The sequence below is a fragment of the Euphorbia lathyris genome, chromosome 2, assembly GCF_963576675.1.
Source record: "Euphorbia lathyris chromosome 2, ddEupLath1.1, whole genome shotgun sequence".
NCBI lineage: Eukaryota > Viridiplantae > Streptophyta > Magnoliopsida > Malpighiales > Euphorbiaceae > Euphorbia > Euphorbia lathyris.
The window spans coordinates 12553414-12625502 of NC_088911.1; the positions used below are offsets into that span (position 1 = coordinate 12553414).

Genomic DNA, 72089 nt, shown 5'->3' on the forward strand with positions numbered 1-72089 from the left:
GGTAAATGCCATGAGTGACTTATATACACTAACTAAGAAGTGTAACAAAAAGATTAAGGCACTCAGCAGGCGCTGCGACGAGATTGAGGAGGTCAAGCTGAGTGACCTCCGATATCTCCTCCAGGACAACTCAGATTTACATACGAACATGCAAATCTTACATAAGTTTGTCACGGAGGTTCAAACTGAGTCAAAGAAACTTAGAAAGGATGTCACAACTTTACAGAACCAAATAAAAGGTTCAACTAAGAATAAACCCCATGCTGAGTACTCAGGTACTGGTCAGCATAAACAGTTTACTCAATGTAGTTGTTGTGGGAAGAAAGGACACACAAAAGCTGTGTGCTGGCATAACAAACAGACTGTCCAATGTGACTTCTGTGATAAGAAAGGTCATACTACCAATGTATGCTGGCATGCTCAGCACAACAATGCTGACCACACTCAACATCACCCTCAAAGGGTAACTATGTGTGGCTTTTGTGGTAAAAGTGGCCATACTACAAAAGTATGTCGTCACAAGTTAAAATATGACTTTGCACCTGTTTACACTAACAAGAAAGGACCCAAAAAGAATTGGGTACCTAAAAACGAATAGTTTAAAATGCAGGTCAGCTTGACATGCGTGGAGAAATCAAAACTCTGGTATATAGACAGCGCATGTTCAAGACACATGACAGGTGATGAAACTCAGTTCATCACATTAGAGCTTAAACGAGGAGGTATTGTAAGCTTTGGAGACAACAAGAAGGGCAAGATAGTTGGCTCAGGAACTATCGGAGGTAACCCTAAAATTGAGTCAGTCTCCTTAGTTAAAGGTCTCAAATATAATCTTCTAAGCGTAGCTCAGCTTTGCAAAAGTGGAAGAAAGGTTATATTTGATGATACTAAGTGTCAAATACTCGAGGGAAAAACAAATGATTTGATTTTAACAGCCCCTCGTGTAGAAAATGTTTACATGTTGAGTTTGGAAAAAGAATTTTCAAAAAGTATATGCTTGGTGTCTAAAGAGGACAACTCCTGGCTATGGCATAGGAGACTTGGGCATGTCAGCATGGACCTCCTTGCCAAACTAGCTAGAAAGCAATTAGTTGAGGGACTACCCAAATTAAAATATGAAAAAGATCAACTATGTAATGCTTGTCAGCAAGGTAAACAAATCAAAAAGTCATTTCATAGCAAAAATGTTGTCTCAACCAAAAGACCATTGGAATTACTACATTTGGATCTTATCGGACCTATCCGGCCACTCAGCATGGGAGGTAAGAAATTTTCCTTAGTCATTGTAGATGATTTCTCTAGGTATACTTGGATCATCTTGCTGAGTAGCAAGGATGAAACATTTGAGATGTTTACTACATTAGTCAAAAAGCTTGAAAATGACAAAGACCTACGAGTAGCTCACATTAGAAGTGATAATGGTGGAGAATTCAAAAACCAAATGTTTGATGAATTCTGTGAAACTAATGGTATTGACCACAATTTCTCTGCCCCTAGAACTCCTCAACAGAATGGAGTTGTTGAAAGGAAAAATAGGACAATAGTAGAAATTGTCAGGACAATGCTGAGTGAAAATAGGCTTCCAAAGTATTTTTGGGGAGAAGTTGTCAATACAGCATGTTACATATTGAATAGGGCCTTGGTAAGACCTATATTAAAGAAAACTCCTTATGAACTTTGGAAATGACGAAAGCCCAATATTGGATACTTTCGTGCCTTTGGGTGTAAATGTTTTATACTCAACACTAAAGATAATTTGGCAAAGTTTGATGCCAAAGCTGACGAAGCAATCTTTTTAGGGTACTCAACAAACAGCAAAGCATATAGAATTTATAATAAAAGAACTCAAGTTGTAGAAGAGTCAGTCCATGTAGATTTCGATGAAACTGACCCTGCAGGTAAGACAACTCAACCCATGGAGGATGAGCCGAACTCAGCTCATACTGACCTAACTGGAGGTGCTGAGCCATCAGCACAAGAGCTGACCAAAGGTAAAATTGAAACTGAAATTACCTTTGCTGACCAATCTGTCTCTGCAGAGATTGTAGAAACACCTGTTCCAAACAACTCAACATTACCCAAGGAGATAAAAATTCCAAGAGGACATTCAGAAGAGTCCATCCTTGATGATGCCAACAACAAAGTAATGACTAGAGACCAGCTTAGGAAATTCCTTTGCAACGTTGCTTTCGTATCAATTCATGAACCAAAGAACTTTGCTGATGCTGAGCATGATGAATACTGGATCAATGCTATGCAAGAAGAGCTTGACCAATTCATAAGAAATGAGGTATGGGATTTAGTACCTAAACCTAGGAATAAAAAAATCCATAGGAACTAAGTGGGTTTTTAGAAACAAACTAGATGAGCATGGAAATGTAATTAGGAACAAAGCTCGACTTGTAGCCCAAGGCTATAGTCAGCAAGAGGGCATTGATTATGGTGAAACCTTTGCACCAGTTGCTAGGTTAGAAGCTATACGTATATTGTGTGCATATGCTAGTTTCATGAACTTTAAATTGTATCAAATGGATGTTAAAAGTGCATTTCTTAATGGTTTTATAAACGAAGAGGTATATGTTAATCAACCTCCCGGTTTTGAAGATCCAAAATTTCCAAACCATGTTTATAAACTCAAGAAGGCCTTATATGGCCTGAAGCAAGCTCCAAGAGCTTGGTATGAAAGGTTGACCAACTTCCTGCTGACCAGGAATTATGTCAGAGGAAAAGCTGACACAACCTTGTTCATTAAGAAAAAGGGTAAACATACCCTACTTGCACAAATCTATGTAGATGACATAATATTTGGTGCTACTGACGAATCCTTGTGTCAAGAATTTAGCAAACAGATGCAGACTAAGTTCGAAATGTCTATGATGGGAGAACTCAGCTTCTTCCTTGGACTTCCGATCAAGCAAGGTAAGAACGGCATCTTTATTAGTCAGTCCAAGTACACCAAGGAGATGTTAAAGAAATTTGATATGGAAGACTGTAAGCCCATATCAACCCCTATGGGTACTGATACTGTCCTATGCAAAGATGAGAAAAGTAAGTCAATAGATAGTAAACTTTATCGAGGTATGATAGGATCCTTACTTTATCTCACTGCTAGTAGACCTGATATACAGTACTCAGTATGTTATTGTGCAAGATATCAAGCTGACCCAAGGGAATCTCACTTAATTCCTGTAAAAAGAATTTTTAGATATTTGCAGAGCTCAGTTGATGCAGGTTTGTGGTATCCAGCCTCAAATGACTTCACACTCATAGGATACACTGATGCTGACTATGGACGGGATAAGCTAGAGCGTAAGAGTACTTCAGGAGGATGCCATTTCCTTGGAAGTTGTCTAGTATCTTGGTTCAGCAAGAAGCAGTCATTAGTTGCTCTGTCTACAACTGAAGCTGAGTACGTTGCTACTGGAAGCTGTGTAGCTCAAGTCCTATGGATAAAGCAACAGCTTGAGGATTATGGAGTAAGAACTGAGACAATAGAGATCAAATGTGACAACAAAAGTGTCATTGATCTATCCAAGAATCCTATTCAACACAGCAGGATGAAGCATGTCAGCATAAGGCATCACTTCATCAGAGATCACGTACTAAAGGGTGAGATCAAGCTGGCCTATGTGCCAACAAATGAACAGCTTGCAGATATCTTCACCAAGCCCTTGGCTCGTGAACAATTTAACATACTAAGGGAAGCTATCGGTATGTCTAATCCTCTTCAATAATTCTAAATATTTGAATAAATGTTGAGTGATTGTCATGTTGACTGATATCAATCTAGTAACTACTGCACATTGAGCTTAACAGTCTATGCTGAGTAGATACAAATGCTGAGTAGATAGACATATTGAGTAATCACCTTATGCTGAGTAAATGTACATGTTGTGTGATGAACGTATGTTGAGTTACTATGAGATAGGAAATCCATCTATGTAGAATTAAATACTCAGTATCATAAACGACTCATATTCTGGCAAACTGAGTAAATGCCCACTTGCACCAATAAACAATGACACGTGTAACAAATCATACCTAGAAAAATGCAAGTAATAATACCCATGCGCCGAACCTATCATAAATGGCAGAATCTTTGTCGATTAAAGTCCCAAGATGAAAACGGCTAGTTCATTAATGACTCAAAACTCTATAAGTAGTGGAAGAATCCCCACTCATTACTCTTTACGCTTCCGATCTTCTGTAATCGATTCCTTCTCTCTCCCTAAACCTCAAAACCTTCATCTGCAACAATGGCTTCCGGCAAAAATGAAATCCCGAACGTCACCACTCAGCCTGGCCAAACCTCTGGCAAACCCACTCAAGCTGACCCCGCTGGTTCTTCAAAGCAAATAGAAAGGAATATGATCAAGGTCCATAAAAAGGTCAACAACTTGGAGGTTCTGAAGTGCAGATGGTTTTCTCCAGGATTCGTCACTTCTGAGAAGCCATTCTGCGACTGGATCGAGAAGAACAAATGGACCGGTCTCTTCTCACTCGCCGGAAAAACATACCCTAGACTGGTCAGAGAGTTCTATTCCAACATGTTTGTTGATGAAGAAGATGCTGACTATTTGGAGATTACTATTAAAGGTCAGAAAATCACCATAACCCCTGCCTATCTCGCTACTTTTCTAGATTTACCAAACGAAGGAATAGAATTTAGGACAACAAAAGAGAAGGTACCAAAGGAGAAGCTTGACAAGATCAAGGGGTTTTGTAAACCCAAGAACCATAAAGGTGAAATACCCAGCACGTGTATGGGGCAAGAACAGAAGATGGCTCACTACATGCTGACCAACTTCATCTTCCCCAAACTCAACTCAGCCTCATCTGCCTCCATTTTTGAACAGTGCTTCATATGGCACATGTTGACCTACACTCCACTTAACATGCCCGTCTTTCTGGTTGGGGCTCTTCAACGCAGTGGAAAGAAGCTTAGGCTGGGTTCTCTGATCACTAAGATCATTGAGGATAAACAAATTGAGACCATAAATGAAACTGACACTTTGGGAAGTGAGATCACATCAGCTCTACTGGTTGAACTGTTGTACAATCAACTGTTGAAAGGATATGAAGAAGTTGTAGATGCTGAGGAAAATGATGAAGCTGAGCTAGAAATTGAGCCTGAAAATGAGCCTGAGAAAGAAGTAGAGGCTCCTGCTGAGTCACCTAAGGAAAAGAAGACGAAGAAGAGAAAGGCCATTGAAACATGCTCCAAAGACATCCATGCTGTCCCAAAGAAAGTGATACTAGTGTCTCAAGAAAAAGTTAAAGCTGACAAGGCTAAGGAGAAAGCTGAGTCGGCAGCGAAGAGAAAGCGGCCAAAAGAGCTTGAGGATGAAGAAGAGGGAACTCCGGAATCCCCTTTGATGAAAAGGAAGAAGGTTAATACCTTAAAGACAGTTGAAGCTGATCCCCTAGATTGGGTTGTATCTTCCAAAGGTCATGGAACTGACCTAGAAAAGGAAGCTGAGAAAAAAACAGAGCAAACAGCTAAGAAAACAAATGTTGAAGTAGAAAGGGAAGCTGACAAAGAAACTTTTGTTGAGAAAGACGTCCATACTGAGCAGGAAGAACCTGCTGATGTTGAGAAACCTCAAGGTGATGTTGAGCAAAGAGTTGAGGAAGAAGAAAATGTTGCTGTTGAGGATCATGTTGAGGATCATGTTGAGCAACATGAGCATCCAACTATGGTAGAAGAGACAGTTGATACTGATGAGGAGAACATTGATGCTGACCCTTCTCCTCCCAAGGAACAAAGGTTCAAGCGGCTTAAGAAGAAAGCCCATAAAACTCAAGTTATTGATCTCCTTGCAGACTCTCCTCCTCAAGATATTGATGCTGAAATGTCCAAAATTCAGTTCAAATATTTCTCTCATGATGTTGAGCTTGAGTCTCCTCCAACGGATCTTGTGCAAAACCAAGCCTCTGTTACTCATATTGAGGAACAAGCCAAGACTCCGGAGAATCCAAAAACTGCTCAAGATGATACAAATCCTGCTTCAACTTCAACCACTCAGGATGAGCAGATCAACATGATTAATCAAACTCCACCTCCAACTCAGCATGTTGACAACTCAGCTCCTGAAGATAATCTGCATCAAAGTCCAGTCACCAATTAGGGTAATCAATCTGGCAAACAGCCAACTCCTCCACCCTCAAGCTCAATTCCAGCCTCTGAGACAAATGCGGCTCAATTCACCTACTTGAATGCCACTGAGTCAGGCTGACGTATCATTGCCTCTGCTCAGTCCTTGTTTCAAGAATTGAACCCTCCTCAAGCTGATGCTGCTAGATCTTCTCATACTGAGTCCTCTCAACTGCTTGGAATCACTCAGCTTCTCAATGAACTAAGAGGACTCAAGGATCTAGTAAGTGTTATGACCACCATTCAAACTCAGCAACCAAGGCAAGACCAAATAACAAAGTTGACTGAATTGGTTCTCACAATGGTGAACCATCTGAACTCGCTTGAAGGCAAAATCCAACAACCATCAGAAGTTAATCCAGGGTATGCCACTTCCTCTGAACTTCAAGGATATTTTGCTAAGTTAACTGCAGAACTGACCAAATCAAGCGCACCTGGCAATGCTGAGTTTGCCACCTCTGCTGAACTTCAAGAATGCTTTACCAAGCTAACTGCCGAACTGACCAGTACGCGTGAATTAGTCTCCTCCTCCCAGTGCATAATTGACCAACTGAGTGAAGCAATAAGTTTACTCAACATCAACAAAGCACAAATGGATGTTGATCCAGTTTCCAACAGTCAACTCTTGAGCTTTTCCCAAGCAATTATGAAGGCAATGCACATCAACAATGCCCAGCGCATGTTTTATGACTCTGCCTTGCTCAAGATGTACCACCAATCTTTTGGTCAGCTCACCAGCTCGCTCACCTGGCTTAGCAAATCTCATGAATGCCTGCTCAGCATGATTAGCAGCTCTCTTCGGGTTCCTCGCCATGTCTAAGATGACAGTGTTCCTATAATTGATGGCTTGCGAGAAAGCACTAAGAGGCTCTAGCGTTACTCAACTCACCTCTCCTCTCATGCTCGCACTGACACATTCATTTATAAACCCGATGATGGCAAAATGGGGGAGATAAGTCAAGAAGGAACTCAGCTTGCAGGAAGTAAAGACAAAGGTAAAGGAATAGCTCAAGCTGACCACCAAGCTCAGAAGAAGAAGAAGAACTAGATATAGTCTAGTCAATGTTTAGAACTTAGCATAGAATATTTCATATATGTTTTTGCTTTATCTTTTTACTTAATCTATGTGAAGTACTATTTCCTCAATCTGGTCGATAAAATTGAACAAACAAATTAAGAAGTAAAACATACTCAGTATACATTAACACTAAAATACTTATGTAATAAACTGAGTAGCAACATACTTCTAATATTTTTGAAAACTGACTTAAATCAAATTAGCTCAGATCTTGAAAAATCTAACATTAAATTAAGTCAGTATACACAAATGTCTTAAGGATAATTCAATTAAATCTTGGAAGGTTTAGAATTAAGTTAAGACAATATGTGCAACCCTTACGGGGGAGTCATTTCAAAAATATATCAATCATGGGGTAACTTATAACTGAGTTCCATAATTATGTATTTTGCCAACATCAAAATGGGGGAGTTTGTTGAAACACCTTTCCACAAGATTTTGATTTGACAAAATCATCCATGATTAAGAGGCAATTAAATTTAAATGCTTTGATTTAATTGTACTAATGTGTTTGTTCAATATTGAGTGCAAAAATATATATATAAAGTTAAACAGGACAAAAGTCAGCATAAGCCAAGCTGAGTAGAATGGAACTCAGCATGAAAGAATAGAAGCTGAGTGGAGTGGAACTCAGTCTCAGAAGTCTTCTTCAAAGTTGCCAGAATGAAGCTGACCAAATTAGAAGACTTTCAGAAGTGAATAAACAGAACGGAGCTGACTAAGAAGGAACTCAGCATGGAAGTTGAACATTCGAAGATAACGAATGAAGCTGAGTAACAGTCAGGACAGCATGAAGGATTCGTTCACTAAAGGACAAAGTCTGCCGATCTTCTGCACCAATAATTGAAGCCTCGAAAATACACAGAAGACTAATTCCAAGAAACATGGGTCTATGGATTATTGGTAAAAGACAACTGGCACAAAAAGACAAGTCTGGTGCAAGAAGACAAAATCTGATGCCTGAAGAAAACAGAGGAAGGGAATGGCGGAACAGTCTGAAGCTGACCATAAGATGTTTCCTAAAAGAGCCGTTTTGGACACAACGGCTAAACCAATTCAAAATGATCCAATCTTCAAAAATTCATCTATAAAAGGACAATGATAGTTCTTGGATCATTTGTCGAAGTATCAAAAGAAAAATACAAGAGAGAAAATCTTGAAAGCACTCAAATACAAAAAGATCTTACACCAACTTTTCTATTCTCTATGTAAATGCTAGATTGATTGTTTTGTAATAATCTAAGGTGTTCTTTAGTTGAAAAAGAACAAGTGTGTGATCAATAGGAATATTGAGAGTGTTGAGCTGAGTACTTGGTTGTAAGTATTCAGTGGTAGAAAAATCTAAGTGCTGGGTTGTAGTACTTAGTAGGAGCTGAGTAGACGAATAGAGGACGTACTCTTGCATACTCACTGCCTTGTAAAGGGTTTGTGCTCTACCTTAAAAGAGCTCAGTATTGGATTGAAAATCCCAAGAGGAACTGGGGACTGGACGTAGGCAGAGAGGCCGAACCAGGATAAGTCGTGCTGAGTAACTTCTAAACTCTTTCTCTCAATATATATATATATATATATATATATATATATATATATATATATGTGTGTGTGTGTGTGTGCATGTGTTGCTTGTTGTATTCACTCAGCTTATAAATTGTTAAAACTGAAACTGAGTAAATCTGAGTGCTAAGTTGGAAGCTGACCTTTCAAGTGTCAATTCACAACTCTCAAGTCAAGCAGTCTTAGTCAGCATAGTACTAAAATTGTCTGACTAATCAATCGGTCGTGCTGACCAACACGCTGAGTTATCAAACTATTAAAATAACATTAAGTCAGCATAATTAAAAGCGAAAAAGTTACATTAGTTCCTATCCCCCCCCTTGGAACTAATTACTAGGGACCAACAGTATATATATACAACTTAGTAAGAAAATGAGAGGTAGAAAGAGTGAGTACAATCCATGCAAGATAGTAAAGAAAATAATGAAACAGAGGTGCTACAGTTGGAAATATAGGCAACTAACTAATAACAGGTACCATTCTAACATTTGTAAGGTTGATAGACTGTAGTTTATAATGGAAAAGAAATGTTGAGTTGACAAAACAAAAATTGTGCCAAAAACAAAAACAACATTCCTTATTAATGTCCTATGGATAACAATTCTAATTTTTTTGCGTAGTCCTGACTATGCAAGTGCGGCATCTATAAAGTAATTCAGTGCAAGGCCTACAACACACATGTAGCTATATAATGGGCTTAGAAAACATAAAACATTACATTGATGACTTGAAATGCACGGGTATGGCAGTTACTCTCACTGACCTTCCCCACATACTATCTCAATGTATTAAGGTTTATTTCTCATCATTAAAAAAAATTACCTCTAAACCTACAAACTTCATTATCAATTACCTATGTGTTGCTTTTCATTTGTTACAACAGATGAACATTTATCCCCACCAGCATGTTTGTTAAATAACTATTTCCCATCTTAATGAAATTACACACCTACTTAAGGTCTATGGCAATAGATTTTCTTCTGTCAGCACTAGCAGTTACTGCTAAACAATTTTCCAGGGTCTATTCTAATTAGGATCAATTCTTCTAAATCCATCTCTCCTTATTACTATTATAACATAATCTATGGTCTCACCACATCCATAATCTCTCTAATCATCCATAAAATTAAGAAAAATCAAATTAAAAACAGAGCATCAACAGAGATAGAAATTAGGAAAAAATTGGACAATGCAACAACAAAGATAGATGAGTAGAAGTATTTACATCCTCCAACAAAACGTATGACTGAAAACGTAATTCTCGTTGTTCCTAAGAAGTTGCGATCGTTGGGAAAATGAGGGGCCAAAACACATTGCTACGAATAACATATCATCCAGCTTGGTAATTATGTTTGGATTAGGATCCATGATCAAAAAGAGCGAGGCTATTGACTCAGTATCTAGTGGTATATAGTTGGAATGGAGAGGCTAGAATACCATAGAGGAGAGGTGAGGATTGTATAAGGCAAGATCAGTAAGTAGCTTAGCATGGTGATGAGTTAGCAGGCCAGTAGTTTGGTTGAGAAAATGAGTTATGGTTTCAAGAATTGAAAGGATCGTGAATTGGAAGTGTAAAGATTAATGATGAAGAGAGAGATAAAGACTGTGTGAAAAAGATATATAAAAATTATCTATTTATTATTTTTAAATGGTCACATAAAATATATATAAAAAATTATTTTCAAATTATTAAAAATATAATTTAAATATAATAAAATAAATAACATTTAAAAAAATGAATAACATATTAATCGAGTTTTACAATATTTCTCGTAATTAAAAAAACGTTAGTAAGATAATGTCTCTTTGATTCTCTTTCTGAATTTTTTTTATTATTTTATTCCAAATAATAAATATAAATATATAGTTAACTTTAAGAAATAAATATTAATTTTCATAAAAAAATAAATATCGATAATTATTTAAAAAAAGAAATTGCCTAATATTCATCAGCTATCAGTCACAAAAAAAAATAAAAAAAATATAATAATTGAATTAAGCGCACTCGTGAACATCACGAAGTCTGGCAGAACATTACGAAGCTTAGCAAAAGTCACAGCTAAGTCGTTCTCGGCCTGTTGTTGCTGCTATGCTAGGCTGTGCGAGGTGGAAGAAACCAAAGCTTGGATTCATTAAATGCAATGTCGATGGAACCAACCTCCCGCGGAAAATACTTCTGGTTTTGGTTCGACTGTTCGTGATGAATGGGGTGAATTTCAATTTTGTAGCAACAGATTTGAATTGACTCAGAAGGAGCTGCGACTTGTTAAGGTAATGACGCTTCGGGATAGTTTACTTTGTATGCAGACTCGCAATGTTCAACGGGTGGAGTTCGAAACCGATGCCAAAGTTGTGGCGGATGGTGTGAATTCAACCAAATTGGACCTATCTGAGTTTGGATCTGTTATCCAAGATTGTCGCGATATTCTTTTAGAAAATACAGACTTTTCAATCTCATTTATTCATCGTTTAGCAAATGAAGCCTCTCATCGAATATCTAGGCGTGCTCATTCCAAATTGGAGTTTTTCGTGAACCGCTCCTGTTTACTCCGAAACCGCTGTGGTTTTATAACCATAACCAAACACTATACGATTAGCGGTTTGGTATAAAACCGCTAAACGCTCCTATGAAACGCTAAAACAAACACCCTCTAAGTTTTTACATATATAAGTCAATCACATTTTTTTTTGGAGTCAAAATGTCTAAAATATTTAGACGTGTTATGAATATAGTTACAAATAACCAACAAAAAAAATATATATAGAATTTTTCAATTTATCAACAAACTTGTTTGGAAGATCCGATGTGATAGTTAAATAACAATCATAATAGTTTTTTCAAAATTTTGATAACTTGGAACTAAAATTGATCCTACTTAAAAATCTTAAAATTAAATTTACTTAATTTCGTATATGATGAGGACTAAAATCACACATCTCTTATAATACGTTAGGGTTAATTTGTCCATATCCCAACTGAATATATCAAATTAAAAATATGAAGGAAAAATAAGAAACAAAGATACATCTATTTTTAACGTCTTTTTCAGCATCAACGGTTTCGTGGTGTAGTTGGTTATCACGTCAGTCTAACACACTGAAGGTCCCCAGTTTGAGCCTGGGCGAAGCCATTTCATTGTTTTTCGATTTCAAATATCGTTGATTTTTTTCATTTTTGTTTTTTTGCCTGATTCCGTTTCTATGCAGCAGGTAGTTTGATCCTCAATCAACACTTTCTCATCTTTCAGATGTGTTACCGTGTCTTCAAGCGTAAGTCTTATCCCTCAATTTCATGCCCTAATTAAATTTCTCATTTTAATTCCATCGGACAGTGATCTCCCAATTCTCTGTTTCTAGATTTTCCTGCTCGATTTCTCATAATCGATAACTTTTTCTTAATTCTGGAATATTTCATTTGTTTCCTACGGATTGATAGATAGCTCTGTAAATTCATGTTTACAGTTCATATGATGCTTTTTCATTTGTATGATTACTGTTGTAGGTTAGGGCTTTTGGTGTTCATCACGTGCTAAATATGATTGAGATTGTGATAATTCATAATTGAATACATTATTGTGATGAATTAAAGGAGTTCGAATGATTAGTGTGAGGATCGATCGAGTTATTGGGTGATAATAATGTGGGTCTAGCTTTGGAGTCCCTATAATTGAAGTTAGGTTATAATCTGTTTGGGAATTTCTTGTTAGGGGATATCAGCAATCTTTTAACCTATATTCTGGTTAATTTGAGATTTACTTGTTTGATGATACTGTTTGAATTGAGAAGTTATAATCCTTGCTCGTTTGGTTCCCCTTTTTCTAGCTCATTTTGCTTTTTTACTAGGTGTTTGTTAGGATTGAGAAACAAATGTTGGTAGCTATTTTAACATCTATCAACGCAACAGTAGACAACGAAAACTAAACCAAACAGGCCGAAGTGGCTATGTCTTCCAACACTAATTCATGAATTGGGGATACTACATAAATTGACACTTGAATTTCTGCAAAATTCTAATGGCTGATCGACCTTTTAGGCCATTCATTGAAAGTTCAGGTTGCTATTAATAACAATAATCACGTATGTCATTAGGGGTTTTGTTTGGTTCAGTTGTTGTTGTTAATTGTTTGCTTGTCGATAGCTCGTAGAGTTAATTGATTTTTCTTGCAAAATAGCTATAAGCAGTTGTTTCACAATTCTAACCTAACAATTTATATCTATTATCATGAATATAACAACAAAAATAAGAACCAAACGAGCATTAGACCTTTTTACACGAGTTTAAGGGTTAATTTTTGCATTAAGTATCTTGTTAGACATAGCAGAAAAGTTGATGTCTTCCAGTTTGATTATGTCTTACTCTTTATTTTTCCTACTGTTAATTGATGTGCAGTAATTTATATTAAACCGTGGAATTGTTAATCTTATATGTTCCATCTATGGTAGAGAAGTCAGTTTTTTGCTATGTTCCTCTAACTTCAGGAAAGGCTATTATTTTGTGTTGTTAGTTTCTGTTCTGCTGCTCTTATTTTTCGAGTTCATATGTTTTACAGGTTGAAACCGAAACTGCTTGCACAAGGTTGCTAAGACTTCATTTGTAAGTCAAGCAATGGCAGCACTAGTTAAATATCCAACCACAGTATCAAACATTTTGTTGCCCATCCGTCCCAAGAAGCTGAAGTTATTAAAGCCATCGAATACACACAATGTTGTTCGCTTGGCGAAGGTTCGTATTAGTTATAGTCCCGTTTGCTGCTCTAAAATGACTCCATGGGAGCCTTCACCTGTAGCATACGCTTCCTCCGATGATGGTACTGCTGGTACCTTCTTGGAGAAAAGCAGTAACATATTTGAAACTCTTGATTCCAGCAGCAGAAGTGAAGCTGAAGAGGCTGCAGATGCGAAGAGTCAACCATCGACGCAGTTTCAGTTTCTTAAATGGCCGTTGTGGCTCCTAGGGCCTGCTCTTCTTCTCACCACTGGTATGGTTCCCACATTATGGCTACCTTTATCATCAATATTTCTAGGCCCCAATATAGCCAGCCTGCTTTCGTTGATCGGACTCGATTGCATCTTCAATCTCGGTGCAACCCTTTTTCTACTCATGGCCGACGCTTGCTCCCGCCCGAAAAACCTGGCACAAGCCAGCAACAGCAAGCCTCCTGTTAGTTACAGGGTGTGGAACATGGTTGCATCTGTATGTGGATTTGTTGTTCCTCTAATGATGCTATTGGCATCCGAAAACGGCTCTCTTCAACCCCAATTGTCTTTCATCTCATTTACAGTCCTATTGGGTCCCTACCTCTTGCTTCTATCTGTTCAGTTTCTGACTGAGATGCTGACTTGGCACTGGCAATCGCCTGTGTGGCTGGTGACCCCAATTGTGTACGAGGGATACCGTGTTTTGCAACTGATGCGGGGGCTGAAGCTCGGAGCTGAGCTCAGTGCACCGGCATGGATGATGCATATGATTAGAGGACTTGTTTGTTGGTGGATCTTGATCCTTGGCATTCAACTCATGAGAGTTGCTTGGTTTGCTGGTTTTACTGCCCGATTTCGACAGCAACCGTTGACTGCTTCGGCTGATGGTTGATTACTCAATTAGACGTATATATATTGTAAGCTTGTTATGTTAGATATTGCCATTGTTTTTTAATGTTGAACTCAATGTTGTTTGTAGTTAAAAGAGTGGAATTGGTTCCATCTCAAAGCATATGAATTCTGATACCTAAATAGCAATGGAGAATTCTTGAATTGTAATACCTCTTGAAGTAGAATGTTTCCTCAATAGAAAAAGTTCCTAAAAGGAAAAACTCGGAGGTTCTGTTTGGTTTACTTTTACCTGTTTGCCGCTGCAGATAGCTGTTTGGTTGCCGTTGCAGATAGCTATAATAATATTACAAATTAATAAACTTGTGGTTAATATGGATATGTTTTAAATCAATTAATAAATACATTATAAAAATAAAAATTGTCATATATAAATTAATAAAAATAACTAAATAATAATTAAAAATATTAATTTTTAGTATAGAGAATATTATAGAGATAAAAATAACATTAAAGAAGAAGTGTATTTGTAAAAATAAAAAGAATAATTTTGTCTAATATTAAATAATTTCCTGAAAAGCTTCAAAACTCTATTGTTTTCTATATAAGAAAAGCTAAAAGCTGAAGTCATATAAATCTAACTAAACACCATATCATTTGCGGTTTGAAATGAATCGCTAAACGTTGCTCCGAAAAGCTGAAACAAACGCCTTTCAAGCTAGATGATGTATTTTGAAATCTCTACTATTAACAATTCTTTATCCATTCTAATTTAATGTCCGTTTGGTTCTACTTTTCGTATCTTCATTTTTTTTACTCCAAATAGTAACAATAGATATACATCGTTAAATAAAAAATGTTCTAAATATCTTGCAACTGTTTGACAAATTGATGTTAGCAGTTAGCAGTCAACTGAATACTTTTTTGTTTAACTTTTTTTTTGGTAAGAAACGAAAGGAAAAAAAACAAAACCAACAAAAACCTACACCGGGATCAGTCTAGGAAGGCTGACCCCAATCTTATCCTCTAGGAGAGAAGGCAAAAGAAAAGAAGGAGGAACAAAGAGGGTAGAAACACCTAACACATTTTTGTTTAACTGATTGCTAATAGTTTTTTTTGGGTAAAATGACAAATAATGACATTAGTATTTTATGATTATTATTTTATTTTTTTATAATTCATATTCTTAATCACCTTTTAAAAAAATGTCATATACACATACTATAACTTAGGTTTTTATATTATATGAAAATATAGTTAAATAATAAAATTATTCTTAACTTTTTACTGATAAAATTGAGATCTTTATCTATGATCCTAAATGTTGGACGAAGAACTTTAAACTTAGATTGCTAATAGTATATCGGATATTATATAATACACTTTCTAATATATACCAATTAATTTATAATTTAACATTGGCATAATACTCCTCCAGCCCCCTTAACTTGTCCAAATTGGTTATTTTACCCCCTCAACTTATCGAATGTCCTATTTACCCTTTTAACTCCATAAAAGTGGTATTTCTCACCCCCTCAACTTATCCATTTATCCCCCCAACTTATAGAATATCCTATTTACCCCATTAACTTTATAAAAGTGGTATTTCTCACCTCCTCAACTTGTACATTTACCCCCTCCCCAACTCATAGAATGTCCTATTTACCCCCTTAACTTCATAAAAGTGGTAATTTTCACCCCTTACAATCCGTCATCAAGGCCTAAATTGATATATTTTTTAAACGTTAAACCTATATTGGTGTTATTTTGTACGTGGAACCTAAATTGATACTTTCCCAAAATCATAAGCCTATTTTGGTACATTTTCCCTACATATAATGTCTTTAACTTGTTTATATTAATGTTCTTGTTTTTTATAAAAAAAAATGTTCTTGTTATTTGTATCTTTTATTCATTCTTTCTCTTTTCAACTTTTTTTTGCTAGTTAAATTTTGAATATCTAATTATTGTAATACAATATTATTATAATAAACAAATGAAGGATCGATATAATTATCAAATTAAAACAAAATAAAAAGTTGATATTAAAAACATATATTTTCAAACTCATTTGAATAAGTGCTATTAATTTTGCACTATAAAGGGGTAAGAAATACCACTTTTATGGAGTTAAAGGGGTAAATATGATCATAAGGGGTGAGAAATACCACTTTTATGGAGTTAAGGTGGTAAATAGGACATTCGATGAGTTGAGGAGGGGTAAAATGACTAATTTGGACAAGTTAAGGGGGTGGAAAATACAATTTCTATAGAGTTAAATGGGTAAATAGGACATTCGATGAGTTGGAGGGTAAAATGACCGATTTGAACATGTTAAGGGGGCTGGAGGAGCATTAGGCCTTTAACATTTTACTAAAATAATTCTTTTCAAATTTTTCAATAATATTTATTAGTTTAATTGTTAATTTTAATTCATATAATTTTGAATAAAAATATAATTTTCAAAAACATAATAGTAAATTTAAATTTATTAATTGACATCTACCACTAAAATATAGTTAGATGGATATATTTATCATGTTATTAGTTCATTTTTAGTAAATAAATAAAACAACAAGTAAATGTTGATAGTTAGGAATAAAAATATCATTTAAAATAGATGGAGCAATAATCTAATTAAAAATGCTTATAAAATTACTTTTTTTTCAAAATTAGAGATTTGAATCCAAAAATCTCTTTTAAATATCTCTTCACCAAACCCCACCGTTAGAGGTTTGATAATCAAAACCTCTAAAAACGATCAAAACCTCTCATTTTATCTGTTTACCAAACAAGGCCCTTAATTTTGACCTTTTAGAATAATTAAGCTTTGAATTATCAATCCAACACGAGTTATATTTTGAAAAAGAAAAAGAAAAAGGAAAGATAAGATAAGATGTATGTACTATCATTGCAAAAGTTCATGAAATTACATTTCCTATAAAAAAAAAAAAAAAAAAAAAAAAAAAAAAAATTGGAAATATCCATTATAAATTTTTATTACTGAAAAAGAATATAAGAAATTATCTTTTAAAAACTTACTACTCCCTCATCCGTTTCATATTACGTATCTTTTTAGAAAGTTTCGCAAAAATTAAAAATATTAGAAAAAAAAACTTTGTTACCCTTTATTTATTTATTTTTTTTTTTTGTAGGAAAGGAAAGAAAAAACAAGAAAGCCGCCTAACCCGGGATCAGCCTGGAAAAGCTGACCCCCACCAAATCATCCAAAATCAGGAACGAAATGAACAACTGAGGAGAAGAAAAGGTAGAGAGGCCCAACATCCTAGTATGACCTTTAACCGCGAGACGGTCTGCTACCTGATTTTGCTCCCTATAAATATGGCCGAAGCTAAGAAGATTAAATTTTGGCTATTTAAGCAAATAGCATTATTCTCCGAGATCATCTTGACCGCTTCAAGGTTATCAGATTCCACCAGAAGCTTCTTCACCCCCAGATTTTTAGCTAGTCTAAGGCCAGAAAAAATCCTCCAAAGCTCTGCAGAAAATGATGAACCCATACCCAAATTCTGAGAGAAACCAGAAATCCAACCACCACCTTCATCTCTCAGAACCCCTTCCGCGGCAATTCTCCCGTCCTTTAGACAAGAGCCATCAGTGTTAAGCTTAACCACACATTCACTAGACCTACACCAGCCTAAGAGATGGACCTCTTTCCTTTGAATAGCCCTAGCCAAAGGATCCTCAACGAAGCTATCAACCGAGGTGCAAATCTTTTTAGAAAAGAAATAAAAAACATTAGGCAAAACAACTTAAAATGTATTGATTTCACTATTTATTTATTTTATAATAAATCCATTATTCTAATTAATCTTTATAAATCCATATTTTATAACAGAAAATAACTTAAAATGTATTACACATTTATTATAAAACAACCAACATTTTCTTAAAAGACATTTATTATGAAACGGATGGAATAATAAATTTCTTTAAAAAAAACTTACTAATAAATTAAAAAAGTGGAAAGGAATTCAGAGTTGATTTTGCTTATTTTGACGTCATAATTTTGATTTTTTTCAAAAAAGGTCAAAAATCAAATGTCATGAAACAGTAGTCGTCTAAGTAAAGACAGTAAAAATCCCGGAAAGAAACGCAAACCCAACGAAGATGGAAGCACCACCATCACTCTCTGTCTGTCCCACGTTCTTCCTTTTCCTCTTCTAAAAAGTTCCCAACTTTCTCTCTCTCTTTCACTCATTCTCATTTCTCACCTTCCTCTCTCTCTCTCTCTCTCTTACGCTCTGTCACCGATCGCATCACGATGAACTCCGGCGACGGCGAGCTTCTCACCATAGAGCCTCAGGAGCTTCAATTTCCTTGTAAGCTCCTCTTCCTTGTTCTTCTGTTTTACGATTCTCGCTTTTGCGTCGCTTGATTTTGTGTTTTGATGTTTTTCCCTATTTCGTTGTGATTCAAAAGTTGAATTGAGGAAGCAGATCTCTTGTTCTCTTCAGCTTGCAAATAAAAGTGATAATTATATTGCTTTCAAGGTTAGCTGTTTTTCAATATCTGTGTTCAAATTTCATATGTTTCTTCCTCTTTTCCTCTTGTTGTTGCTTTTAGGGTTTTGCTTCTGCCATTGATTTTTCGCAATTCTGATTTGAATTTCGGTTTTAGGTTAAGACAACGAATCCAAAGAAGTACTGTGTTAGGCCTAACACTGGGGTTGTGTCGCCGAGGTCTACTTGTGATGTTATAGGTAACTCTCTTTCCATAACTTCGAGTTTTAGTGTCTGTTTGGTTCTCATTTTTTTAGCTTCTTTTCGCTTTATGTAGATTAGCAGTAGATATAGCATTGTTTAGTTAGGATTGCAAAATAACTTATAGCTATTCTAGAAGGAAAATAAGCTAATGTCTACTAACAACAACAGCGGAACCAAACAAACCCGCGGTTCCTCATTCATATGCTTTACTAATTAGCTATGAGAAGTGAGAAGTCTTGTTTAGCTTTACTAATTAGCTGTAAGAAGTGAGAAGTCTTGTTTAGCGACGACTATGTTGCTCGGAAATTTTGATTTGAAAGCGTTCCAAAACATTTCAAAACTGAAACTCTCTAGAAACTTGTAGGAAATGTTTCGGAGGTCATGTTTTCATAATTTAAAAAAAATAAATCGGAAATTCGTTTCAACTTTGGAAACTCATATTCTAAAACGTATTGTGTTTTTAGAAGTGGATCAATGATAATCACATGTTCAATGAATCTCTAATATTTTATAAATCATCTTCTACAAGTTTTCCAAACGAAAAATCTTCTTTTTTCCCCTAAAATTATGCGACTTTTATGTAATTTTTTAATATAGATATATATACAAATTAAACATACATATTACTTAAAAAAATTATAAATATATCCATATATTTTTATGGGATAAGGGTGACTTTTTCCCTTAAAGGTTAAATTTTACCCCTATTGTAAGAAATAGCTCAATTTTGCCTCCATGGTAGAAATCGGAACTTAATTTTACCCCTTTCGAAGGAAATCCGTGTAATTATTGTCGGTATTAGTTATAGAAGGGTAAAATAGGGTCAAAATTGACTCCTTTTCCACCACATTTCAGGTTTCTATATTTTTTACGAATGTCATTTCCGGTTCTGGTTACATGTAACAAAGGTGATGGGTTTTCTGTTTTTCTTTAATTAGTTACAATGCAAGCACAAAAGGAGGCACCTTCTGATCTGCAATGCAAGGACAAGTTCTTACTTCAGAGTGTAGTTGCAAGTCCTGGAGCTACTGCAAAAGATGTCAATGCAGAAATGGTAGTAATTCTTTTTTTTCCTTTTTATCTTTCTTTCGTTGTTCCGATCATCTCGAGTTTATTGTTTTTCTTCTTATTTTTAGTTTAATAAGGAGTCGGGGCGTGTCGTTGACGAGTGCAAGTTGAGGGTTCTTTATGTTGCTCCACCTCGACAACCATCACCAGTTCGAGAAGAATCAGAGGAAGGTTCTTCACCTAGAGCTTCTTTATCAGATAATGGGAATCTTACAGCTTCAGAGCGTACTGTTGTGAGTCTTTTATTTTCTATTTAGGTCCAATTACGTTAGGTTTTGATAATTATATTTTCCTATTTCGTTTGATTTATATCTTCTGACTATGTAACTTATTCCTGTAGGTTTCAAAAGCTTATGTTGACAGGCATGAGCCCCAAGATATCTCATTTGAGGTAACCTGTTTTCTTATTCTTTCGTTTCTTCTTCTCTCCACCATTGAATTTTACGAGTCCTATCTGGCTGATAAAAACATTATTTAGTGATGTAATTATGATTTTGTGCATATGAAGTCAGTTTCTTTGGTTTTGTTAGAGTAACAAGTTTTTTCACTTCTAAAATAATTCACACTTATATAGTAAGTGCTATTATGTTGTCCCCGGGGCATTGGAATCGAACCCTCTGCTATCCCCTTTTTTCTTTTTTAAAATTACATACTTTGTGCTTTATATGTAGTCCCGCCTGCTTCATGTCTTTTTTTTTTACCAGAGCCAGCATGTCTAGTGATTTGAATTTCCATTTCTGAACATGGTGTGCATGGCCAGTACTTGGCCACACTATCCGATTCTATATCGTTTCTGAGGAGCGAGTTCTTCGGATTTTCCACATTCTACTAATATTGAGACACCTTTTTCAGGAGTGTTGTTTCGAGTAGGATATGGCGTTTTCGTAAAGTAATTACCTATTGTTGATGACACAGTATATGTACTAGTCTTGTACCTATATATTATTACATGGAATCATGTCTTAAATACTCTATCCGACATACAAGGACTTGGTGTTCTGTTTCGATATTTTATATTCTTAACTTGGTCTTTAACTTCTGTGTGATACTTATAATTTCAGGAAAAAACTCTTATTTCCAAGCTGACAGAAGAGAAAAATTCTGCTGTTCAGCAAACTAACAAGCTTCAGCAAGAGATGGTAAGGCACTTGTTATGCTGTAATGACTCAAAAACAACCATTTTCTGTTACTTTTTTCTTGTATCGTTTTACGTCGAGATCACTGTTAGGTATGTACTAAGCTGGAAAAAACTTAGTTTGCCCAGATGAACACAGTGCAATTTTTAGGAGGAAGACCTAGTAAGCTTAGTACATCACATTCTAAAAACATGATAACGTTCTTTTCCATCAATTAAGGAACTGAAAAAGCAGATCCTAATTGATTTCTTGTGCTATTATTCAATAAGTAAATATTAGGTAGAATCTCTTACTGCAAAAACTTCAGAGAAATCTATAGTTGGACAGACAGTGCTGAGTTGGCATTTATTTGACTACATGTTAGTCAGGTCAGGTTGTCTCTGTAAATCGTGTTGGTGTGTCAAAAATTGTGTATTATTTTGTACGTAATTGTTGTTCCACCCTGTTATGATTTGTTTCACAAAAACCACTATTAGTAACATTGGCGAAACTGAATTCGATAAAACTGTGTGCAGGAGATGTTGAGGCATCAATCGAGAAGCAGCCATGGCGGTATCCCATTTCTATATGTTCTTCTGGTTGGCTTGATAGGCATCATTGTGGGGTACCTAATGAAAAGGACATGATCGTATGTAATGCTTCAGTATCACGTCCTAGCCAGAACGTTAGGTGAAGACATGATGACACAGAACATTACAGATGGGTCGATGTATTGCTTCTTGATTGTAGAGAAATATGTGAAGTTTGTGAGCAGGAAGAGGGAGTTGTAGTTATCTTTATTGCTCTTCTTGACTGGAGAGAGTATGATTAGGTTCTCTGTAATTTTCCTAGGACATTTGTGTGACCAATGTATTTGATGAGAGTATTTTTCAGATACTTTCTCTCCCTTGTGGACATGTTTATAATTTACCATTTCTACACTGTCTTCTACGGCATAATAAGAATACCTCAAAGCTGCATGAATATGGGTGCATGGGGTTCTTTTTTGTGATAGTTTATCTCATTCGGTTCCAGACGCGGATTTGATCTTTTGATCTTTTTTCCATGTGTACTTAAGCAACACTAGTTTTTTGAATTAAGGGTCAAAATGACATTTGAAGTTGAGATAGGATTAGTTTAATCCAAATTATGATGAGTTTAGTCCAAGCTTAGTCTAAATTGATCGTTAGGGTGTTAATTCAGTCTTTGAAGCTGGACATATTTGATGAAATATTCCATACTTTTTAAATTTTTAGGTATTGAAATTAACCAAGTATGTGGGTTAATGTATAAAATATTGTCAAACTTTAGGACTGTTTTTCATTAAAAATTCTAAGTAGGCTACACTGATTTTCTTTAAAGACATTTTGATCCTTAATTCATAATATTTTATTTATACAATTTGGTGTTTGTGGTATAGAGTTTGAGTTTTTTTGTGATGTTGATATCCTTTTTACATAAATTATCTAAATGATTTTATTAAAATCATTTAAATAAAATGATTTTATTGAAAAATAAATAAATAATTTTCACTGTCGGTACAATTTACAATATTAAATAAATAAATTTTGCTGTTGGTACAGTTTACCATATTTTTTCAAAGAACTGTTTCTTTTTCATCTGTTGGATCATAATTTGAAGGTGAAATGATTTTATGTGCTGATTCATCTTTCCAAAAGAGTTGAAGTCTGTTTGTTTGAGCAGTTCCTATTTGCTATTAGCAGTATGCTATTGCTGATAGGCAATATATATTAGTCGTTTTTTCTGTTTCGGAATTTTAGTGAACACTTTCTATCTCCTGTTTAATATTGAAAGGCAAAAAAAAAAAAAAAAAACAGTTCTGAAGACACTTATCCTATATGTAAAAATATGAATTTTTGGTTTAGCTGATTTTAGCTTAATAAATCTAATTTATTTAAATCTTGGTTCTGATAGATATTCAACTAGCTAATCTTTCATTTGATTTTCTGAGAACTACCTGAATAATCACTCATATTCCCAATAAAACCAAGCATCATTAAAAGGAACTAAGAACCAAATATCAAAAGAAACTAGTAATTGATAACATATCTTCATCTTAAATGACAAGAAATAGAAACCAAAACTATTTAAAATTAGCTTGAGTGATAAGAGCTTTAAATTGCTTAATTTAGAAATCTCGGATTAGCAATTGAAAGAGAAGTCACCAAAAAATTATCTCAACAATTTCGAACCAATTAATATGTTCTTACACTTAATACTGCTTGCGGTCTTAGACCACAAAGTGATAAAGGTAAATTACATCAACGGGCATTCAATTTTTAGTGTCCACAAAAGTCAATAAATTACTTTTATTTTTCAATGAAATCACTAGAATTCACATTTAATTTCAACAGAATCATTCCAATCAATTTGCATACAAAAACTCATCAACACGGAAGACAATTGACTATATAACAACTAAGCGCCACAGCATGACTGTCACGTTTTTGCTGTGCTATCCATAAAAGTTAACATGTCGGACATAGCATTTAGTTGACATTTAGTTAACTGTTCTCTATACCACGTCATACAAATTGACCCAAATCATTGAAATCAAATGCAAAATTCGATCCAAACTTCAAGCTTCAAAGACGGTTGGTGCATTTTAACCTAATAAAGTCAATCACAAAAGGTCTCAAACAAGGGGTCAGTGAAGCCAATATCTATTTTTGGTATACAAAAAAGCAGAAAATACTTAATAACTTGTGCCTTTGGGGACATTTTACATCATACTCTGTAAATTTTTACAATAATTGCAAGCAACTAGGGGCAAGAAAAACTCCTGAAACTTACAAGATTTCTAATTTAGTCTTAAAAACTGACCACATTTATACAGTGAACAACCAGAATAGAGAAGAAAACAAAGTCATGTGCCATACCAGAAACTTGGAAGCCATGATTATGAATGATCTAAATTCTACTCTTGTCATATCATGTTACAACGGCCAGCTATCTTCCGAAAATCATCGAGACTTAGCTGCAATGAAACCAGATAACACAGTTAATTTACACTTCGTCATCAATCATCAGTAACATTATATATTTATGATCACGCAGCTAAAAGAAGTAGTTATTGGTGGTAGTAAGCTAAACATGATGTAGACCATCAAGTTATGGAAATATATTGTCCAAAGAAATAAGCTTGACAATTGTGCATCAATTTCAAGTGTTTTGCTTGGCAACCTATCTAATGAACGGACCTATGATACATGGTTATGGAAACAGATAGAGAAACTAAAAAAGATAACGAGAAACGATATTTATAAAATATAGGAAAAGAAAAGGTGGGTAAAGGTGTAAATAACAAAAATATAAAGGTGGATCCATAAAATTTTGAAAATTTAAGGATGTATGTCCAATTTTTGATATATATATATTAAAAAATTACATACAAGTGGCATAATAGAGGGAAAAAAAGATTTTGAAAAAAAAAAATAATTGAAAGCTTATAGAAGATGATCTAGAATATAATAGGAATTTACTGAACATGAATATATTAGGAATTTACTGAACATGTTGTGACTAGCATTGATCTAATTCTGAAAACATATTTACATCCTAAGAAAGGAGTTTCCAAATTCTCAGAAAGGAGTTTCCAAGTGTCTTATTATTAAACATGACCCGAAATGTATCGTGCAAATTTCCAAGAGTTTCGGTTTCCAAAAAGTGAAACACTTTAAAATCAAAATTTCCATGCAACATAGGAATGGGCACATGAGGTATGGTAGAGGAGTAGCTCCCCTGCTCCCATATCATATTAAGAATTTAAGGTACATCAGCATGTGCAAAGGTCATCATAAAAAATTTCGTGAAACAATATTCGCAGATCCATTTTAAACCACACAAAAAGTTCCACACCTTTTGTAAGAGTTTGTATGCATTTTCCTAGACTAAGCTATTCTACATAGTTTCATAAAGAAAAATGAACAAAATTGAAGAAGAAGCACTAACCTTCCCATCTCCATCACTATCAAAGCAATTTATCATATCAGCCAATTCTTTGTCTGTCCATATAAAATCATGAGCAATTGAGACTCTTTCTAGATCTCTTACTGTTAGAAACCCTTTTCCTGATTCTGCATAATTCCATGTTCACAGGACTTCATTCTTATTACAAAGTTAAGGAATAAAACTTTAAGAATTAAGCATCCAATATATTGCAGTGAAAAGGTTCAACCTAGAATAGAACATAATGAATTAAGGATTCAAAATATTGTAGTGAAAAAGTTAAACCTACATTCACAGATTAGTATAGTAAATAAAATAATAATTCTTCATCTCCTCAAAAGGTTTTTGTAAACCAAGGCCTAACTCAACATTGAATACAAGGCTCTGATATCATGTTAACCCCCCAAAATATCTCTAAGGAGGAGGATTCCCTCACATATATAAGGAGTCATATAGCTCCCTAATTAACCGATGTGGGATATCTAACACACCCCTTCACACCCAGAACCGTCTAGAGACACAAGAAAATATTCATGGGTGACTCAACATTAAGTACAAGCCTGATACCATGTAAACAAAGGTCTAACTCACCCCAAAAGGCACTTCTAAGAAGGAGGATTGTCTTAGATATGTAAGGAGTTAATTAAGCAATGTGCAACATCTACCTGTTTTCATACCAAAATCTTAGTGAAAGTTGTTACAGAAACTTAAGAGTCATGGCCTAGAAGCTTAGTCTATATATACCTCAAGAAAACCAACAAAGGACTCATGTCCAAGCTCTTTACTCATACTATAAAACTTGAATCAAAATTCTGAGAAATCAAAGTTCCAATAGTCCTTTGGATCTTTGCGATAATATTAAAGCAAACATCTCCCTTTGATACATAACATAGACAGAAGACAGAGATGTTTTCAATTACCGTCAAACTGAAAGAAGTGTAAGATCAACTCATCCTCAGTCATCTGCACCCGACTATTGAACTGCCGCAGGAAAGCAAAAAACAAAGGATCACACATTTAGGAAGAAAGCCAAAAAGATAACAAGTTTCTGCAAAAAATAAAAATATCAATCCAAGACCAGTGCAAACCGATTTTTTCTTCCTTCCTGCACCCTCTGGAATGTTAGCATTTTTCTTTTCAGGAAGATCTTGCAATGATAGGGAAATTGCCTATATATGAAAGCTCAAGAATTAGAGTGTCACAAAATGGAGGATTGAAAAAGCTGGAAATGAAAAAATCACAGAGCCCTTCAAAGCTTACCTGCATTAGTTCTTCATCATCATCTTCATTGGAGTAACCTGTGCTTCTAGAATGCTTTTGTAAAGGAAGTTTGTTCTTAGGTTTTGTGCCTTTATTCTGAGGCTGGAGAAAGACATTATTGAAGTAAAAAACTGAAATCATAGTTTCATTACTAAACCCTCAACAGTGCAATCAAAGTTAAGCATACTATTTGATCAAGATATTGAAAGTTACAATCAAACGAATCTGGTTATTAAATCCTTTGACTAATATTTGATTATCTAAACATTATAATCAGCTAATCCAAAATAAGAATTGTTCATAACTACATAAGCAAAAATACAGCAAACTTCTGTTAAAAAAAAAAAAAAAGCATATAGCAAAACTTCAATACCTTTTTCCTACGCGATTTTGAAGAAGATTTCAAATCTTCATCCTCTTCTTTGTCTTCATCGTCATCATCTTGATCGTCAGCAGAAACATCAGCATTGGGCTTATAATCATCGTCTTCATCGACGAGTTTACGCTTCCCTTTACGCTGACTGGATATCCGAGAGTGATTCGATTTCTGAGGTGGAGTCATGAAGGAAGAGGCCATTTTACGAAGACCGAGAGCCTCCATTCTAGCTTTGTTTTCTGCCATTCTCGATAGCCTCTGTTTCTCGTAATCTGGTATTACCTGCTTCGCCATATTCCTAGGTTCTTCGTCTTCTTCTTCTTCTTCTTCGCTTAACTTCTCTGAACTCTCGCCTCCTTCCGGTCCTGAATCCGAATTAAAATCTGAGAGGTCTTCTTTTGCCATTGCTGATTCTGCTATCAGTAATTCAGAATTAATTTGCCGCGATGAAGGAATTGAAAGTGGTTTCCTTATTCTAATTGTGAAATCGCTCTAGGGTATATATACCCTCTCTAACAACATGGACTATGACTTTTGTGTAATTTGGGCTTTAAACAAAAATCTAGTAAATACATAAAAATAATTACATCTGCAGCAGGTCCGCAGAGCCAAAGCCAACGAGTTTCAACATCTCCAAAATGGAACCCGCCAGCTGCCGGTTCAGTAAAGTGCAACATCCGATCAATTTTCAAAGAGGAAGGGTCGTGTGGTATGGGGGCGGTAATCAGAGACGCTTCAGGTGTGTTTGCAGCTTTATTCCACGTATTAGAGAGCCAAGGGTGATTGAGGTATTAGCCTTGCGCACGAGTTTGATTTGGCTTGCTGCTATCATGTTAGCCTTGCGCACGAGTTTGATTTGGTTTGCTGCTATCATGTTGAGTTTGAATCTGATGCCAAGTTGGTTGTTGATGCAGTTCACACATGCAAAAAAGATATTTCTGAGTTTGGTTCGCTAATTCACGATTGTCTAGTCATTCTTAGATCCAACCCCACTTTTACTTTAGCTTCTGTCCCTCGTTTAGCGAATAGGGCTGCACATTTGGTAGCTAGGTATGTTTATTCCAATGCTAGCGATTTTTTATCTACTGTAGTGCCGGAATGGCTGTTAAACGTTATTGTTAAGGATGTTAATCCTATTTTGGTATGAAATTAATATTTCAAGTTAAAAAAAAGGTTAGCCTCGTTAAAAAAAAAAAAAAAAAAAAAACCTTCTCGGATAAAGGCGACTGAAAAAAATAGTGCTAACAAGTTTATTAATAAGAAGCAACCTGACTACAGTCAAATTGGACAAGACCACCAACAAATACACAAGTCTTGGACCACACGGTCGGACTAGCATAGAATTTAAGACACTCTAGTAATATGATGAGTAACTAAGTTCGCTTATCGACCAATAAAACAAAAAGTATAAGAAAATTAGTTTAACAAAAGAGTTCTACATTGACTAATAATACAACGTAACTCAAAGATTTTCGAGTTTGACTCTATAATCATTTTGATGTAGCTTGATGTAGTTGAAGTCTTTTATCCATAAGAGTGTTTTTCTAATTCCTAAGGCCTTGTCTAACATCAAGCAATCATGGTAGAAAAACAAACTTTTTGCAACAACAAAAGAAGCTATCTCGTCACGGATAACCAGACCTAAACTCATTCCAAATAATTAGACACAATTAGATTTCTAATGGTTAGTGAATCAGATTTCCATCTTTGACCGTAGAAACAAATATGTTCATAGGGTCTTATAGTCGCGGATCAAGCCACACATTAATAGAGAGACGTTTCTCAATCTTCCAATGAATACAATTTTCCAGAATAAAATGAGAAGACCGAATTTTGGTCACAAAAAGTATAGGTAAAAATTTTATAAAGCAAAAATATAGGACAAAATATTTGCAAGTTAAATAATTTCAGACGTCATTAAAGAACTATTGCATCTATATACCATGCTAGTATTAGTACCATAATAAAGACATGTATATATAATGAAGAAAAAACTATAGAAATTCGTTTCAAAAAAAAAAAAAACTATAGAAATTATCTCATGTTCCAAATATTATATCGAATTTAAAGCATTTCATTCTCAAACTAAAATGATTATTGTATGAACCAATTTATATGCAATTAGTACAAAATACATTAAAATATTTAATTTTTTTAAATAATGTTTGAATTTAAATTATACACGATCTGATTACACGTCACAAAATCGACAAACAATTTTAGTGTTTACGTTTGGATTAACAATTAGTATGTCATTTTTTTAGTTGACACGCAAATTTTTTGATTGCATTAAAATTGATCTGCTAACTTGAAAATAACACGAATAATTAAAATTATTATCATATTCTCTCATATTTTTACATACCACATTAATTGATAAAGTAATAAAATTACAAGTATTAACTGCAAATTACATTACTCGAACTTTTCATATTTTTACATGTCATCTTTAATAGAGATAGTAAAATTGCATAAACTTGTAAACACATTGTTATAAACTCAACATGATATTATTAGTGAATTTTGAATGGTAACATATATAAAATATTTTTTAAGTAAAAGCAAAGAGCAAGAAGATTGAGATGCAAGATTCATCCCAACTAGGTTAGCACCAGCTCCTACCCACAATCCCAAACTCCTAAATTTTATTAAATGAAATGAAAAGAATTACAAATTGCAAAAATAAAGAATGAAAAAATTGGACTACAAGTCTAAAACCAAACTTAACAATATCGCCTCTACAAAATTCTATTGAAGTCATTAAAAACATATTCTGAACAAGACGGTGGATAGTTGTCCCACTACTGTTCTCCCATATCACTAGCCCCCTTATGTGCAAGACAGTCAGCAACTGAGTTACTCTCTTTAAAAATGTAAGATATGCACATCAGTTGGTTATTAATTATAGTTAAACAATGAAGTCAATCAATCATAAGCTGTCATAGAACCTCTTTGATGTGACTCTTTAACAGATTCATTGTTACCAGTGAATCTGACTCTATCCAAAGCGGAAACCACTGTCGACTCGTTGCCATTTTAATTGCATATATGACCACTTTTATTTCAACAAAAAGAGCGTCACATGCCTCTAATTTCAGTGCATAGCAACCTCTCGAGTTCCTAAAAATCCCCCAATGTTGTAGCCGACGAGGAACCATCTGTATTTACTTTTGTCCAGCCCTGTAGCGGAGATGCCCAAGTTATGAACTGGCAACTTAAGGGAGGGGGCATCCCTTCCCTGAATACACAACACGAAATTGACACGATTATAACAAATTTTGAATTGGGTTAAAATTAACTCATTTAATATTAATCTGGTAATTGATACGACAAGAACACAATAATTATCACTCTTACTCTCAATTATACCATTTAAAATATTAAGAATAAAATTAATTTTGGCTGAAAACCATATAGATACACTCTTTTAAATATTAATAAAGGCAAAGTGAAAAAAAAAATACATGTGATTTACCCTATTTGCAAAGGGTATTGCTATATACCGCAAAGGTTATACTTTCCACCACACTCTTTTGACATTTATGCCCTCCTCACAATTTCAAACCAATAACCAAAAACTCTCAAATCCTCTCTAGCTTTTGAAGCTTTTCATAAAACCCGACCTAAAACGACATGCAGCCAAAGGAAGGAAGGGGAAAAGGCTTAATGAATCTTCCGATAAGTTTTTTAAAAAAAAAATATGTCCGAAATCACGGGTTCCGCCTCCGAAATCGGAGGCGGAACCCGTTTTTTTTTTTTTTGCCTAAACGGAACTCCGACGCCGTTGCCACCACGGGCGGAACGGACGAACTGTTCGTTCCGCCCGTGGTGGCAACGGCGTCGGCCGTAAGGTGGAAAGTATGGCGCACCCGTTCCACCATCAGGTGGAACGGGGTTCCGCGCTCGTTCCACCTGATGGTGGAACGGGTGGCACATCCATTTAGGCTTATTCCTTAAAAAAAATTCAAAATTTAAAAAACGAATTTTTAATTTAAATTTATATCGTAAGATTACTTCGTGTTCGAAATCATGGTCTTCGGGAATACTCGGGTCCATTTTCGTCAAATTCGGGTTTTTAGGCTTGGGAGAGAAAGAGAGAAAAAAAAAATTGAGTTTTTGAAAAAAATAAAATGAGAAGGGCATAAATGTCAAAAGGGTGTGGTGGATGAAAAAAAAGTTGCGGTATATAGCAACTCACATTTGCAAATAAAGGTATATGATTTAAAAGATTACAAATAAAGGTATTTAATATGTTTTTTTACAAAACAAAATATTTAAAATAACATTGTTAAATTCTAATGACAATAAATTGACATTTTTTTAATTTTTTGAAATTACACTTTCTATATTGATAAAGATATGGTCTAAAATGAATTTAAATATCAATTTAATTCATCAAATTAGTAAAAAACATAAATTGTCCACCATTCGATTTATTGTTTCAATTAAGTTACTTTTTTAGGGTTGTGTTTTGTCGATATGTAAAATAATCTTTTTAAGATAAAAATGTCTCTGGTAGTAATTAAAATTGTAAACACACCTAAAGCGCCTTCGTTCATACTTTATTTTATAAATGGAACATACCACTTACCTCTATTCAGTAAACTTTTAAACCACATGTCTCTATTTGCAAATTGGACAAACCACATATGCAAACCACATACACTTTAGTACTTTTCCCTATTAATAATAGCAATTCCACGTAGTAAAAAAGAGCCACATCGGAAAAAGATATACTTTTCTAATCTTTTTTTGTAGACTAAAATGTTCGCTCATAGAGGTAAAAGTCAAATATATTCCACACTGGAACTTGATTTTTTTTTTTTTACACAAATTGACCCAAATAGCTTTATTGAAACAAAATGTGAACTTCAGGGATTTTATTAAAATGAAGTTCAGTGGTTTTTATTGAAAAGGGACCGTAAGCTTCAACAAACTTCGCTCCATTTTACGAACTTCGCTGCATTTTACACCAGAACTACAGACATGCTCTACGGATTTCTCTGCACTGAAATGTGGCAACTTGAGCCTGTCCTGCGGAACTCTTGCAGAAATTGTGCCCCTGTTGATACTTTTCACACCTTTTTGTCATATGGTCATCTTGTTTCATTGAGCAGCTTACTGCTCATATGAACAACTTTGCCAGTTATTGAATGATACTTGCTGGAACTTACAGTAGCTTAGCTTTACCAAGCAGCAAACTCGACAATGCATACAGTAGCGAGAAGCTAAAGATACAGCTTTCACAATTCGGTACAGTTTGCAAATGGTAACAAACAGATTATACAAAGAGAAAGTAGTAATGCAAATGCAATCCAGCTTTCTTTGTTGTATCGAAAAGGATTCCCAACATTATCCCTCGTTAAACGGTTATGGGTTAAGGCTAGAAAAAGCTCGAACTTGCATACCAAAACAGCACATGCACCAGTACCACACTGTCTTCTCCTGGCTTTCCTACCCGTAGCACGGTTTGAATTAATTTGACATTACATGAATTAATAGATCAAGTCCTTCCTGGAATCCTGATCTTCTACATTGAACAGCTGTTTCATCTTCGAAGATTCGTACCTAATGCCAAGATCCAAACAAGGAAATTTAATATATAAAAGACCCAAAAGTCCAAAATTTAAGAATATAAAGGATAATCCACTAAAGAATAATCCTTCAACTCTATTGTAAATAAATGCCTATATTACAACTCACAGTACAGAGAACAAAAAAGTGTGACTCACAAAATAAACTTGCCTTGTGAAATGGTTCCACCCGACTTTCTGCTATTGATCGTTTTCTTTAACTCAAATCGAAGATGTAAAAGAAAACCACTGTCTTCCAAGCTACAAGGCCAATACTTGCAGATTCAAACTAAAATGGCCAGAGAAATTCAGAGATTATTGCATATATTTCAGCACATGTATGAACACTAGTTATCAATGAAATCAGAATACAGCCCTCTGGAATAATAAAGGCCAAAGGTGTGAATTGGGGCTTCGAGTTTACATTTTTAGTCGATTGAGTACCTAATGTTTCTTTGGGTCCTATTGCGCACCTAAAAAGTTCTTTTTGGTCCAATTGAGTACCCATAAATCTAAAAATAGCAAGTTTTTCTGACACTTGAAATTACTTTGTTTTTTTCTTTTTTTTTCTTGTTATGTACATAATTAGTTATTTACATAGCACAGAGGCCAATAATAAATGATACTCATAGTTTTTTTGTAGTTTTAAAAGCATTACGCAATCCCATACTCCTACAAAACTGAAACTAGCATTTTTTTTTTCTTTAGAATATGCTTTTTCTTCTGGAGTGTTTCCCAAACTAAAACTGCAAGAAAAATCCTAACATATACGCATTAAAATTCCTTGTTTTTAACTTTGAAACTCATGAATGACGATAGGCGAGAAAAGAAAGCACCGAAATTGCTCACATGGAATACATTTTGGATAAGAGGTAGGATTTTGCAATTGATTTTCTTTCTTTCAAATATATAATGAAGACCATGTTGCAATTGATATTGAAAAATTACCCCAAGGACTCTGCCAAGAGACACAAGCTGGCAGGCACGTATCACTTTCTGGAAAGATGCAAGCAGCTCTGTTTTTTTGTCAGTCTAAATGATAAAACAGGGACGTGCAATCTTCTGCCATATATCCCTGCCTGAACTGTGAGTCAAAGTCAAAGACACTGTCATTTTCAGAAACAGAAGCAAACTATCTCTGTCCAAATGCAATTTTCATAATCTTCAATTTCAATTCTAGATTAAGATTTCTCACATCTCAAGAAAAAAGAGCATATTTTATTTAGTTAATAATGCAGTAAGTTATTTATAATGTCGAAATTAATGCAACAATGATCAACTAATTATCTGAATGTCAGCATTACAAAATTTGTAGAAGGGTCCAAAAATTTGAAAAAATCCTTCAATACATGAGAGAGAAAACACGTGTCAATGTCAGTTTGAATATTGTATTCTGAACTTCAAAGACAAATTAATCAGATGCATTATCTTTTATTGGGCAATTTAACATAGTAACAGATTTTTAAATACCATAAAATGGTATATAGCCATTAAATCTATGTGCTATTAACGTCAAAACAAAACACAAGTGCATAGATCCTTCCCAATACTCAACATTCTACTTGACATATAGCACGATCATTTATATTTAAATCTAAGGACATACTTTGTTTTTTTAATTGATTGAACTGAAAAATTGACCTTTCTCTAATATAATTGTAAGACCTAATACTCTGCAAAAGATATAATTAAGCATCTTTGCATAACTTTATGTTGTTGAAGATAATTCAAGCATGATGCTATACTTCATAATGGATAAGGGTCAAATTTGCCCCTAAGGTTATTGGGGAAGATCAAATTTTCCCTCATCATACAAAGTAGCCCAGTTTTGCCCCCATGGTAGAAACCTTAGCTCAATTGCACCGTCAAGATAGAAAACCTAGTTCAATTTTATCCTTTTCTAAGTAAATGCCAACAAAAATTAGCTACGAAATCCCTTGGAGAAGGGTTTTAGCTAAGGTTCCATGAGGGAAAAATTGAGTCGCTTTGCATGATGAGGGAAATTGAGCTTCCCCAATAACCATAGGAGAAAAATTGACCCTTCTCCTTTGATATAAAGCAATGAGCATAATACTTTATTACTTTATTTTGAAAGAAAAAGGAAGAGGCAAACCTTTCAAAACTTCAGGAAGTCAAGCGATCTGCTAACATCTCTGCTATTCCTTCGGAATCCAGAATCAAATTAAGGGTGATATCACCGACAGTTGCAGGCTATACTCCAAGACAGCTTCCCAACTGCATTCATCCACAAGTTTAAGCTGAAAGTTAAAATAGAACCATTATAATTTTATCTAGATGTGTAAACATAAAATGTGGTCATCTTATGACACATGGAAATTCATATACAGTGAGCTTTGTCAAAACAAAAATAATCTGTGATTTCCCAACAAATTAATGCCTTCTCTGAAGCTGAACACGTCCAACATGATCATGTTGGCTCCTAGAAGCAAAAAAGTGTTGAAATGCAACTCAAGGTAGAAATAATAGAAAATTAAAAGCCACTTCTCTATTATGAGCAATTTAATGCATACCTTCAAAATGGGTAGTAAATTTCTTGGAAAGTTAGCTTCCCAGCATTGAATTAATACTTGGAATTATTTTGGGAAGCAGCATGTGCAAAGACTTTGAATATGCATCAGCGTCAGCGTCAGCGTCAGCATCATCAGGAAGCGATGCAAGCTCATTCTCCAAGGCAGTATAAGCTTCTGAAAAAGCCTACATGAAATAATGCATATACTGCTTAACAATGCCTTACTTCAATGGATTATGCAAGGAAAAAACGTTATATGTTTTGATATTTCAACAGCTAACAGCACGTTCATCTGTATAGAAGATGAAATATTGAAAATGATCCTTGAATATAATTTTGAACCGTTTAGACAAAAGATTGAGTTAAATTGAGTTAAATGTATAAGTAACTCTCACTAGAATTCCCTACCTAAACTTTACAGTTCTTCTGAACTTGCCAAACTGTTCTCTAGAAAACTAAGCATATGGTGAGATGACTCTCCCTGAGAAAATTCTAACTGTTTTTATTCTTTTAACAAGTTAAAAGAAAAGCATTTCCTTCATTATTGTAAAATGCCATGTAAATAGGAAGAAATACATGGGATACCATGCAATCCGAAAGACTGCATGAATATATTTACCTTAAGAGAAATACACACATATATATAAGACATTCCTAAAATCACACCTTAAATTAAGGAAACGTAGCACCCCACTAGCTACCCTATAGTTGTCTTCTAACGGAAGTGAAGAGTGAATGTAAAAGGAAGACATAATTACCTTGATACATTGATGTATTCGGAAGCAGTTTCTTCCCACATTATTTGTTGGGAAGAGAGGATCATCGATGTGTATTGGGTCAATACTACAACATAAATTGGTAGAGGATCAATATATTGTAGAAAACCAAAAGTTGAACAGAAGCTCAAGTCAGTCGTAGATTTCATGCAAAGAGTTACTTTACTCTTACCTATAACCTCTCTCCCTATTTATATATACTCCACTTCCCTGCACTGAGATGCGCATTTGGCGAGGATCAAACACATTCCTGTATATGCACACAATAATTAGTGCAAAAGAAAATGTGAGTAAGCAAAAACAATAAATAATGTCAGTCATGATGATCACATCCAACTATGAAAACGCAGGTAAGAAAAACATAATAAAATGAACTTCCAACTCACCCAAAGAAGTAAAGAAAATCCATCAAAAGGCTTCCCCAATTCTGCAAGAATATCAGGAAAAGCAGTCAGGTAAAAGAAACTACATTCTTCCCCCGCGTAATAAGTAAAAACAACACATGTACAGGACACTTACATGAGACAAATAAAAGCAAGGCTCAGAACTCAGTACTTACTTGATTAATAGGCCGGCCAAGATGATGTTCATGCTGAAGAAAACGTGTAATTAGTAGAACCTGCATCGAAGTTGAAGTGGAAGAATAAGAAACTACCCAAAAGAGAGAGGATATCCAGTTTCATGCAATCACAAAATGCGTATGCAAGTGCTTTTATTGCAAAAGATGCTAATTCAGAGGGAAAACACATGGCCCCCCGTGCAATGTAGCACTTCAGTTAAAGCTTCAAACTACTGCAGATATTATATTATGAAAATTTAATTATCAGGTCCAACACTATGAAGAAAAAAGTACCCAAAATTCTTTTAAATATTAAAAGAAAACACCACTCATGGTTTAATTTCGCTATGGTTCAATATAACTAACATGTATATGAGCAAAAGCCACATGATATGGACTAGCTTCCCAAGCTTAAACTGTCATCCTATACTTTCTCAAGATGTCATATCGCCATCCTATAGCATCTCCACAACCAAATGTGACAGATATTTGCATGCTAAAATTCATATTTATGGTTAATTTTTATGGAATGGAGCTCCATAGAAAGCAGCAAACATAACCAGTCAACTTTTATTTTCTAATTTTGTAATCTTTACATAGCCACATGATGAGATAATTCAAATTCAATGACCTATAGAAAAAGAAAAAGAAAAAAAAATTGCTTGTCATCAGTCCTTTCTTAGCTGATAGAATTCTAACCCTTCCAGTGATAATGAAAGACTTGAGCATACATCAAATTCCAGCATCCAGCCTAAGCTAAGAAAAAGGAGAAAGAATAAAAGACCAAAGTGAATATATAACACCTAATAGGCTATAACACAAACATCCACACTCAACTTTTATAGCCAAGACCAACTGATGAAATGCCAGAGAAAGCCTTCAACTCTGATCTAGATAGTTATCAAAATATCTATGATATCATTGATCATAGATTGGATAGACAACTCCACCAACCACTACATGCAGCTGGATTCCTTTTAAATCCAGAATTCTTTAGTGCACCGGATAAAAATGGTGAAATTAAAAAAGGCTATTTGAAAGCGTTGGAAAGATTGGTAGAAAGTGAAGATGAACAAGACAAGATCGGTGAGCAACTGATTTTGTATCAAAATTCTAGTAATGATCTATTCAAAATGAAGATGGCAATTAGGCATAGAGAGACAATAAGCCTAGGTGTATAAGTTCCTAAACATTTACACCTTCATATTTATTATTTAACAACTTGATTGCATTTTAATACTTGTTTGTAATTTTCTTTCTTTAGTTGCATGGCGGGAGACATATGGATCATGTACTCCACAATTACAAAAATTTGCAGTGAAAGTGCTTAGTCTCACTTGTAGTGCATCCGGTTGTGAGCGGAATTGGAGTATTTTTTAGCATGTAACTTTTATAAATATAACTTTTTCACTTATTTGATCACTTTAGGTTTTCACATAGTTCAAAGGATCATAAAAGTGTTGTCGTTTTTTTTAATTATTGTCTTGTTGGGTTCATAGCAAAAAAAGAAATTGACTAGCTCAAACACGCATGAATGACTTGGTTTATGTCAAGTATAATTGAGCATTGAAACGTCGATTTGATGAACGATATCGCATTGATCCTATTTCTTTGAAAGATATCAATGATAGTAATGCGTGGTTGACAGGTACAATGGAAGGAGATGGTGGTAATGATGATGATGATTTAGTATTTGACAATGATGAGTTGAGATGGGATTTGATTACTCATGCTAGTGGAGTGGAAGAAGATGCCTATAGAACTAGGGCAAAAGGTAAAAGTGTTGTGTCTAGTAGGCCTACAAAGACATATGTGAGAGGAAACACATCTCGGGCAAGAATAGTCAATCCTCCTCAAGTTAGTAGAGATGATGAGGAAGAAAATGATGATGAGGAGGAGGAGGATGGGGATGAATATAAAGACGAAGATGATGAATATAAGGATGAAGAAGAGGAAAACATCAATGATGAGATGGAGCTTGATGATGAGGATTTGGATTGATGATGGTGTTCGTTTGATATGTTATTAGGAATTAGGTTTTATTTCGGAATTAGATGTTATTAGGATTATGAGTTTTTTTTTGTGTGTTTTACAACTTTAGACTTAAATTAGTAGATTTGAGTTATTAATATTTATGATTTTATTTTTTGTGTTTTTCTAATTTTTTTGTCGCCTCGTCTCAAGGCGGTATTTTGCCCTTACCGCCTGGGCTCGCCTTTCGCCCTTCGCAACTATGGACTAAGCATAAGAGATGGTACGAACTATACAATTTTGTCTTAATCTAATTCAACCATTTTCACATGGATATAAAAACAGTGGCTTAGGGTCAATGTTAAACCAAAAACTGGATAAAACATTTTATGTACATTGTATGTGTCCGTTCGGAAATATAGAATAGGTAAACGATAGAGTTCAAATATAGCATTCAGCCTACTAGTTCAGTAGTGTGACAGGCATGAAAAGATTAAAATAAAATAAAAATATGACAAGACTGGTCCTGATTATGAAAAACCTTTGTACCATTGATGAATTCAAGGGAGAGCAATTACCAAGCAATAGGAACTTAAGCCACCAGAATACGACTGATCAAGGCTGCGATCTGCCAAGAATTGTTTTAGAACTAATGCAAGAGGTGTTGCAGCTGGAAATTGCGCAGTAAGTTCTTTTACCTGAAAAGTCACAAGTAGGATTTGCAAAACAAATAAAGTAAGTGACCAATAATAGATGAAGCAAAAACAAATAAATTACTGACATTAATTGGAGATATTGCTAAAAAAATCGGCAAGAAATTCAAAGAGACTTGTCTAGACTTCAGATGAAATAATAAAAGCAAAGCTTTATTAGAACTCCAATTAGTCAATAATATTCTCAAAGATAAATAAAAGCAAAGTGCTATCAGAACTCCAATTAGTCAACCATGTTCACTATAGTATATAAGAACAAAAGAAATTTTGTATATAGTTCTAAAGTGTTAACACTTAACAGGCATATTCTTTAAGAAGTCAACAACCACCGATTTTCCAATTGCAGATCCTACGCATGAGACAGAGATCTAGACAAAACACCAATTTGAACTGGTTCTTTACTAGATGAACTCTTTATTCCTTGAAAATCCCAAACCAGGATGGCCAAAAGCAGAAGGTGAACTCTTTACTAGATGATGATTTTCTTACAGCTCTTTACTTTGTCAGCCACAAAACTGAATTTCAATATTTTAGAGTAGATACAACATTCTAATAGGGCTTCATCATGGAACTCTATATAATTCTTAACTCTCTTGTGAAAATTTAACTAAAATGGCGTTAGAAAACAAAAGTTGTAAGATAATAAACTATTGATATGAGAGAGGAGGGGGAAAGAGAAAGAGAAAATGACCAGTTCAGTAGTTTGCAGCCCTGTATGTGATGGAGACTTGAAACTGATGTCAAGACGAATGGATGTCACATCCTTCAAGATATCATGATTCATTTGGGAGCACTTTGGCGAAATTGAGTCTTCTGAACCAACCACATCGGAGTGATTATTTTCATTTTCAGAAGTCATACTGGTTGGTACTTCTTTTGGTGATTGTACATTAGAAGCAACCGATACAATTGCCTCATTAGGCACATCTACCACAAGCATTATAATAGGTATCTGAAAAAGGAGGTCTGTGAATAAGGGAAAAGTAACAAGAGAAAATGGAGATGAAAATAAATCTGACAAATGGAGAATTACAGCGGTATTTTCCACAGTCTTAAGTGAATCATTTTTCACCCACTCCTGGTTAGCAAGGTACCTGGCTGCATGCTGGAAGAAAAAGTAAGCAGTTTCAGTTTTGCAAAAGGCCACACTGAACAATGGCAATATCTTTTGAAACTAGTTAAACTGAAACGTGACATACTCCAGATATAAGAGATGAGCTTAGGAGAGCAAAGTTCCTAAGAAAAGTCAACTTCATGTCTATGACCCTTAACACAAAGGCACTTCTCAGTACACACTAATTTGATTGCTATATTTAAAATGCTAAAATACAATTCCAAATTCCCATCAAAGAAACTGTCAGAGAAAATAGTAGAACTTTTTTTTAATATTCTTTGTTGAATGTTTTGATATTCTTTGTTAGACCAAGTTAACAGGCTGTAATATGTTATGAAACACCGTCAAAAGAGCTCAAGTTCCAAGATAATTTTCCTATTATTTAGGCAGAAACGTTTTATTATATTTATTTCGGCAGTCTTATCTACTTAGGCAATACATAGATAGTAATGTTCACTTTTCTATCAGTTAGGCAGTAGTATTTTATTTTAGGAAAAGATATGCTAGTAGTTTTCTGAAGTTAGAACTCTTTCGTTTGTAATGTTTTTATGTCTCGGTAGCAACCAAAAAATCAATCGTTAATCTTCAATAAAAGTCAGATTTAGGGAGTTAGGGTGATCTCCTACAAATCATCATGGCATCCCAAAGACAGGTCACTGGAAGAACGGGACAAACAAGGGAAATAAATAGGAATTTCCGGTGGTGCATAGACCTGTGACAAGATCCCGATCATTGGGCCCCTACTTCTTCCATATAAGTAAACTCAGTAGAGTCCTTAAAGCATCAAATCTAGCACATTAATGGCCAAAACATGACATATGATGATATGGATCATATTCATTAGCTAGACTACAAACAAAGAAGAATGTTGAAGCCTGATTTCTAGAAATTCTAAGAAATTATAGAAATTCAGAAGTGAAACGACTATTGCTGCCACGGTCAGATACCATCAACAGCGACATAAAAAAAAAGTATAAAAGGGCGGCCCGGTGCATTACGCGTCCCCGCTGAGCGAGGGTCCGGGGAGGGGTCCCACCACAAGGGTGTATTGGGGGCAAGCCTTCCCCTGCCAATTTATTTGGCAAGAGGCCGCTCCTAAGACTCGAACCCGTGACCTCTTGGTCACACGACAACAACGTTTACCGTTGCGCCAAGGACAACCACTAATACAAAGTGGGAAACAGAACACAGATACGAGTCGATTTTATGTTGAACTAAAAACAAATATTGAAACTCATGGCATAACTGTAGCTAGTGCAGCACATATGAATGGCTATGATATACCTGAAGACAAGTTTCTTTAATGCCATTACGGCCCTCCAATATCCCAGCTTCCTTGATAGGTTCCTAGAAAAAGCATCTGCAATTAAAGTTTCTGCCTTCAAAGCACTAGCATCAAGAAGAATTAGTAAAAGAATAACCACCAAGAGAGTTCTTACTAAGTTCCTGACTGGAGGAAGACAAACCACAAGGTCAACATCACTTGTTGGAAGGGACAGCCCAGTTGCATTTGATCCAAATATGTTTGTTCTGGACCTGGGCCATAGGACTTGGAGAGACCGGGTAACTCGCTTGATAGCCCAGTTAATAAAAGGCTTACGATCCATAGTTACTGAAGCAACCTTCAATAACACAACGGCAGAATATTATCAGTAATTGGTGTGTCCCCCAAATAGAAAGAACTTAAAGCTCAAAGCGATAAGTTCTTAAGAGTTTCCTTTTTCTGCTAAAATTCTATTGAGAAAAAGAATACATGTATCTACCTGCTTACAGAAAACGTCAATTTCCTCATGAAGAAGATTATGCATCAAAGAAAGAGATGCCTTTTGTGCTAAACAGTTCTGTAGCTCAGGTGGTTGGAGTGGAAATGACACATCTGGCTGTGCACCAATTGCAACCAATTAGTACACAACCAACAGTAGAATGAACCTAACTTAAAATGTCAAGATATAGTCACTGAACTGATATACACAATGTTCAATTATTCACACCAAACCCATGCATCCTATTCCTCCCCCTGGGACAAATAAGAAAACGTATAATACAGGGCATACTTACATGTTCCTGATCACGTGCTAGCTGGGACATTGCAAGCAAACGATCTTGCAACAAAGCTCCAGGAAGAGGTTGAATCATTGGATGCGTTGAAATATTTTTGTTCCTCCATGAAGGCCAAACAACTTCAATACCTTCCATACGAACACAAGCTTCCTCCAAGTTAGTTCCTTCATGGTACCAACCTCTCACACTCCAATGCCTTGGACTGGAGCTACCAGACCTAACACTTGGAAGACCACGATGTTTTCTAGTGTCACTTACAGGAGAAGGTGGTGGTGGACGAGGAGCTCTTGGAACGCAAAGCACAACAGGAGATGGTGGCCGCTTTATCCGAGGTTGTTCCCTTCTAGAGGGAGGAACACATGGGCTCTTATGATCACCACGCTTATAATCAGGTCTTGGTTTTTCTCTCGACATACTTGGAATGATTATAGGAGGCAAAACAGGATAAGGAAGTGAATCTCCCATCTTCCCTTCAACATCACTTGACTTATTGACCAAGGATCCAGCAGCATCCTCCTCATTAGTCACGTCTGTTACTGCTGACGAAGATTGTATCACCTTGGTTGGTACGTCATTACCCGATACAACAAATCCAAGTGTCTGGTGTCCTTGGCCCAAAGGATCAATGGAAGCACAAAATGAAGCAGCAGTTGGTGATGCCATACCTGTTGTACTATAAGAGGAAGGGAAGGCAACCATGTCATCAACTGTTCGGTTCATGTCAGCTTCGTGCAAAGCCCATGTGCTATCATCAGAGCTAAGGGAAGGAGCTCGAGAGAAACCTGTTCCTGGGTGATCATAAGGATCCCAGTACATCACACCACCACCAAAATACTGATTATAATCTATCCCAGATACTGCATGAAGCTCAACTTCTTCCTCTGACATCAAGTGGCCTTCATATTCATCCATCGGCTCCTGTACATTTGCTGATTCAGGTGTGTCAGTAAACTCCCCAGAATACTTTCTATCATCATCGGTACTCTTTGCATTAAACTGCATCTTATGAGCAGTGAAAGTCTGCTGAAATGACTGCCGTCTTGAAATAAATCCAGAATCATAATTACATGTCATGGATGGAGGAGCTAAACTATAAGTGCTCCTAACCACTGGGGGCCAATCCAAACTCATTGGCAATGGTCGAGATAGGGTCCGATTGTAGCCACTTTCAATAGTAGAACTTCTTGCCTGATGCACTGTGTGAACAAAAGGCTGACGGATGTGATTGTGCCAGTTAGCACCAACATCCAGATGCAATCTATCAGTGGCGGGTGGAAGATGTGAAGTAATGGATGGAAAGTAGACAGGAGCTAAACTAGGCCACTCATATGAAAGGTATTCCGAAGGATTTGTAGCCCTAGAATTATTGAAGTTCTTATTTCCTTGTCCCTGAATTAGGCTGGATTCTTCTTTCAAATTACCAATTCTGACTGATCTGTCAGAAGATTTAGATTTTTCCTTGGTTTCTTCGTTCTGAGAGTTGATGTCTTTGTTGTCGGCAACATTTTCAATCTCTGATGTAGATACTATATGGTTGTCCATCTTAAAGTTCAATGTTTTTATTCCTGAATTTACACTTCCATCCACAATCAGATTGTTTGATGACTTATGATCTGAATCTAAATGACAGATGCTTCCACTGTACCCAACGCTACATTCACGAAAGTTTTGATCATCAATGGTCTCCCTGGTGGGTTCATTTGCTGAGCTGCTGGGACTTTTACTTAATGTAGAGTTGGCACCATTAACCATATAATCCTCTGATACATTCTGGATGGCTGAATTATCAGATACCTTACCAATTCTTGCTGCCTCATCCGAAGAGGTAACTGACAAGCAGCGAACTTCTGCAACTGCTCTTTCAGAATATCTCACTTCAACGGGATCATTAGAGCTAGAGCTTTTGCTTTTGTTTTTGCCTTTGCCTTTTGCTTTCCTCTTCTTAGTTGCACCATTTTGTCCATTCCCGAGAACCAATCTTTGGCAGTGTTCCTGATGACAAGCTACCAGTTATAAACCATTTAAATAGTCAATAAGAAATATTATCCAAATGAAAACTATGTAACCATTTCAACGGCTGAGGAAGTTATGTGTCCTTGTACTTCCTTTCCATGAGGGATACCAGGTGACCTGTTGAACTCCACAGAATCCATCTTCTGAGAAGAAAACAATCCACAATCAAGTTCCTAAGGCATCATTTGACATTTGTTGCTAAATGGTCTCACAAATAAATGTTCAAGTGCAAAAGTTAAAAACAAAAATTAACTACAATAGGGGGAAAAGTTACCTTTAGGGGTTGGTTGACAGAAGACTCATCCACAACTATCGCTTGAGTGGGATTTAGCTTTTTCATATTACGAGTTTTCCCTTTTTTCTTATGGCTACCAGCCTTAAGCTTTTCCGTTGATTTACTGGTTATACACTTAAAACTTCCCTCTTCAAGAAGTTCAAGCTTTGTACAATCAAGTGAAATGACCATAACAAGTCCTCGTAGTTTTCTTAATACGCAATCAGAAACACTACTGACAGAATGCAATGTGCTAAAAAATATATTTGATTTATCATATTCCTGATGCTGGCCTGGTAATAACAAAGACACGATATCTTGAACCACAAGTAAACTATAAAATAGATTGAACAAATCCGTGGCTTCCCCAGATTGAGAACCATGCATAATCGGCAAACCAAACTCTCTATTGGATGGGACGTCTAATGTAGTTCTCAGAATTGATTCTTTATAGATGAAACTCAGTGGTTGTTCTGCTCCTGCTCTAAACAGCCACATCTCATCCTTCATTGAAGCACTGGCCCCCTTCACAATCTCATGAGTCTGAGAAACTTGCAACAACCAAAATTTAGGCATAATTCATATATCTTTTCAGCATTACTAGAATGTATAAAACATAATTAGTTGCCATTTTTATTGCATTATCAATATTTGGTATTTCCATCAATAACTTGCCATACTTGAAACTTCCCGGTAGTTAATTGTCTAGGAAAGAGAACGGAATTCGAGATTCAACAATAGCAATTCCTCTCCCCATTACCAAAAGATAGAGCTAATACTAATGATAATGATAAGAAGTAGAAAAAGAAAATTGTGATTTCCTCAACCCATAAACTCTAAATAATTCATATAGTTTCTATGTAAAATAATTTTCGTTACCATGCTTGGCATGTGGAGTTTATTGATTCATAGACTTATACCAGCAATGAGCAAATATATAGAGTGGCTCCTATAAAAAATAATTTAAAGTAGTCACCACTTCGTTAGATATACTAAAAACATGTTAGATAGAGCAAGAGCAACCAATTCCAACTGAATAACAAAATTATGCAAAAAAATACCAACGATTTTGCAGATTTTCCCAGAACCAAATTGAAGAAGTTCCTCCTCGTTGCAGGATCCAAATTCAGCCACCAATCGATGCATCCCTTCTTCCTCCAAAAGACATTAGCAGATGCACCAGCTGCAATCACTTTCTCTTTTAGTTTAACCCTTTTCTTACCATTACCACAATTCAGCCACGCCAACCTCAACGCCACCTCTAACCTATTTGCCACAAAAGCTTCAATGCTATAATAACCTTTAGACTTGAGCCACCCTAATTCCACCCAATCAAATCCCAATTCATTCTCTTCTCCCCTTACAAACTCTCCACTGGATACCGCATCCATTATCGTAACAAACTTGTCCACATTCTCAACAAACTCCTCGCTCACAGTAATAGAATCCAGATTCTTATAAGAACAAGAACATTCCTCGATCTTCTCGCCCTCTCTAGAGCTAAATAGCCTAACAGACTCAAAAATCAACCGCTCGGACTCGTTGGACTCCGCCGTTCGCAATAAGAGACCAGATGATTTCTTGTAGCAAAGGCCGGGGAGATCGTCGGTAGGAAGCTCAGGGAGAATGATGAAACGACCATGGCCTTGTGTGCGGACTTTGCCAAGCATTTGAATTAGAAGCTGGACGAATTTGAAATCGACGATGGTGACATTGGCCTGGCGTTGATGGACAGAAAGCGAAGAGAACCATTTGAGAATGGAGGACCTGGGATAGGCATTGGGATTGGAATTTGGGGGAAGAGAAGAAGAGTTATAGAGAGAGATATGAGAAGTAAGCGAGTCAACTAGTTGATTTTGATTGTGAGCTATGAGCGAGTTTGTGAGAGTGGCGAGAGATGGTGGCCTCTGTGATGATGAAGAATTGGGGCTTGGTTTCTTCATTTTTTCACAAATCTCTCTTCTTCTGTGTTGAAAGGAAGGAGAAGAGTGAAGAGAGTGGGAAGGAGGAGGAAAAGGAGGAGGAGAAAGTGCCAAAAAATGAGGCGGCGACAAATATGCGGCTTGCTGTCTTGGCATGGGATTCGGCCGAATCTCGGTTTCGTGTAATAATTACTGCCGCAGCTCAAGAAATGTGCGGCTTGATTTTTAGCCATTTGTATGTAAAATATGAACTTGAGGGCATTTTGTGTTTCCAAGAGTTTTTGGTATGGGTGACATCGGTTCAGGTTCGGGTTCGGTTCTATTCGTTTTAATTTGAAAATTTAAAAAATATCTAAAACCATAGAGTTAACGATAGATTTTAGTTTAAAGAAACTTCAATAATTCAATTCGTTTTTAGATTTTTTTTTTTAATTGAATATTTGATCAAAATTCAGAATTGTACCGAATATAAGTTGACAGTATAATTTTATTCGAATTTAAAAAAAAAAATCAAAGGTTCAATTCAATTTCAAATCTTTTTATTCGGATATTTGGTCCGATTAGTACTAGCAAATTCTTTCATGTGCTCTACTCCAACGCAAGTAGTGCAGTAAAGGTTTATTCCAAGCGAACAAGTAGCAAAACAGTTGAAAGCAGTCTATAGGGAAGAGGGGGAGGTCCACTAGTTATATAGGTCTAAGCCTAGCAACTGAGTCGATGTCAAAGAACCCAAGCGAGAGCCTTCTTTTATTCCCTTGCAGAAAGCTCCAAGCTACTTTACAACAAGTGTGTGTATTGCGAAAGAAGATCTTGTGTATATTTATTCTGCGAAAGAAAGATGCCTGAGGGGGAATGGTAAGAGGCAAGGGACATGTGGGTATGAAAGGCTTCAGACCATATACAAATTTGTACTTGGCTTTGTTAATACATTAGGAGTTCTAGGGTCAATTTGTAATATGTAATTAGTTTAGGTTGTTACTTGTAAAGTTAACATATTAGTTAACTCATTTGTTTGTTAGTTAGATTTGTAAACGGTAGGTTTTGAAGCTATATAAAGTAACCTGCTAATTGTTCATCTTCACTTCTTGTAACTTTTATTCTTTTCTAAATTCAATTCGGTTTATTTCTTTTCATACATCTTCTTGATCTCCATTCTCAGATTTTTAATCTTGTTATGGTATTAGAGCTTTAAGCTTCTATAATCATCCTTTCATCTGATAACTTTTCTTTTTAATGGCGGCTTCCACACCACCTCTGGTGGAATCTTCGTCTAATTCGACAAGTTTTTTCTACATTCATCTAGCGAGAATACTTCACAATATTTAGTTTCATAAGTGTTAACTGGAGTGAAGGACTATCATTCATGGGTAAGAGTTGTTAAGCGGTCTCTCATTGCGAAGAATAAGCTCAAATTTATCGATGGATTTTTATCCCATGCGATAGTGGGAGAAGCAGGTCTTCAATCTTGGAATCACTGTAATCAATTGGTTCTATCTTGGTTGAATCATTATGTTTCCACATCAATTTCACAAAGTATTACTTGGTTTGAAACAGCATCCGCAGTTTGGGACAACTTGAAGAATCGTTTTCTCACAATTAGATCTTTTAAGGATTGCAAAATTACAAGATGAAGTAGCATCTCTTTTAGAAGGTGATCTTTATGTAACGGATTATTTTACTTGATTGCAAGTTATATGGGAATAATTAGTCAATTTTAGATTGATTCCATCTTGTGCGTGTATTCCTAATGTTGCAGACTGTGTAGTTGTTAAAAAGGTTAAAGAATGGCAATCTCTGGACTATATAATTAAGTTTGTCACGACCCAACCCAGGCCATGACCGGAGCATAAATTAAATTAACTTTAACCTATGCTAGCCTTAATTCTGAACTAATGGAAATTCCAAAATTTACTAACAGAATATCAAATTCGTTGAAATTACATCATAAACCTTAAAGGAACCTAATTATTCAAGTCAAATCTCAATAATCAAAAGTCTCCAAAAAATGATATAAAGCTAAATAATTAAGCAGTCTCCTTCAACATCAATCCAAGGGTTACCTCACGAACAGAGACCTTAATCTGAAAAAGAAAGATTCAATGTGGTATGAGATTTTCGTTTATACGAGCGAAAACCTCAGTGAGCAGTAGCTATAGCACACAACAGAAAAGGAACAGGCAGGCAGGCTGATACTCTTAAATCATGATAATTATAGTTCTATTTCAAAATCAGTTAAACTAAAGGGTCATTATAAGATAATCAATTCAAAATACTAGTAGTCAATTGTCAAATCTAATACTGAAGCCTTTCAAAATATCAAATATTAGAACAATCAGAAAATAAGGCAAAAGCTTTAAAACACATGGTACAGTGTAACAGAGTGGTGATACTGCACACCACCAGGGCCAGATAAATGGTAAGCGCTACCAATAACAGATACAGATAACAGATAATTGCCTTCACCGATCTTAGGCATGATTCTAATGCTGACACAACTGACGACAAACTGACAATTGACAACCTGACTCAAAGACAGATGCAAAATCCTAATGTTATGAAGATCGGTGAGAGGCCAGATAACAGATACAGATATACTGAGCACTTGTACCAGTTTGAAAACATATATGTATATATATAAGTCAGAAAATCATGACTGATTGAATGGATTATCAGATTTCTAAAAATAAAAGTAGTGACGGCGATAAATTTCATATCAGGAGGTACAAATCATATCAAATCAAAATCTTAAAAATTTCAATGTAACTGATAATCAAACAAATCAATATAAATGCATGTTCCCAGAATACACGCTCTAATACTAAGGATATTTAGTAAAAACAAGGTTCAAATATACGCTTTTATAAAAGGGAAAATACAGTCAAATGCTAATTTTTGATAAACAGTTTAAAGTCTGATATTTCAATCAAATAGTGTCATGTACTATAATTACCACTCACCTGAATTTTAAACCGAAGCAAGAACGAAGAGCTCGTCTCTCAATCGACTGAAGGGATATCAGAATTTCCTATCGGGTTCAATAAAAAAGGGAGAGTGAATTAACTAAGCTTAATCATATCTAAACTAATGGAGACAATTAATATATTAGGGGGAAAGTAATTAAACCATCACAATAAACTAAGAATTTCTTTTAGACCATAACGAAAATCTTAAGTACTGGTGGATTAGAACCAAAAGATTTGAAATTTCAAAGAGAAAAAAATAATAAAAGAACATCACTGCTCAATTTCATACTCAGGATATATATATATATATATATATATATATATATATATATATATATATATATATAAACAAAATGTAAAAAGGTTTTGAATAATAAACTCAATTTTATCAACCACCAAATTTGTGAAAGGATAGGACAAAAAAACCATTAATTACAAAACTTAATTCAAGAAAAAGTTGCAGAGACTTCCAAAACAAAGGAAGTGAAGTCCATGATAAAATCAAGAAACCAACACCCTAATAATGATTTAAATATGGGTTTTTTTAAAGAAAATTTATATTATATAAAATAATATTGCAGCAAAAAAAAAACCAAAGCTTGGTGTGCAACAACAGTAAATTCAAATTATTAAAATAAAGAAGTATATGGGTACATGAGTTAGATAAAATCAAATATATAAGGAAATCATAAACTTACTTTTTTTCAAATCAGGAAAAAAAACCCACCGATCAAGACTTTCAAGGAGCAAAATGATGGAAGCTTTAAAATTTGGAAATGAGAACTCGGAGGAGAGCGGCTGCCCTTTTTTTTTTGTTTTGGGATAAAGACAAACTGTTAAGTAGTTAGGGTATACTTGGTAAATAAATGCAATTAGGTTGTAAAAAAAGAACCTACTTAATACCAATAAGGTTATTTATTAAAAGGCAACCTAACCAATAATTATATCTATATATTTATAAGATACCCGAAATTAAGGTTATTACGTTATTCCCCCCTAAAGGAAATTCGGTCCCCGAATTTTAAATTACAAGATACTAACCTGAAACATCGAATAAATGAGGATATCTAATTCGCATTTCAGATTCAGTTTCCCAGTGGCCTCACTACTATAGTGGTTTTGCCAAAGAACTTTAACTAAATGAATCTCTTTTGAACGCAGCTTTCGAACTTGACTGTCTAAAATCTTTATAGGTTGCTCCTCATAAGACAGATCATCTCTAACTTGTATAGCTTGAGGTTGTAAGACATGAGACGCATCAGGAATGTATTTCCTAAGCATCGATATATGGAATACCGGATGAACCTTAGAGAAATCAGGTGGAAGAGCTAAACGATATGCAACTGCACCAATCCTTTCAAGAATCTCAAACGGCCCTACATAACGCGGACTCAATTTTCCTTTCTTGCCAAAATGCATTATTCCTTTCATCGGAGAGACCTTCAGAAACACATGATCACCGATCTGAAATTCTACATTCTTGCGCCTCGGATCAACATAACTCTTTTGCCTACTCTGAGCTGTTAAGAGTCTATCACGAATAACACGAACTTTATCTGAAGTCAATTGTATCAACTCAGGTCAGGTCTAGTGAGTCTCCTTTCTCCAACCTCATCCCAACAAATTGGCGACCGACACTTACGACCATACAAAGCTTCATAAGGTGCCATCTCAATGCTAGCTTGATAGCTGTTGTTATAAGCAAACTCTACCAAAGGCAAATGATGATCCCAATTTTGGCCAAAATCAAAAATACAAGATCGAAGCATATCCTCTAAAGTCTGAATAGTCCTCTCTGACTGTCCGTCCGTTTGAGGATGAAAAGCGGTGCTAAACTGAAGTTTTGTACCAAGTGCTTCTTGAAATTTCTTCCAGAACCGAGAAGTGAATTGAGTACCACGATCTGACATAATAGAGACTGGAACTCCATGAAGTCTAACAATCTCATCAATGTATAGCTGAGCAAGCTTAGAGAAATCATAAGTTATCTTCACATGAAGAAAATAAGCAGACTTAGTTAAATGGTCGACTATCACCCAAATGGAATCGTACCCTCATCTAGTGCGAGGCAATCCTACCACGAAGTCCATAGCAATATTCTCCCACTTCCACTCAGGAATGGGTAATGGTTGGAGTAACCCAGACGGTCTCTGATGTTCTGCCTTGACTTGTTGACAAGTAAGGCATTTAGCAATAAAGTCTGCAACATCTCTCTTTATTCCACTCCACCAGTATAACTCCCTTAAATCTCTATACATCTTAGTGGAACCAGGATGAACTGTATAAGCTGAATAGTGTGCTTCCTCCAAAATTTCCCTTTTTAAATCATCAACACTAGGAACACACAGTCTAGTCCCATAATGAAGAACTCCATCATCACCAATCACGAAGTCTTGAATCTTACCCTGACAAACACCATCCCTAACTTTACACAATTGAGGATCTTCTTGTTGGGCTGCCTTGATTCTATCTAATAGAATAGGTCTAAATGAAAATGAGCTACTAAAACTTCAGATGTTGCCTCAAATTTTACTCCTTGATCAATCAATTCATGAATGTCACTAATCAAAGGTCTCCTCACTACGGAAAGATGAGCTAAGCTACCCAGAGATTTCCTACTTAAAGCATCTGCTACAACGTTTGCTTTCCCTGGATGGTACTGAATTGTGCAATCATAATCCTTGAGAAACTCCACCCATCTTCTCTGCCTCAAATTCAAATCACGCTGATCAAAGATGTATTTGAGACTTTTATGGTCAGTGAAAATCTCACATGTCTCCCCATACAAGTAATGTCTCCATATCTTCAGAGCAAAGATCACTGCTGCCATTTCCAAATCATGAGTTGGATAATTCTTTTCGTGCTGCTTTAATTGGCGAGAAGCATATGCAATCACATGACCATGTTGCATCAATACACAACCCAGACCAACCCTTGAAGCATCACAAAACACTGTGTAGCCCCCCGATCCAGATGGAAGAGCTAACACTGGTGCTGAAGTCAAACGAACTTTCAATTCTTCAAAGCTCCTCTCACACGCTTCTGACCACTGAAACTTCACATTCTTCTGGGTTAACTTAGTTAAAGGAGAAGCTATTCGAGAAAAGTCTTGCACAAAACATCGATAGTAACCCGCTAACCCAATAAAACTTCGAATCTCCGACACTGAACTAGGCCTTGGCCAATGAAGAACAGCATCAACCTTCTTCTGATCAACACTCACCCCATCTTTGGATACTACGTGCCCTAAGAATGCGACACTATCCAACCAGAATTCACATTTTGAGAACTTGGCATACAACTGGTTCTCTCTTAAGGTCTGAAGAACAAGCCTCAGATGCTGCTCGTGTTCTTCTTTACTTTTAGAATACACCAGAATGTCATCTATGAACACTATCATAAAACGATCAAGGAAGGGCTTAAACACCCTATTCATTAGATCCATAAAAGCTGCAGGGGCATTAGTGAGACCAAAATGCATCACCAGAAATTCATAGTGACCATACCTAGTCCTGAAAGCTGTCTTAGGTATGTCAACATTTTTAACCCTCAACTGATGATAACCGGACCTCAGATCGATCTTAGAAAAGTACTTTGCACCCTGGAGCTGATCAAATAGATCATCAATTCGAGGAAGAGGGTATTTGTTACGTATTGTGACCTTGTTCAATTGTCGATAATCAATGCATAATCTCATTGATCCATCCTTCTTCTTCACAAACAACACAGGAGCACCCCAAGGAGAGACACTAGGGCGGATGAACCCCTTGTCAAGCAAGTCTTGCAGTTGTTCCTTCAACTCCTTTAGTTCCGCAGGAGCCATTCGGTAAGGAGGCATAGATATGGGTCTTGTTTCGGGTGCTAAGTCAACACAGAAATCGATTACTCTCTCAGGTGGCAAACCTGCCAAATCTTCAGGAAAAACATCAACAAACTCATTCACCACATCAACATTCTCCAACTCGACACCCTTTGTTTGAGTATCCTTAACATAAGCTAGAAACCCTTCACAGTTCTTATACAACAATCTTCTTGCAGCAATAGCAGAAATAAGACTATGAGGAGCCATGCTACGATCTCCTTGAAATTGAAATTCTATCTCCCCAGGAATTTTAAAGGTTACTAACTTGCTATAACAGTTTAAAGAGGCATGATATGAGGCTAACCAATCCATTCCCAAAAGCACATCAAAATCTAACATTTCAAGTAATACAAGATCAGCTAAGAGTTCCCTTTCCCCTACTTTTACTAAGCAATTCTTAAATGTTAGATTTATGTCAATGACATCTCCTATAGGTGTTGCCACAGAAAAAGGACAATCTAACATAGTGGGTGGTACACCAAATTTCATAGAAAAACAAGGGGAAACAAAGGAATGTGTAGCACCAAGATCAATCAAAACTCTAGCATCAAATGAACATACAAAAATGGTACCTGTCACCACTGCATTAGATGCCTGAGCATCCTGATGTGTCAAAGCAAAGGCTCTAGACTGACCTCGACTTGTTGTTGCATAATTAGGAGCTGAATTGGGACCTCGACCACCCTGACCTCGACCTACTGAACTCTGGCCTCTACCACCATACTGAGAAGATGGCTGAGTACCGATAAAAGGAGCAGAAACTGTATCCTGACTCACAGCTAGTGTTGTGTTACTGCTTGGGCAATCCTTTCTTCTATGTCCCACCTGACCACAACCAAAACAAGCCTCAGTTGCTCGATGGCATGGAGAGTTACCATAGAATTTACCGCAAAGCTGACAAGTAGGGAATGATGATCTAGAGGAACTTTGACTATTCTGAGTACCAGTGGACTGAGCTCTCTGACCATATCTCTGATTATTCTTGGAGTATTGCCCTCCTTGACCAGGTAAAGAATGGGACCCATGAGATACTGAATAGTTACTTCCCCTACTATGCTGACCACTCTGGTTGTCATATCGAGCACGTTTGTTCTGATCACTAGCCCTACGCTGATCATCAAACATCTCCATCTTTCTGGATCGATCCACCACTTCCTCAAAGCTAGACAATCATAGAGGAGCAATTCGGTCTAACAGTCTGTCCCGAAGTCCCCTCTTAAACCTCCTTGCCTTCCCCTCCTCAATTGGAATAAGATGCTCACCAAAACGAGCAAGTCGAGTGAATTTCATTTCATATTCACTCACAGTCATACCACCCTGTTTCAGCACTTCAAACTCTAAAGCTTTAGCTTCCTTAACACTAGGAGGAAGGAACCTCTCTAAGAAAGAATCACGGAATTGTGGCCAAAGGAAAGCGTTATCAAGTCCATTCCCTCTCTTGGAAAGATACCAACTACGCGCCACTCCTTGTAACTGATTCCCTGCTAACAATACCATCCTAGCACTGGTGCATCCCAATACCTCATAACATCTGTCCATAGCATCCAAATAATCCATAGGATCTGTTACAGAATCCTCACCCAAAAACTTTGGAGGTTGTAACCTCAAGAAGTCACTGAGATCCTGTAATTGAGCTCTATCATTAGGTATAGCAGATCCTGTAGTTCTTGGTTGTCTATTTTCACCTACCACATTTGTTAGCCTTTCAACTGCTTGAAAGACCCCTTGCAATCCAGCAGCCAAATCAGTGTTAGATATTTGAGCAGGCTAAGAGGTTGAAGCTGTACGAGTGGGCTGAGATGACCCTCCAGCTGGTTGCAATATTGGTTCAGATGCTGGAGCTGGTCCTCCAATAGGGTGCGAAGCTCCCCCATCAAGTTGGGATGAATTCTCAACGGTCACCCTACTCCTAGTACTAATATTAACCGTAATCTTGCCTCTTCTTCTTCCTTTAGGAGGCATGATTACCTATCCATGCAGCAGAGTTAGAAACTTTAGCAAATGAGAGATTGAAAATGAGTAAATAGGAAGACCCAGATAGATATGCAAGATAAAGGATACGAACAGAACACGTGAATCCTATACAGTAAGTCTACAACAACCTAAACCTAGGCTCTGATACCACCTTTGTCACGACCCAACCCAGGCCATGACCGGCGTATAAATTAAATTAACTTTAACCTATGCTAGCCTTAATTCTGAACTAATGGAAATTCCAAAATTTACTAACAGAATATCAAATTCGTTGAAATTACATCATAAACCTTAAAGGAACCTAATTATTCAAGTCAAATCTCAATAATCAAAAGTCTCCAAAAAATGATATAAAGCTAAATAATTAAGCAGTCTCCTTCAACATCAATCCAAGGGTTACCTCACGAACAGAGACCTTAATCTGAAAAAGAAAGATTCAACGTGGTATGAGATTTTTGTCTATACGAGCGAAAACCTCAGTGAGCAGTAGCTATAGCACACAATAGAAAAGGAACAGGCAGGCAGGCTGATACTCTTAAATCATGATAATTATAGTTCTATTTCAAAATCAGTTAAACTAAAGGGTCATTATAAGATAATCAATTCAAAATACTAGTAGTCAATTGTCAAATCTAAAACTGAAGCCTTTCAAAATATCAAATATTAGAACAATCAGAAAATAAGGCAAAAGCTTTAAAACACATGGTACAGTGTAACAGAGTGGTGATACTGCACACCACCAGGGCCAGATAAATGGTAAGCGCTACCAATAACAGATATAGATAACAGATAATTGCCTTCACCGATCTTATGCATGATTCTAATGCTGACACAACTGACGACAAACTGACAATTGACAACCTGACTCAAAGACATATGCAAAATCCTAATGTTATGAAGATCGGTGAGAGGCCAGATAACAGATACGGATATACTGAGCACTTGTACCAGTTTGAAAACATATATGTATATATATAAGTCAGAAAATCAAAACTGATTGAATGGATTATCAGATTTCTAAAAATAAAAGTAGTGACGGCGATAAATTTCATATCAGGAGGTACAAATCATATCAAATCAAAATCTTAAAAATTTCAATGTAACTGATAATCAAACAAATCAATATAAAGGCCTGTTCCCAGAATACACGCTCTAATACTAAGGATATTTAGTAAAAATAAGGTTCAAATATACGCTTTTATAAAAGGGAAAATACAGTCAAATGCTAATTTTTGATAAACAGTTTAAAGTCTGATATTTCAATCAAATAGTGTCATGTACTATAATTACCACTCACCTGAATTTTAAACCGAAGCAAGAACGAAGAGCTCGTCTCTCAATCGACTGAAGGGATATCAGAATTTCCTATCGGGTTCAATAAAAAGGGAGAGTGAATTAACTAAGCTTAATCATATCTAAACTAATGGAGACAATTAATATATTAGGGGGAAAGTAATTAAACCATCACTAACCAATAAACTAAGAATTTCTTTTAGACCATAACGAAAATCTTAAGTACTGGTGGATTAGAACCAAAAGATTTGAAATTTCAAAGAGAAAAAAATAATAAAAGAACATCACTGCTCAATTTCATACTCAGGATATATATATATATATATATATATATATATATATATAAACAAAATGTAAAAAGGTTTTGAATAATAAACTCCATTTTATCAACCACCAAATTTGTGAAAGGATAGGACAAAAAAACCATTAATTACAAAACTTAATTCAAGAAAAAGTTGCAGAGACTTCCAAAACAAAGGAAGTGAAGTCCATGATAAAATCAAGAAACCAACACCCTAATAATGATTTAAATATGGGTTTTTTTAAAGAAAATTTATATTATATAAAATAATATTACAGCAAAAAAAACAAAGCTTGGTGTGCAACAACAGTAAATTCAAATTATTAAAAATAAAAAAGTATATGGGTACAGGAGTTAGATAAAATCAAATATATAAGGAAATCATAAACTTACTTTTTTTCAAATTAGGAAAAAAAAAACACTGATCAAGACTTTCAAGGAGCAAAAGGATGGAAGCTTTAAAATTTGGAAAAGGAGAACTCGGAGGAGAGCGGCTGCCCTTTTTTTTTTTTTTTTTTTTTGGGATAAAGACAAACTGTTTTAAGTAGTTAGGGTATACTTGGTAAATAAATGCAATTAGGTTGTAAAAAAAAGAACCTACTTAATACCAATAAGGTTATTTATTAAAAGGCAACCTAACTATTAATTATATCTATATATTTATAAGATACCCGAAATTAAGGTTATTACAAAGTTATTGAGAGGCCTTGATGGAAATTTTGCTATGGTTAAAAGCCAAGTACTTCGGATGGACACTCTTCTGACTATTGAGAGTGTATTTAATCTAGTAATTCAACATGAGAGGCAAGTTCATGAAGGACCAGATTGTGTTTCTTTTAATCCATCACCGGGAGCAGTGAATTTTGTGCAAACTGGTTAGAATAGTAATCAAGTTGGTGCACAGTACAACAAAGGCAATTTTAATGTCAACAAGTGTAGTTTCTATGATAAAGAATGGATATCCACCCAATTTCAAGTTTACTAATGCCAAGAAGAAAAACGTGGTAGCTAATATGGTAGCCGCTAATGCAAATTACGATAGTAGAGAGGATCAAGAGTCATTTAAAGATTCTACAACAACTCCTATTTCTAATGAGAAATAGCATAAGTTGATGTCCTACCTGCAGAAATCGAGACTCAACAACCACAATCAAGTGATTCTACTATAGTGGAATCTTCTATTAGTGCCTTTATAGTGCCTAGCGAATGACCAACTATGCAATATGATTGTAGTCATATTGACTATATATGTATTTCTATTCACCGTGTTCTTTTATCATGTTCTTCTAAGCATGTTGATTTAGTTCATTGGGTAGTTGACTCAAGGGGAACAGATCATGTTGTAGTTAATTTGGATGTCTTGCTATAGGAAACAAGTTCTTGATATTAAATTTTTCTGAATGGAAGTCGTATTTTGGTGAATATGGTTGGTTCAGTTTATATAACTGAAAATTTAGTACAAAGCATATTTTATATGTTCCTAGATTTAGCTTTAATTTGATTTCAATTAGCAAAATATTAGTAAATCCAAAGTGTTAAGGGAATTTGGCTAGTACTGAAGAAATTAGCCTACGCATTGATAGCCTTGAAGAGCCAATGTTGAAACTCCAAAGCGGAGATGGGAAAGTGAACCTGACAGGGGGCGAGATGTTAGAAAATATAACACTTATATAGTATTTAAGATACTATGTGTATTTTTCAAGACAATATAAATTAGAGGAAGATTGGTACATGTGAGTTAAATTAGGGCTCGTATGTCCTTATAGCAATCATTGTATTCTTCTGTTTATGTTAATCATGTAAAAGTTCATAGTTCAGATCAGTCTGTATCAACTTTCTTGCCTCTTTGGCATTACAAGTTAGGACATTTACATTCTGGTAGATTGAGATTTTTACCAGAATTGGACCATGTATTAGGTCAATGTAGTGATTTTGCTTGTGTTGTATGTCTTTTAGCTAAGCAAAAACGGTTACCTTTTCATATTAGTGACTCTGTAACAGAAGAATGTTTTGATTTAGTGCATATTGATATCTAGGGTCCTCTTAAGGTCTCTTTTTTAGCTAATTATCGTTATTTTATGATAGTTGTTAATGATTTTAGTAGATTTACATGAGTAACATTGCTAAAAACTAAGGCAGAAGTAACACAAGCTATAAAGAGGGCTTGCATATTTGTGCATAACAATTTTGGTGTTTTTATTAAGATTATTAGAAATGATAATGCTAGGGAATTTTATTTGCATGATTTCTATCAAGATGAGGAACAAGATAGCTACCTTTATACTCCACAGCAAAATAGTTTGGTGGAGCATAAACACCAACATATATTGAATGTGGCACGATCTCCTATGATGCAATCAGGTATACCTTTGTGTGTTTTGGAATAAGGGCGTTACACATGATGTTCATTTGATCAGTATGACTTTTATACCTATTTTACATAATGCTACACCTTTTAAGGTGTTATTTCAGAAAAAACTAGATTACAATAGTCTTAAGAGTGTATGTTATTTTAAGCTTTGCTACTGTGTTAAGGCAGACCAAATTGATGTTAAAGCACAGTCTTGTGTTTTAAGACATATTAAGCATGCAAGATTTATATGTTTTAAGACATGCTAATTGCACATAATTTGATTTACTTTTGATAAGACAATTGTCCGAAATATTTGATTTAAATTAACAGAAATGTTTTATGCCATTAATTACTCATCATTAATATTTATTTTTGGTAAGAGCGTTTTCCGAAACATTTGGTTTTAATTAACAAAATTTTTTTATGCCATTAATTACTTATCGTTCATATTTATTGCAAAATCTTTATGAATAAAAAGCAAGGCATCAAAAATTCCATTTTATGTTGCCTCATATAAAGGATAAATATACAAACGAGGGTTTGTCCGAGTGATAAAGTGGGTTTTCCTTACATTGATAGTGGGTAGGTCTACCATTACTTAAACATTTTGTCGTCCAATCGGTCGACATTCCAACCATATTTGAAGATACTGAAAATTTGATATGTAGAAAGGAATATATGATGATGTGATGATATATTGGTTGAAAAGAGAGACTCAATTCCACATTCTTCAATTGGCAAGTTGTGTCTCTACAAAAAGTTATTGCCATCAGGTTGATCTAGAAGCCACCAATATAGTTAAGTTATGGATACATTCGCCTCTGGTTGGATAAAAATTAATGGTGATAGCTCTAGGACTAAAAACTCTTCTGGTCAAATTAAATGTACCACGACTGGAGTTGTTCGTGATGAAGTTGGTAATCTGTCGAATCGTTTTGAAAATCCATCTTTTATTTGGCAGTCACATCTATATGAGAGCAACTATGAATCTAAGTGCATTTGTGTACTGGACATGCTTAATTTTATGTTTTTAAATCATGAACACCGTTTTATTATGAGTCTCACTCCCCAACATCCTTTGCTTTTTACATTAAATTAGTCTGAGATAAAACATATTAACAATATTGGTAACAAACCAAAATTGTTATCAACATGTATAATGGTTGACAACTAATTCATCTAAAGTAATAAACAAATTGGCTCTGCTCTTAGAGTTCAAACTAAAAAGAGTATTTAAGTATTTGTGTTGCTCGATAAGTACACATTGAATTTAATATTTATTCCTCAACATTTTTTCTTTGAAAAATAACAATAGAAAATGATGCACAAGAACTTTGAAATGATAATTTAATCTTTTTCTTGAGTTCATATTATAAATACACATTTTTGTCTGCAGGTTTTTCATATTTTTTTAAAATTTAGTTGGTATCTGAACGACTAATAAATACGATCTTTTATTTTTAGATAATTTATGAAGGAAAATACGTTTTTAAATCCTATTTATCGAATTGTGATGTAAAAATATCGAATTATTTTCAGAATATAAATCATTTTTCAATTAAAGTCACATAATTGAACAACTGAATGTATTTTCATCATTGAACATGTAGGCTGTTGCTGATGTATAGTTATTATCACCATATACCCCTACCTATCTTGTGAATCACATATACCATATCTATCACTGTCGTGCAATGGGGTTTGCTTTTTTATTACAAAATCTATCTATATATATATTTATAATTCATTTATCAGAATATTCATTCTTTTCTTCTACTTCTCGACTACTTTACTCTTTTTTTTCTTCATTTAACTTCTAAAAAATGAAAAGGATGAATATGCTTACACATAGTTTTTCTTCCTTTAGTACTTCTAATTTAAATATATTATATTCTGTTTTGAAATCTGAAAATTTGAAAAAATTATCGGGAGATGAAATCATAAAATTAGAGCCAAAAATTCCATTGGAGTTGTTAAAACCTGAATATATTAATAAAAAACCAACACTCAGTACTATATACATATTTAAGGTAAGACCAGACAAAAAAAAAGATTTTATGTATTGGGTAGAACATTTTAAGTACAGTGATACAAAAAATCAAACACCTTTAAGAAGTCATGTCACGTTCATGTCCAAATTTTTATAAGTCGATATTAGATTATATAACATCTCGAATTCATTATTTGAATTTTAGACCTGAGATAATATTTTTGGTTATATACGATGAATGTTTGTAGTCGGAATAATAAATAAGGGTTCTATTTGGAAACCGATTAATAGTGACGTTTAGATAAAGGAACGGTTCATAAATAATACATGAGTATAAATAATGAAAATTTAAGTACCGAACAACGCATTTAAATATCATAATTAATTTACAATGTGAGGTAAATTAATAATTAGAGGTATTAAAAGTGTTATTTGATTATTTAGATTTATAATTCATAAGACTTAGTACGCATCAATAGGGAGTAAAATAATACTTTCTAACTAATGTTTGTACAAACCAATCCAAAAGTTTCAGGAAATATGAAAAGAATAAAATAAAGTTGATTTATTTATAACCCTTTGATGAGATTGAGTAAATACAAACTCTTTGATAAAAAATGATCTCCACTCAAACCCTATCATCTAGAGTATACATCAAAACTCTAAGGAACCACCTCCACTTTTTCACTAGGTGGCTGAACCAAAGCTTTTATCTGCCTGCCTCCCTCTATTCATTTACTGAATTTTTTATATACTCTTCTCTCTCTTTCGGTTCTAAAGTAGCAAGGATCCCATGGGTTTACTTATTTCATTTCGATCCTCGGTCACTGGAGAGGAGCTCCCTATCCCTGTTTTCGAAAGACTGAGTTCCGATTCACGGTGGCCGCCTCCTGATTTTGGGTAATTTCAGGTTATTCTCTTGGTTTTGTTGTAGTTTCAGTGAGTTCTCTCACTTTCACTAAAGGGAAAATGAAGCGGTTAGCTTCGGTTCTTCATTCATGTGTTTGTCTTGGGTATTACGACCTCTGTCGAGGAAGATTGGTTACCGATCGATGTACCTAAAACCTTTTCCAGGTCTCTCCTTAGTCGAATCTCGACATGCAGGTAAGAAGGTGAGTATTTCTCACTTCATTTGAGTTTCGGTTTCTTTTAACTCACAGCCTTTTGTGCTTTGTGGCTACCTTTATGATTGTTGGCGAATTAGAGTTTTAGAACTCTTATCTCTGCTCTGAAGTTCTTTTCTTTATGAAGTTTTTGGTGTTTTTAATTACTCTTTCCTATGGTGGTTTCTGTGTTCATGGTTTCAGAATGAAAAATAAAAATAAAATAGAAATAAGAAGAAGTTAGGGTGGGTTCTGGTGTTCATTTTTGCTAGCTAGTGTTAAAGTCCTTTTTCTCATTTGTAATAATGATAATTTATAGACTACTAGATAGTTGTGGATTACTGAGATTTTTCTGCAGATTAGAGATAATTGTGAATTTTGGGATTTTCTACAGATTAGATATAGTTATGAATTCATTTGGTAAAAAAACAAAATGTTTCGTTTAGTGAAAATAGCAAAAATAGTTGTGTCAATAGTCGTGTTAGAAATGTTAGTTGGATTCGTTGGGTAAAAATCGTGTTAAACGTGTTAATTGAATTTGCTTGATAAAAATGATTCGTTTGGCAAGAAGAGTCGTGTTGCAGTTGAGTTGAATTCAGTGGTAAAATGATCTGATGCTTAGTTTGATTCGCATGAATCGCGTTTGATGTTTAAGTTGGATTATTTTGTAAAAGGGTCGCTTTAGAGCTTGAGTTGAATTGGTTCGGTAAAAAGAGTCCTTTATAATAGGAGTTCGGTTATGTAGAAATAGTAAGAATTTTATATGTAGAAATAGTAATTATGAACTTAAATAAAAAAAAATGTTTGTAGAAGTAATAACTAAGATAAGATTTTGTATGTAGAAGTAGTAATTAGGAACTTAAATAAGAATTTTGCTTGTAGAAGTAGGAATTATGAATTAAAATAGATTTTGTATGTAGAATTAGTCATTATGAACTCAAATCAGAATTTTTTATATAAAAGTAGTAATTATGGACTACTTTAATAAGAATTTTGTAGGGTAAAAAAAGTTTAATTAATATATAGGACTAAAAATGTAAATTGTTGGAAAACATTAGAGTTTAAAAATGTATATAGAAGTAGTAACTATGAACTAAAATAAGAATTTTGTATATAGAGTTATTAATTATGAACTATGTTAATAAGAATTTTGTATATAGAGTTATTAATTATGAACTATGTTAATAAGAATTTTGGATGTATAAGTAGTAATTATGAACTTAAATAGATTACATATGTGCATTTGAACAAAGTAAGTTAATGATATTTAGTAGAATTAGTGAGTTTATGAACCAAAATGACTAAAATGGCCCAACATTTATTATATATGTTGATTATATAGATGCTTCTAATATGCTCCATACTAGTAATTTTGATAGGAGAATTATTAAATAATTTTTATATGTAGGTACTATATAATGGCATGATATATTAATTATATCGTAAGTTGGGGCGGGAATATGAATTTTAGTGGTTATGGTTTTGAATATGATTGGTCTACCACATCCGTAAAGAGTAAACGACTAAAGTTTAGAAATAAACCATCATTTGGTGAACTTGTATCTAATCTCGAAAGAGCGATTGAGTTAGACAGTAGTATGAAGTTAACACGAATCGTGTACAAATTTCCTATCTACAGGGACGATTCATAGTCATTTTCTCATGATTATATGTAATGACGATGATGTTGACTTCATTTACGATAACTTGAGCAACATACCAACATATCGTATGATAGAATTATATCTTCAAGTTGAAACTGTAACAAACAATGCAACGACATCAAATATGCTCCCTATATATAATGAGTTTGTCAATACCCAGACAAGTTATGGAAATACATGGAACATTGAAGGGCCATCAATAGCTAGAATAAGCTATCATCCCCCATTGAATTTTAATTTGGTAGATTGCCAACCAAGTGGTGTGTTTGACGGGTATTTTTCAACGCCAAATTATGGTCATCCAAACGATACGCAAACTCAAAACTTCCATAATAATGTTCAATACACAAACTCAAACAAAAGTGGAGGTAGAGGCAGAAGTAGTCAATTTATCCACCAACATGGATTGACGTTTGAAGCTGGAGGTAGTCAATATACAACAAGAATTGCTAGCCAAAATGTAGAAGAACCAGAACCTCACCCGGTAAGTGAATACGGGGGTCGAGAAAGCATATCTAGCGAGAGTGATGTCGACTTAAATATGGATGACGATTTTGATTATGAAGAATACGTTGATCATGAAGAACACAAAGAATAAGGAGAAGAAGAGGTTGGGGTTGATGTTGGCCTTCAAAATGAGATGGTCGATGGCAATATGCACGATTCACCTAGTATGGTTTCTTTCACCGCGGGAATGATGGATTTAAATATAGCTCCATTAAATGCTTTTGAATTCTATAGTGTCCCGGATGTTGCCCCTTTATCATCCTTTGTCTTCCCAGCACCTGAATATTCGCTGATAGAACCAAACCGTGTATATAGCAATCTTAACGAATCAGAAGAGGAGGCAATATGGGATGGAGTTTCATGTTGGTCCCTTGTAAGGTTGCAAATATAGTTCCAAGGGGGGGTTAGGAACTATTTTACCTTTTTCAAAAAAAAATAATTAGGGCAGATTTCTTTTCTTTGAGAAAAGATTATATAACAGCTGCGCTTAGCAATCAGCAAGACACTGGCTTAGTCAACTAGTGACTAGGACAGCTTCGTTGCTTAGGTCAGGAGATAGCACTTAGAGTCTATTCCTGAACCAACTCGTTGGTAGCGCACAACTCAGATTGACCTCTTTTACTTGGTCAGTTTTAGTTTGTTTTAAGCAAGCAATGTAAATAAGGAGTTAAGGTTTAGAAATACTTCACTCAGCATATTTATCTAGGTTCGGCTTCTTCTAAGCCTACGTCCTGTCCCCGGAACACTTCCGAGATTTCAAATCCTCTACTGAGCTCTTTAAAGGTAGAGCCTCAAACCTTTTACAATATCAGCAATTGAGTATGACAAGAGTACCTTCCTCTATACTTCTACTCAATCCTAATCTCTCCGCTGAGTACTTAAAACCGAGTACTCAGCCTCTCCTTTCTACTTCTAGAAATGATAAAGATTTGTCCTAAACAACAATTGCTAGAACACCTTAGATGATTGAAGATCAATCACTCTAGACTTTTACACAAATGAATAAAATTGTAGTGTAAGAATTTGCTTTGCTTTTGATGGAGAACTTTTGTATACGTTTGGTCAGCGTAACGACTTTTGCTCAAAGTTCTCTCTTGTGAATGTGGATTCTGAATGCTCTATTTATAGAGAGCTGTGAGAGCTTCTGGTTATTTCAAATTTCGAAATAACCGTTGGAGGGAAATGGCTTCATGTCGCTTTCACTCAGTCTGTTCAGCAGTTCTCCTAGCCAATCAGATTCCAGCATCTTCTGTTCTTCGGTCAGTGTGGCAGTATGTTCCTCTAAATCGGGTAATGTCAAACAGACAGCTTTTTGCGTCTTCTGTTCTTTACCAACAGAGGAAATACTTGGTCTGGAAGTTGCTTTATAGTCAGCGGCTGTCTTGTACGCTTTGTCGAGACAGCTCAGCAGCTTCATACCGAAGTTGTCTACGTGGATCTTCTCGATCCTTCTTTGCTCAGCATGCGTTTCATTACTTCAACGGCAGCGTTTTGGAGATACGCGGGCTGAGTGATCTTGGGCTTGTTTGACTTGGGCCTTGACTTCCATATAGGGCTTGGGCCTTATGATCTTTATGTCTTATAACAATTATAAACTCAACATTGAACAAACACATTAGTAACAATAAATCAAAGCATTTAAACTTAATGTGTTATAGAATATTTTAATTTCACTTAATTAATTTTGTCAAATCAAAATCCTGTGGAAAGGTGTTTCAACAAACTCCCCCATTTTGATGTTGGCAAAACTAATCAGCAAGGAACTCAGCGTTGAGCTCCCCCATGATAGTTGACCTTTTTGATTAAGTGAACTCCCCCGTCAGGGCTGAGCTACTGACTTAGTTTTATTATAAACATTCTAAGGTTTAATTGAATAAGTCTAAGGTCAGTTTTCAGATATAGGTCAGCTTATGGGACATATTCTATTTTACTCAATATTCAGCGGAAGTAATGTATAGTGACAGAGCGCTGAGTAAATTATTTGTTCAATGGTTTATATTTGACAAGTTCAAACATTTATACGCAGCATGCATTCAGATAGTTAAATAGTAATGCAAGTATTCCAAAAGTAATAGAAGCTAGGCATATTGAATTTTTTAAAACAGAAAAGAATAAGGACAAGGCAAATAAAAAAATTCTTCTTCCTAACTTCTATCTTCTAACTCTCTAGTTTCTAACTTAGAGTTCCTTCTCCTTAGTTGCCACTTTTCTCCCCCGTTTTGCCAGCATCAGCAGTAGGCAAATTGACGGTAGGGGCAGGAGACTTGGCTTGTTCTTGCAGCAGACGAATTTGACCCTCCAACAAATTCATGTGATTGACCATAGTCAACATGAGTGCGGTCATCTTGGTCATCTGAGCTTGTGTTGGTTGCTACGTCTGAACCGAAGAGAAGTGGGTGATCAGGTCATGAATTTCACACAGAATTTGGTGAGTTACAGGTGGATGAGAGGACTGGTCATGATTTGGTGGGGGATGAGCTTGTTCTTGAAGCAGGTTGTTAGCTGAGGCAATGACACGCCGTCCTGATTCAGTAGCACCTAGGTGTGCAAATTTGGCAGGAGTGGGCTCGCACTGAGTGCCTTGATTAGCAACAGGACTACGGGGTGTGTTGACTTCAGGTGCTGAGTTGCTGTGAGGTGGGAGTTGAGCTTCTTTTGGACTAGCAGGGGTTTTGGCTTGTTTCTCACTTTGAGGAACAGAGGCTTGTTTTTGTGGAGACCTCCCTTGAGTAATGTTGGGCTCAGCGACAGTTTCTTCTTCTGTTCTCATTTTCTTCTGAGCTGACTCAGCTAGGTCCTGATCAGCTTTCTTCTTGTTTCTTTCCATTAGCCTTACCTTTCTGGGGACAGTACGAATATCCTTCGAGCAGGCTCCCTTTTTCTTCTTCTTCTCATCTTGAGCAATCTCAGATGGCACAGTAGAAGTATACTCAGTTTGAGCAGTTTCAGCCATAACATGAGCTATAGCATCATCCAGATCTGTTAGATTTTCCATTTCTCCAATGGGTTGCTCAGTGTCAGCCATAATATCCTCCTCCTCGGTGCTTCCATTTCCATCATATCCTTTCAAGGGTTGACTATGTGATAAGCCATTCAGCACTCCTACAGTGATAACATTTCCTGAGGAACTTATTTCACCTATAGTCTCTATATTCTTGTCCTGAATTATCTTTGTGATGAGATAACCCAAACGAAGCTTCCTTCCACTTCGTTGAAAAGCTCCAACCAAGAAGACATGAAGATTGAATGGAGTGCCTGTCAGCATATGCCAGATGAAACATTGTTCAAAGTTGGAGGCGGATGAGGGTGAGCTGAGTTTAGGAAAGATGAAGTTGGTCAGCATGAAATGGACCATCTTCTGATTTTTGCCCATGCAGGTGCTGGGTACTTCTCCTTTGTAGTCTCTGGGTTTACAGAACCCCTTCATTTTTTCTGCGATGGCTTTTGGTATGGGCTCCTTTGTTGTCCTGAACTGTATTCCTGTGTTTGGTATTTCCAGCAGTGTTGCTAGATAATCAGGAGTGATCACTATCTTTTGACCTTTAACTGTGGTCTCTAAGTAGTCGGAGTCATCTGCATCAACGTGCAAGTTGGAGTAGAATTCTCTCACTATCGTGGGATAGGTTTGTCCGAAAAGAGAGAAGAGACCTTCCCATTTGTTCTTTTCTATCCATTCACAGAATGGTTTCTCAGAAGAGACGAAGCCAGAAGGAAAGTATCGGCTCCTTAGTACTTCTTGACTCTTGGCCCAAGAGTGTACTTTGATCATCCTTCTTACCATGCTAGTTGAAGGACCAGCCTGATCAATGGATTTTAGGTTTGGAGAGAAGGTACTTTTGTTGAAGGACATTTTTGAAGTTCTGAAGCTGTTAAGTGCTTAAGGAAAATTCTGAAGCTTTCTAAAGTTCAGTGCGCATGAAGAGAGGGTAGTGGGTTAATATTCACTATTTATGGATTTTTAGTTTAGGGTTCCGTTTGAATTTAAGCCGGTTTTGCCCTTGGGTTGTCCAATCGGCAGAAACCCCGACACTTATGACACTTTTAAGATGTATTCGGCGCATGCGCAGTACAGGTGTCATTTCGCGTGTAGTGGCATTAAATGCTAATAAGTGCTTTTACTCAGCGTTTGTTGATATAACCGTTTCATATTCTGAGTAGTCAGTTTTGTTCAATGGATAGTCATAGAGGTTAGTTACTTGGCATGAGATAACTCACTCAGTGTGCATTTATTTCTAGGCATGTGATTTTGAATACAATCTTTAGACACACAGCATGGTATCACTCATTCATAGTGCATCATATCACATTTTTACTTAGGAATTTAAGACAATGGATTAAACATACCAATGGCTTCTCTCAGTATGCTGAATTGCTCTCGTGCTAGAGGCTTTGTAAAGATATCAGGGAGCTGCTCATCTGTTGGTACATAAGTCAGCTTAACTTCTTTCTTGAGTACATGATCTCTGATGAAGTGATGTCTTATGCTGACATGCTTCATCCTGCTGTGCTGGATTGGGTTCTTTGAGAGGTCAATTGCACTTTTGTTGTCGCATTTAACTTCAATTGTCTTTGCTTGAACACCATAATCTTCAAGCTGTTGCTTAATCCATAGGACTTGAGCAACACAGTTTCCAGCAGCAATGTACTCAGCTTCAGTTGTGGACAGGGCTACTGATGCCTGCTTCTTGCTGAACCAAGATACAAGACAGCTTCCTAGGAAATGGCATCCTCCAGAGGTGCTTTTTCTTTCCAGCTTATCTCATCCATAGTCAGCGTCAGTGTATCCAATGAGTGTAAAGTCATGAGTATTTGGATACCACAAACCTGCATTTACTGAGCTTTGCAAATATCTAAGGATCCTTTTTACGGCTATATAATGGGATTCCTTAGGGTTAGCTTGATATCTAGCACAATAACATACTGAGAACTGAATGTCCGTCCTACTTGCTGTTAAGTAAAGTAAAGAGCCAATCATACCTCGGTATAACTTGCTGTCTACTGACTTACCATTTTCATCAGCACAAAGGACAGTGTCAGTGCCCATAGGAGTGGATATTGGCTTACAATGTTCTAGTTCATATTTCTTCAATATCTCCTTGGCATATTTAGCTTCACTGATGAATATGCCATTCTTTCCTTGTTTAATTTGAAGTCCGAGGAAGAAATTGAGTTCTCCCATCATTGACATTTCGAATTTAGTCTGCATTTGTTTGCTAAATTCCTTGCACATAGATTCATTAGTAGCACCAAATATAATGTCATCTACATATATTTGTGCCAGCAGGGTATCTTTACCCTTTCTCTTAATGAATAAGGTTGTATCAGCTTGACCCCTGACGTAATTTCTAGTCAGTAAGAAGTTGGTCAGCCTCTCATACCAAGCACGTGGTGCTTGCTTGAGGCCATACAGAGCCTTTTTGAGTTTGTAAACGTGGTTTGGGAACTTAGAATCCTCAAACCCTGGAGGCTGATTGACGTAGACCTCCTCGTTTATTACTCCATTAAGAAATGCACTTTTAACATCCATTTGAAACAGTTTAAAATTCATATATGATGCATATGCGCATAAAATCCTAATTGCTTCTAGCCTTGCCACTGGGGCAAAGGTCTCACCGTAGTCAATACCTTCTTGCTGACTGTAGCCCTGAGCTACAAGTCTTGCCTTATTTCTGACTACGTTTCCTTGTTCATCCAGCTTGTTCCTGAAGACCCATCTCGTTCCAATGGTCTTTTGGCTCCTAGGATGTGGTACTAGCTCCCATACATTATTCCTCCTGAATTGATTGAGTTCGTCTTGCATGGCATTCATCCAGAATTCGTCATTCTCAGCTTTGGCAAAGTTCTTCGGCTCCTGTACTGAGACAAAAGCTACATTGCCGAGATACTTTCTTAGTTGATTTCTTGTCATCAGCGTATTTCCAGCTGAGTCAAGAATTGCATTTTCTGAATGCCCTCTTGGGACTCTTATCTCCTTGGGTAGATTTATGTCTTGTTCTATCTGTGTTTCAACATTCTCTGCAGAAGTAGATTGGTCAGTGAAAGTAATTTTAGGTTCACTCTTACTTTTGGTCAGCCGTTTTATGAAAGACTCAGTAGCTGGTTCTTGATCAGCAGATGCTGAGTTTGGTTCATCTTCTATCAGCGGCTGGTATCTTCCTGCAGGGTCAGTTTCATCGAATTTCACATGTATAGATTCTTCTAATACTTGAGTTCTCTTATTAAAAACTCTGTATGCTTTGCTGTTTGTTGAGTAGCCTAGAAAGATAGCTTCATCAGCTTTTGAATCAAATTTGGCTAAGCTATCTTTGGTATTTAAAATAAAGCACCTACAGCCAAAGGCACGAAAGTATCCAATGTTGGGCTTTCGTCCTTTCTAAAGTTCATAAGGGGTTTTCTTAAGTATAGGTCTAACTAGAGCCCTATTCAGAATATAGCATGCTGTGTTAACAGCTTCTCCCCAAAAATACTTTGGAAGCCTATGCTCATCCAGCATTGTCCTGGCAATCTCAACCAGAGTTATGTTCTTCCTTTCAACAACCCCATTTTGCTGAGACGTTCTAGGAGCAGAGAAATTGTGGTCAATGCCGCTGGCTTCACAGAATTCAACAAACTTTTGGTTTTTGAATTCTCCACCGTTATCACTACGGATATGAGCTAATTTTAGGTCTTTCTCATTCTCAATTTTTCTAACCAAGTTTGAAAATGTCTCAAAGGTCTCATCCTTACTAGTTAGCAGGATAATCCATGTGTACCGTGAGAAATCATCTACAATAACCAAGGAAAACCTTCTTCCACCCAGACTCAGCGGCTGGACTGGACCAAAGAGATCCAAGTGTAGCATTTCTAACGGACGCTTAGTTGAGACAATGTTTTTACTTTGAAAAGATTGCTTGGTTTGTTTTCCAGCTTGGCAGGCATGGCATAATTGATCTTTTTGAAATTTGAGTTCAGGCAGTCCCTCAACCAATTGCTTTCTTGCTAATTTGGCCAGGAGGTCCATGCTTACATGACCAAGTCTCTTGTGCCATAGCCAGGAATTTTCTTCCTTTGTTACTAAGCACACAGTTTTTGAAAACTTTTTCTCTAAGTCTAGCATAAAGACATTATCTATCCGAGGGGCAGTTAAAATTAACTTATTAGTTTTACCCTCGTATATTTTACATCTAGTAGCATCAAATATAACTTTTCTCCCATTGTCACATAGCTGAGCTACGCTGAGTAAGTTATATTTGAGTCCGCTGACTAGGGAGACAGATTCAATAGTAGGGTTACCTCCGATGGTTCCTGAGCCTACTATCTTACCCTTCTTGTTGTCTCCAAAACTTACACTCCCTCCTCGTTTACGTTCAAACGTGATGAATTGAGTTTCATCACCCGTCATATGTCTTGAGCATGCGCTGTCAATATACCACATCTTTGACTTCTCGGCACATCTCAGGCTTACCTGCATTATAACTAGTTACTTTTAGGTACCCAATTCTTTTTGGGTCCTGACTTGTTAGGTGCAACAGGCATAGCATCATATTTTATTTTATGGCGGCATACATGGACAGTATGGCCATTCTTTCCACAGAAGTCACAACTGACCTTCTGTTTAGGATTTTTTACTGACTTGTCAGCACCCCAGTACTGAGCGTGCCAGCACACTTTAGTAGTGTGTCCTAACTTCCCACAAAAGTCACATTGGACTTTTCGCTGGGGATTTCGTCTCTGCTGAGTACCTTG

General features: G+C 35.7%; 4 protein-coding genes and 1 non-coding gene across 17 annotated transcripts; 3 read left to right on the top strand and 2 right to left on the bottom strand.

The window, feature by feature from the left end:
* Positions 1-11817: 11817 nt before the first annotated feature.
* On the top strand, positions 11818-14618 carry LOC136216679 (uncharacterized). 3 transcript variants are annotated; one of them, XM_066003220.1, is made up of 3 exons: positions 11818-11889; positions 11997-12056; positions 13337-14618. In XM_066003220.1, the coding sequence occupies exon 3, from the start codon at positions 13393-13395 to the stop codon at positions 14374-14376; it is 984 nt and encodes a 327-aa protein (XP_065859292.1). In that variant the 5' UTR covers positions 11818-11889; positions 11997-12056; positions 13337-13392; the 3' UTR covers positions 14377-14618. The 3 variants fall into 3 exon arrangements, with proteins under 3 accessions (XP_065859292.1, XP_065859293.1, XP_065859294.1); XM_066003221.1 differs by lacking the exons at positions 11818-11889; positions 11997-12056 and adding an exon at positions 12107-12839; XM_066003222.1 differs by lacking the exons at positions 11818-11889; positions 11997-12056 and having other exon boundaries at positions 13346-13509; positions 13656-14618.
* Positions 11844-11917, top strand: TRNAV-AAC (transfer RNA valine (anticodon AAC)). Its single transcript has one exon. It is a non-coding gene; the product is annotated as a tRNA-Val (tRNA).
* Positions 14619-18454: 3836 nt separating the features above from the next.
* Positions 18455-22257, top strand: LOC136216680 (vesicle-associated protein 1-2-like). The gene is made up of 8 exons (XM_066003224.1): positions 18455-18676; positions 18777-18847; positions 18975-19056; positions 19999-20114; positions 20197-20361; positions 20469-20519; positions 21190-21267; positions 21780-22257. The coding sequence occupies exons 1-8, from the start codon at positions 18619-18621 to the stop codon at positions 21888-21890; spliced, it is 732 nt and encodes a 243-aa protein (XP_065859296.1). The 5' UTR covers positions 18455-18618; the 3' UTR covers positions 21891-22257.
* Positions 22258-23617: 1360 nt separating this feature from the next.
* On the bottom strand, positions 23618-27587 carry LOC136216681 (probable calcium-binding protein CML17). Of its 2 annotated transcripts, XM_066003226.1 has the most exons (7): positions 26846-27587; positions 26473-26574; positions 26301-26381; positions 26133-26193; positions 25216-25340; positions 24144-24241; positions 23618-23874 (listed from the first exon to the last, which is right to left on the bottom strand). In XM_066003226.1, exons 1-6 carry the CDS (start codon positions 27251-27253, stop codon positions 24191-24193), a joined length of 828 nt encoding a protein of 275 aa, XP_065859298.1. In that variant the 5' UTR covers positions 27254-27587; the 3' UTR covers positions 23618-23874; positions 24144-24190. The 2 variants fall into 2 exon arrangements, with proteins under 2 accessions (XP_065859298.1, XP_065859297.1); XM_066003225.1 differs by lacking the exon at positions 23618-23874 and having other exon boundaries at positions 23887-24241.
* A 3911-nt stretch (positions 27588-31498) lies between these two features.
* LOC136216684 (uncharacterized) lies at positions 31499-46547 on the bottom strand. Of its 10 annotated transcripts, XM_066003238.1 has the most exons (20): positions 45494-45629; positions 45312-45381; positions 44433-44975; positions 44212-44301; positions 42143-44137; positions 41848-41964; positions 41524-41706; positions 41369-41431; positions 40004-40075; positions 39662-39922; positions 38836-38955; positions 36287-36346; positions 36114-36154; positions 35900-35977; positions 35710-35794; positions 34953-35136; positions 34535-34656; positions 33370-33505; positions 32594-32710; positions 31499-32416 (listed from the first exon to the last, which is right to left on the bottom strand). In XM_066003238.1, exons 2-16 carry the CDS (start codon positions 45321-45323, stop codon positions 34984-34986), a joined length of 3873 nt encoding a protein of 1290 aa, XP_065859310.1. In that variant the 5' UTR covers positions 45324-45381; positions 45494-45629; the 3' UTR covers positions 31499-32416; positions 32594-32710; positions 33370-33505; positions 34535-34656; positions 34953-34983. The 10 variants fall into 10 exon arrangements, with proteins under 10 accessions (XP_065859310.1, XP_065859306.1, XP_065859303.1 ...); XM_066003234.1 differs by lacking the exon at positions 45312-45381 and having other exon boundaries at positions 44212-44298; positions 45494-46547; XM_066003231.1 differs by lacking the exon at positions 45312-45381 and having other exon boundaries at positions 33370-33500; positions 45494-46547.
* Positions 46548-72089: the final 25542 nt, after the last annotated feature.

Excerpts from the sequence above, each read along its gene's own strand:
- LOC136216679 (XM_066003220.1), top strand. The coding sequence starts at position 13,393 with ATGGCAGCACTAGTTAAATATCCAACCACAGTATCAAACATTTTGTTG.
- LOC136216680 (XM_066003224.1), top strand. The coding sequence starts at position 18,619 with ATGAACTCCGGCGACGGCGAGCTTCTCACCATAGAGCCTCAGGAGCTT. Across the intron at positions 18,677-18,776 it reads TCAGGAGCTTCAATTTCCTT|TTGAATTGAGGAAGCAGATC; the intron begins GTAAGCTCCTCT and ends GTGATTCAAAAG. Across the intron at positions 20,520-21,189 it reads CCCAAGATATCTCATTTGAG|GAAAAAACTCTTATTTCCAA; the intron begins GTAACCTGTTTT and ends TTATAATTTCAG.
- LOC136216681 (XM_066003226.1), bottom strand. The coding sequence starts at position 27,253 with ATGGCAAAAGAAGACCTCTCAGATTTTAATTCGGATTCAGGACCGGAA. Across the intron at positions 26,382-26,472 it reads ATGATGAAGAACTAATGCAG|GCAATTTCCCTATCATTGCA; the intron begins GTAAGCTTTGAA and ends TTTCATATATAG. Across the intron at positions 25,341-26,132 it reads ACACTTCTTTCAGTTTGACG|AATCAGGAAAAGGGTTTCTA; the intron begins GTAATTGAAAAC and ends GGAATTATGCAG.
- LOC136216684 (XM_066003231.1), bottom strand. The coding sequence starts at position 46,510 with ATGCCAAGACAGCAAGCCGCATATTTGTCGCCGCCTCATTTTTTGGCA. Across the intron at positions 35,978-36,113 it reads GATTTTCTTTACTTCTTTGG|GAATGTGTTTGATCCTCGCC; the intron begins GTGAGTTGGAAG and ends GTGCATATACAG. Across the intron at positions 35,137-35,709 it reads GAATACATCAATGTATCAAG|GCTTTTTCAGAAGCTTATAC; the intron begins GTAATTATGTCT and ends TATTTCATGTAG.